This window comes from Ambystoma mexicanum, chromosome 4q (genome assembly GCF_040938575.1).
Source record: "Ambystoma mexicanum isolate Mex_15411 chromosome 4q, UKY_AmexF1_1, whole genome shotgun sequence".
Lineage (NCBI taxonomy): Eukaryota > Metazoa > Chordata > Amphibia > Caudata > Ambystomatidae > Ambystoma > Ambystoma mexicanum.
This window is the reverse complement of record NC_090928.1, coordinates 420,502,000-420,574,088: the sequence shown is the minus strand read 5'-3', so window position 1 is coordinate 420,574,088 and position 72,089 is coordinate 420,502,000.

Below are 72,089 nucleotides of genomic sequence, written 5' to 3'. Positions count from 1 at the left end.
GTGTTGTGTGCATGATTGTTTGAGTAAGATGATAAAGATGTATGTAATGGTGTGTGATTGTGAATTGGGAAGTTGAACTACTAGGGGTGGGTATTCTTCAATTAATGTGTTACTAAACTGGGGTTCAGATGACAGAAAAAAGTAAGCCAGTGCTGTGGAGAAGAATAAATAATATAGGTAAAGCTATACAATTAAAACAGTTGTTTGTTCTACAACATCTACATTCTAGCGGCTGAGTTGGGTAATTTGCGTGCCGAAAAATAGGAATTTGAGGGCCATTCTGACAGGAGATCACTGTTTAAGACGGGGGGGGATTTTTGGTCAGAATGGTGCAGAAACTCTATTTTTAGGCACAGAAATACCATAAATGCACCGTACAGTGCGTGTGAGTTATAAATCAAATATTATGGTAGCAATCTACTTACTTTTTTTTCAAAAATGAGTAGTTTGCTTCTTACTTGTTCTTTGTAAATCAAAATCGGCTGCTTCTATTCAGGAGAATGGGCTTCACTGCAATTGTAAAAGAAAGAAATTAGTAATTTGGTTGCTATATAGCACTGTTTTCATTTTAGACATAGATTTTTTTTAAATTGAAATGCTCAGCGCCTTCCTGAAAACCATTAAAACTATATTATGACTAAGAGTAGGAAAGAAAATATCTTTACTATGGTTTGTGGAATTCATAATCTACCAACGTATACCACTATTCTTATAACTAAGCTTTTCCACGTAATAGTGAGTCATTGTCATCATAGCTCTCAACCATGTGTGTTGCAAAGGCGGGTGAAATCACCTGATTTTGTTTTTGGCGGGTGAGACGCCCATTGGAATGAATGGGCGTGCAGGAGGCTTGGCGGGTGAGTCAGTCCTTTACAAGGCGGGTGACACCCGCCAAAAGCGTGTGAGTTGAGAGCTATGTGTCATAGCCTGCTTTTGCACGTAACAGTGAGTGAATGTCATAGTCTGCTTGTCCTATATAAATGTAAGTACTTATATAAACGAAAAAAATTAAAACCAATTATGTGTTTGTACAAATATTATTGTTTGAGATTTGATCATAGAGTGTGTATGTTATTTTGTGTGATTATATGTTGTGTATATATTTTATTTCAAAAATGTTAGTTCAATAGTATTTGCATGTGTATGTGTGTATGAAGAAATTAAACGATATAAAGGTTTGTAAGTGACAGGTCATTTTAGGACAATGAAACAATGATCGTCCATTCATTTTTCAGATTATAGAAGGTAAAAGTTGGTTAGAAAATGTGTTCATGTTCTGTGTTGAAAATATGCATACCTGTACTTTCTGTTCATTTATATGGATATGGACCAAGCTGCAAGTAGAAATATTGGAGATTTGTATAGTATTTCTCGTAGATTGTGGTTGGCAATGGTATGAGACTTGTACTCCGAGAGATACACCGTACATTTGTAGTACTGCTCTATGATGATGCAGTTACATGTAGAGTTATTGGATTTGATTGGTGGATGGTCATGTGATTGCTTAGCTACATCCAATGAGGGAATGGCACAGAGAGTGAAATCGAAATGGTAGAAGGGCTGTACATGTTACGATACGTTCGCGGACATGGCGGTAGTTCTAGGACACCGCGTATTACATCCGGGGAATTTGGGGAGGGGAGGTATGGAAATGAGATTGGATGAAGCAAGGGATTGGTCAGTAAAGTTTAGTGAGTGTGTTGTGCTAGGAGAGGTTTTCTCAGATATTGTTTTTGCAGAGAGAAGAACAGATAGCTATGGCTGAGTGTTTCAAAACACAGATTGTCTGGATTTTGGGAGACTCGTGGATTCATTGGTTGAAGGTGCATGCAGAAAGCTGTGGAGTATCTATAGATCTTGGATTCCCACATGTGGAAGTGCACTGGCATGGAGTGCGTGGAATGAAGTGGTTGGACTTACCACCTCTCTGTGCAACTTTGAAGATAGAGGAACATCCAGACATAATTCTAATTCATTGTGGAGGGAACAGTTTAGGACATGTGTCTGTAATTTCTTTGCAATTTGCAATGAAAGAAGGACTTCAGAAGATAATAGACATGTTTCCAAACTCTAAAATTATTTTTTCACAGATTGCGCAGAGACAAGTTTGGCTTTGTTCTTTCTCATGTGGTCCACAAATGGAGAAAGCAAGGCGTAATGTTAATAAGGCTGTTTGTGCCTTCCTAAGAGATTTTGGCATGACCTCTTTTAACAATGAAAATATTTTGTTGCGTAGTACATACATTTTTCGCAAAGATGGAGTCCATCTTGCTTATGCTGGCAATCAGATTTTTCTGAGAAATGTACAAAATGCATTGCGACCTTTTTTAGAAATACAGCATTAGTTTTGAAGTACGTCTTACGTAGTTAAAATGTTTTACATTCAAACACCTCCCAAAGGCTCTTTTCAGAGCCACCACTTCCTGTTAGAGAAAAATGCATTGGTTTCAATAGGGTAGCAATGCAATTGTTTTTCTGTTCGCGGACCGTACGCAGACTTTCACGAAATGGAAATGGCTATGCTTTATGTATCTTCACTTCTATTTTTTAACTATGAAAGGCGGCTCTGAAAAGAGCCTTATTTTTTTTTTTTGATTTTTGTTATTTTGTATTTTTTTTGTTCTTTTTTATACACGACACACTAGGAGAGGAGGGAAAGTAGGGTAAAGGGAGGGGGACACCAACCAAAGGGATAAGAAAGGGCAAGCTGAGAGAGGAAGATGTAGAGTGGGTTTTATTTGGGTAGTGAGCAGGTCTTCTGGTGCTCTGAGACGATTGTCTCAAAAGCACTCCGAAGTCGCTCCCCCCTGCAGAGTACTGTGTCACAGTACACACATACAACTGTGACCCTCGAAAGGTAAGGGTCATCAGAATTCTGTATGGCCTGTGAGGCAGCTTGAGGAAGACGCTGTCCCACAGAGGTGTTCCTTGTGGTGACAGGATCAGGAACGGAGGATGAAGTAGAGGCAATCAACCTACTACGCTTCTCGCAAGGTACAACCTTGCGAATGGCCCCAGTGTGGAATGAGCGCAGGTGTAGCTTCATGGTAGTGGTCCCAAAGCTATATGAACCATGCTTCCCGCGACTGAGTACCATTTTGCACTCATTACAGGTGACACGGTTCGCATGAGACTTAGGACCATTTCCGTGAACGGTAAACAACCGCCACACCCAAGATTCACGTCGACGCCAGGTAGTAGGGATTTCCTCTACCTCATTCTCGTCATCCTCTTCTTCCTCCTCTGTATCTTCACTCGTGTTCCCCTCTTCAGGCCCTTGGGGAAATGGTGGTGGTGGAGGGGGTGGGGGTGGTGCTGAGGCAGATGTAGCACCATGTGGTAATAGTCGAGCCATGGATGTCATAGGCTTGGAGATGGAAATCTCAAAATCTGCAAAGTATGCAGCAAAATGCAGTGTGCTCTGTGGAATAGTCAGAAACACAATGAGAATGCGCTCTAGGGCGTGGTCTTATATCGGGGTACTTGTGCGCGGGTCGTGGACATGTGCGCCGTCCACAAGACAGATCGAACATCAAAAAAGGTTCAAAAAGTCACAAAAACTATGTGGAAAGTTAGGATTAGTATGTGGGATTTGTGGTATGGTGATTTTCTTATGAGAAATATTGTGGATTACTTGGAAATGTACTTTTAAACTGGTCGGGGACACAAACAGTGTCCACATTTAGAGCACGAGATGAGCGTGGGCGCGGTCACATGATTGTTTTGTGAGCATATTCGCTAAGGTAGCGGTCGTCCGCAGGACACCCAATGTATGGACATTGTTTTGCGCATGTGTGTTGATGTTCTGTGGACAGCGTTCGGGTCCTGAACTAATTAAAAGTGCGTCACATGTAAAACGAACAGTTACGGACAGCCGTTTGTTCTTAGCACAGTTTAATTTATTTGCTAACAATATGGACAGACATAGCGTTTCAAGCACACCTCCATTTTTGTTTATTTACGAACAATTCAGGACACCACGAGTGTTCTTAGAACAGTTTCTGCTTGCTATCGAACACTACGAATAGGCATAGTGTTCTTAAGGACACCTCCATTTTTGTTTATTTACGAACATTTCAGGACACTACGAGTGTTCTTAGAACATTTTCAACTTGCATGAGAACATTACGGACAGATGTAGTGTCCTCAGGACAGTCACATTTTCGTTTCTTTACGAACATTTCCGAACAACTGCGGTGTCCGTGGACATCTAAATTGGTTTTATCACAAGGAACTGAAAGTAATTACAACACAATATAAGAAAAGTATCTTTATTTCATATATATATACAATTATGACTGGGAAGGTGGGGCAGAAACGGAAACAAAAACAGGAGAAATAGGGATTTCTAGATAACTGGGATCAGGTGAAGAAGGGAAGGAAAGCTCATCGAAACACTTTGGTCCATAGACAGGGTTTGGGGTTAACTGCGTGGGATAGGGTGAGGGGGGACAAGTGCAGGTTGGACAATGGTGTGCTGTTGGGGGTTTCACATAATTTTCCACAAAGTTTTTCAAATACATAAAATTTTGCATAAGGTCGTCCATTTTTTGATTAATCTGCTGTAGAGTGATATCCTCTGATTGTTGTTGTGAGATGCTTGGCATTTTTGTATGGTCTGTAATAAAAAAATGTATATGTTAAATGTATACAAAATAATATTTATTAATTGGTTTATGTAGTAAAGTGTGTACCATTAGGTGAACTATTTTCTAACATTTCCTCTCGTGGGAAATGCTCCTCTAGCCAGTCGAGAGTACTACACATTTCTGTGAGAAAACAAAAAAATAATATGTTTTTTTTTTCTAATATAGAAAGTTTATAAATATATGAGTAAAAAGAAGTGCACTTACTATGTCTGGTGAGATATGTAATCAGTAGTGTATACGTCTGGTCTTACTGTTGGTTGTGGAGCGTCTGTGAGGTAATTACGGTGGAAGCCACTTTATCTTCTTTTGGTATATTCCATTTTAAAACATATTGTATTTACATGAATGGTTAGTGTGTTACATATATGGGTAACATTTTTTAAGTATTACTACATATACTTTGTATGTGTGCTGCTTTGTGAATTTGTTAAATGTTCCTATGTTATGATATAACTATTACACATACCTCCCCAGAGTTTTTAGGTGGTGTTACTGTTGTCCAAACATGTCTGCGGACCGTCAAATTCAGTAGAAAGGGTTCAGTATGTTCCATATTATATGTACATAAAGTCAAAGTTATTATTGTTAAGTTGTGCTACTAAAAAACTATGAAATTCAGTAAAAAAACTTTGTTAAAGGGACGTTATGGTTAAGTTGCGCTACTAAAATCCTATGAAATTCAGTAAAAAAACTTTGTTAAAGGGACGTTATGGTTAAGTTGCGCTACTAAAAACCTATGAAATTCAGTGAAAAAACGTTATTAAAGGGACATTATGGTTCAAAGTAAAACCGAAAAACCCCTGAAATTCGGCAGTTATGGTAAGATAAGCAACCATAACTTGCGCCGCCACCGTGCACTGCTAACACTAACACCCAGGACATCAAAGATGACATCACAAATGTCATTGATGACATCACTGATGACATCACATGTGCATTTACCTTTCATGAAAAGTCTGTACAAGGGATTCTTAGTGTAATGTTAATAAAAAAAGTGTCAAAGATTATTGGAATAAATATCAAGTGCTAATCAGTGCATTAAGCTATGCATTGATATAAATAGCATTCTATTATTAACTTCAATCCAGTATACTAAGGTACTCATGTAGAAACATAGGCATTGTGTGCGGCATACATGATGGAGGTGCAATATTCATAAGCTTGCCATGTTGAATATTGAAATGATAACTGTTTTCATATTAGAGTTTTGCGTACAGTGAAACTTGTGATAAGTAGGTAATAAAACCCACTTACTACATAATTGCATTATTATACACAAATCACAAAGAGACAACAGCACATACAAGTATGAATATATACAAGGGAATTGAAGTAGGAAAAAGAAACAATATGAATAATATCAATTAGCCGTAATATCAATTAGCCGTAAGTGCCGATTCTCTTCTTTCTTTCAAAAAACGGCCGGCTAACCGGACCATTGTGGACAAATGGCGGACGTAAACACCCTCGGTGTTAGATGACCCTAAGATTACCGGTGTGGGATAGATACGCGGCTAGTTGTGAAACAGGCGTACCGTTCTTACGGACATCCAGGACAGAGCCATGGACTCTAGTAGAGTACCTCTGGGGCTTTATAGCACAGAGATATCGATGCTCTCTAACCCATGTTAGCCGGCCGTTTTTTGAAAGAAAGAAGAGAATCGGCACTTACGGCTAATTGATATTATTCAAAGGACTAGTGTGGAAGATACTCTTTGGGAAAGAAGGATATCCAGCACTTAGCTCTTTACCAGAGGCTGCTGGAACTCTAGCCATTGGGCGAACCAAATGGGGTTTGCAGAAGTATCTGTTAAATGTTCATCCAATCCTGATGAAGACACTTAAATTGGTCAAGTCGAAACTATTCACCATCTGGGGAGCTTTTTCGAAAAAAAAGAACTATCTGTTAAAGCACCAATAGTCGATATTTTTTCTGGAATGAACTATGATCAGTAATTAGGTTTATAATGAAATGTACCAATGAAATGAATTATTCCTTTTAGATATTTTTTCTGGAATGAACTATGATCAGTAATTAGGTTTATAATGAAATGTACCAATGAAATGAATTATTCCTTTTATGGCACTTTATTACATTTATATAACTTTTAGATGTGTAAACAACTTCGAATGAATGTGTTTGAATGTATGATTAGTAAAATAAATATTTTCTAAGTACTATGTATTATATAATTCAAAATAAAATGAAAATGATTATTTGAATTTGTATCTATTCGCCCTTCTTTTTGGAGTCTCCTCCCCTCCTGGTGCCACCTTTCGTGTATTATTATATGTTCTTACCTCAAGGTACCAGTGATTGTTTGAGGTTCCCACTTCTTTTGGGTTTTGTGTATGGCACTGTGGACCCACAAGCATATCGCGTTAGTGTTCCGACACGTAGCCCACAAGGAAGTCCAGTTCCTGAATGCAGAAAGGCTTCTTCATTGACGTGCCGGAGCCGTATCTGGGATCCCAGCCTCTTGTGCAGGAGCACACTTCCTCCTTTTGGACGGTGGTACTGACCCTGAGTGGGCAATGTGGCCCTGATCAGTGGGGGCAGTGGCGCTGGTGGACTGGACCAAGGCAGTTGGTGTTGGTATGAGGACAGAATGTCTGGCTTGGGTCTGACTCACTGCCGGGGGGGGTGTTGGCTGCATCTGCACATGCAGTTACCACCACCCGGCTGCTTGGGGCAGCAGATGTCATGACTACCCCAGATACGTGTGCCACAGTCACAGCCACATTGGACACACATGACCCCAACCTCCGGACAAGATGGAAATCGTCCTGGAGTCCTCGTCACACAACGCAACTTGCGCTGCCTGACCCAAAGCCCGGGTGGGAGTAGCCACATCTGCACCTGCAGCTACCACCACAGGTGGGCCTGTGAAAGCAGATGTAATTTGCTGTTGGGTGACATGGGCACCAGGTTGTGATTCAACAGCTGCATCACCAGGAACCACAGGGGTGGTGGCATGTCTGCAACAGCACGTGGCTGGACATCCCGTCCCAGAGGGGCACCCCTGCCTCTTCCACCCCTGTTACCACCCTGGCCACCCTGGAATCCCTGTCCTCCCTGGTCTCTGTGCCCACGTGCCCGACCACGTCCAGCCCTGGGAGGACGGCCAGCTTTGCCGCCCTAGCCTTTGGTGGCCTCCCAACCATGGCACCGATGGAAAATGGGCTATGGGAGGTTCACTCAACAATTGTCCTGGTTGGCTAGAAGGGGGCAGGGTACTTCATGGAATAGGTACCCCAGTGCCCCTGTCAGGCTGTCTGTGACACCTGCGGAGAAATGACAGATCACGCAATGCTCAGGCACCTCAAAAAAAAAAAGAAAATGAAAAAATCTCAAATAAAAATGAATTTAAGCTCACAAAATTAGAAAAAAATAAATAAAATTGTGCACACGACCCCGGTAGCCCACGTGCATGATTATTACCTCCAGCAGTACGATGTGGCACCCAGAAACACAAAAAACATGTAAGCGTGGAACACACGGGCTACAATGACCTCTAAATGGTACGCTTGCAAAGGGGGAACCACAGTGGGAAAAAAGCATATGCGACTCACCGTCTGCCTTGCGTGGAAAAAAAAATAAAAAAGACACGCGCTTGTGTGCGTAGGCAACACCCCACCAAAAGAAGAGGTATGGACTTCAGATGCTGTGAAGTAATTGCGTGTGATTCCAGCAGAGTAAACACACGCGTTGGTCTCCATGAACAGCACGTACAGTGTTTTTCTGCCCAGCGCTCACCTTTAACCCATGCAGAGAGCAACACCTGCACGCGTAACATCACATACGCGCTTACGCGCTTAGGCCCTTTCCTTGAATCACACGCATTCACATGCAGACGTGTTTTTTGGCACGTGCGGATGCGCCCGTGCTGAGGGAAACGCCTGCGTGTATCACGTCACATACGTGGTTACGCGCTAAGGGCCTTTGCTCGAATTACAGGCTGATGTGCATATTTTTCACGTGCCAAATCACTCCATATCAAGCTGGCAACGCGACAACACACAGAAGACCACGCTCCTGCCCAGAAGGCCATTTTCCTGCCCCCCAGAGACCCGAGCACGCTCCCACCTGCCATCTGCTGCTGCCTGCCTGCCTGCTGGCCACGTGCCCTGCTATTTGATGCCTGCATTTCAGCCATCTGCAGGGGTCCAGTTGCTATGACCACCCCTGCTGGAACAGAAGACTCCCGACTGGTATTCCATCGCTCCGCAGCCCAGCAGCAGGACCGAGTTGCCCATCCACACCTGCCTCGGGGGCTGCCATGTCCAACACAACACCATCTGGCACCAGTGGCAACCCCCTAGCAGAGAGGCAGAGGGCTGCCAGATTCAGTGCCAATGAAGTTGGCATTCTGGTGGAGCAAGTCCTGGGGCAGTATGATGCCCTCTTTGGAAGTTCACGCGGCCGGCAATGAAGGACGGAAGAGGATCTGGAAGGACATCGTGGCTGCCATCAACTTGGAGGGGTTGGCAGCCCGCGACATGCAACACGTCCGGAAGCGCTGGGAGGACTTCAGGTTCAGGACCCTCAGCAAGGCCCGGCCCCTCTTGAAGGAAGCGGATGCTGAGGGGTGCCGGGTCCACCTTACCAGCAACCAAATGAGGGTCCTGGAACGTATACGCCCAGCGCTCCACCTCCAAGTCCTTGAGAGGCAGACCCGTCCGGAGTCGAGCGGTAAGTGTACATGCATACTGATTGGACGCTGTGCATGTTGAGGTGTGCCAGGAGTGTGCAGGTTGGACATATGTATTGGTAGGCCCATGTATGGATGTGTATGTACAGGGACATGAGCCTGCCGCATGTGAGTCCTGTCATGTGTGAGGCAATTCAATGGTGTATGTGTTCAAATGCATGGTGGCCAAATGCATGTGTGGGTGCACACATGTTTAAATTTCTGTGTATGTACTGTGGCATGGTTGTGGTGTGACACATGGATGCAGGTTCCACCTTCATGTATCTGCACAATGTACATGTGCATGTGTGTGTATTTGACAAGTGTGCAACTGTGATACACCATGGATGCATGTGACACTGACATGTAGGAGGCTGATTGGCAGATGTGACATGGATGGCGATGATATCACTGCTACAGGTGGTGGAGATGTACAGATGCATGTATGTATGGTGGCGTGTGTGCATGTGTTCTGCACTCCCCGTGTTGCATGTGAAGTCAGGCTAACCTTTGGATGCTCATGCTGTTGTATGTGTATGGATGGTGCTGCCTGCTGCACCATTCCTGTTGATTTGCGCATGTGTGTGAGTTAAAATGATATGTGTGTTTGGGAGTGTGATGCCATGTGTGAGTTTTACACTGCCACTCATGTGCAACTGTCATGTGTGTATCAGACCATTGTACAGTGCCCTGGTGCCTGTGTTCTGTCTCTCCCTGTCTCCAGCGTCAACTGATGAAGAGGGCGGAGAAAGTGCTGTGGAGCACAGCGGCAGAGATCGCACCGCCAGCCGGAGACGCAAGGCCCAGCTCCCCTCCCGGGTTGTCATCTCGTCAGGGAGTGAGGAGTCTGGCGCCGCGTCCATGGCCGCAGCTGCCGAGGGTAGGTCCAAGAGGCAGAGTTCAGAGGTGGATTCCTCGGCAGCAGAAGGGGCAGCTGAGACCCCACAGGGACCTATGGAGGAAGATGGCACAGAGTCATCCAGGTTGGTGGGGGGTTTGGTTGAGGAGGAGGCCATGGAAGGGCCACACATAGCGTCTGGGGGGGATTCCACTGGTGCTAGTGATGCAGTCCAGGGGCAGGGACAGGAGGCAGCAGAGGCCGCAGCGGAGGTGCCTGTGTGTAATCCTGTCCCCGATCCTGTGACTGCATCATCCCACACCAGCCGGGATGCCTTCGTCCAGACCCGTTCTCAGGGAGGGGATGCGCGACAACAACTGGCATTCCTCTCCCTGCAGATGTGGCAATCCGGGACTGTGTTGAGCCTGTCCTGGCTGGGATGGGAGGGAATTTGCAGAGAGTTGGAGCTGGACATGGCATTATCCCTGCGAGACTTCGGGGACGGGGAACAGGCCCGCCTACAGGACGTTAAACAGCAGTTCGATGATGCCCTGGCCTGGGAAATCAACAAGTGAGCTGTAGGACTTGCCCGCCGCCATTGTATATAGTTAATTAGTTTTAGGTTTTCTTTCTATTTTTCTTTCATTTGGGGCGCATGGACCATGCACCACCTTTGTGTATATAGTTATTAGTTAGGTAGGGTATTTTGTAGGTTTCCTTTGGATTGTTGGGCTCATGGACCCAGGATTTTTACATTGTACATAGTTCTGGACTGCATTTGACTTGATTGATTTTTTTTTTACCCATTGAGCAATGGTTTTCTTTTTTGTTTACCTTTGGATTTGATTTGATGGACGAACGCTTTGGAGCCTTTTTCTTTTGGATTTATTTGGATTCTGCATTCATATATTTTTCATTCATTTTGGACATGCAGCCTTTTGTTTATTATTTCTATTATTGTGTGATTTTCTTTCATTCCCTTGCTGTTGTATTTCATACATTTTGGTTTCATACTTCATTTGTGTGGTATTCTCTCATTGGTTTCATGCATGTCACGATGTGGGTTTTCTCATTCACTTGCACCCATTGTGTGTGTGTGAGACGGACATGTAATGATGTGCATACTTGCCATTTGGGATCTATCATGACACAGGGATTTCAATGTGGGGTGGATGGAATACTTGGTTGGGTTTTTGGACTGGGGTGGCGTGGGGTGGGATTTGGGTGGCCATAAGGGCCATGACTGTGGATCATGATGACGTGTTGGGGGGACATGAGTCAGGGCCTGCTGGCAGGTGCCTGTCAATGCTGGGTGGTTGGGAGTGCAGGGGGACATGAGTCGGGGCCTGCTGGCAGGTGCCCGTCAATGCTGGGTGGGTGGGGCTGCAGCGGGGCATGAGTCGGGGCCTGCTGGCAGGTGCCTATCAATGCTGGGTGGGTAGGGGTGCAGGGGGACATGAGTCGGGGCCTGCTGGCAGGTGCCCGTCAATGCTGGGTGGGTGGGGGTGCAGGGGGACATGAGTCGGGGCCTGCTGGCAGGTGCCCGTCATTGCTGGATGGATGGGGGTGCAGGTGGACATGAGTCGGGGCCTGCTGGCAGGTGCCCATCACTGCTGGGTGGGTGGGAGTACAGTGGGACATGAGTCGGGGCCTGCTGGCAGGTGCCCGCCAATGCTGGGTGGGTGGGGGTGCAGGGGAACATGAGTCGGGGCCTGCTGTCAGGTGCCTGTCAATGCTGGGTGGGTGGGGGTGCATGGGGACATGAGTCGGGGCCTGCTGGCAGGTGCCCGTCACTGAGGGTTGGTGGATGGGTGGGTGGGGGACATGAGTCGGGGCTCACAAGTGTGCCCACAAGTGTATGGTGCCATGTGGACTGACTGCAGGGCATGGTGAGGGTTGTAGGGTAGTCCCCTGTGGTGTGGCTGCCTGCAGGGCATGGGGAGGGGGGAAACCGCACACCCGGGAGGGCCCACAATGCCAAATTATGTGTGAATCTCCCCGCACACCCCTGAAATACACGACCGCGCTCGCACAGCGCCTATCGCGTGTGAAACTCCTGCGTACCCCACAAATACACGTACCCCGCTCGCACAGAGCCTGTCGCATGTGAAACTCCCTGCGTACCCCACAAATACACGTATCCCGCTCGAACAGGGCCTATCGCACGTGAAACACCCCGCGTACACCACAAATACACGTACCCCGCTTGCACAGGGCGTATCGCATGTGGACCTCACTGCGTACCCCACAAATACATGTACCCCGCTCGCACAGGGCCTATCGCGTGTGAAACTCCCCGCGTACCCCACAAATACACGTACCCCGCTCGTACAAGGCCTATCGAGTGTGAAACTTCCCATGTACCCCACAAATACACGTACCCCGCTTGCACAGGGCCTATCGCGTGTGAAACTCCCAGCGTACCCAACAAATACATGTACACCGCTCGCACAGGGCCTATCGCGTGTGAAACTTCCCGCGCACCACCGAAATTCACGCAGGCTGCCAATCCACCCTCCCCATGCCCCACAGGCAGCCCATCCACCCTAGCCATGCCCCACAGGCAGCAAACACCACAGCGGGGACTTTTTCCACGCTATTTACCTGGCGAAAGTGGGATACGTGTATTCCAAGGGGTGCGCAGGAAGTTTTACATGCGTTTTCGCTAGGGCGAGAGGGGTACGTGTATTCTGAGGGGTGAGCAGGTGGTTTTACATGCGATTTCGCTAGCGCGAGAAGGGTACGTGTATTCTGACGGGTGCGCGGGGAGTTTTACACGCATTTTCGCTAGCGCTAGAGGGTACGTGTATTCTTATGGGGGCGTGGGGAGTTTTACATGTGATTTTGATAGCTTGAGAGGTGTACGTGTATTCTGAGGGGTGCGCGGGGAGTTTTACATGCGTTTTTCGCTAGTGAGAGAGGAGTGTGGCGTTGCCCCGTGAGGGGATACGCACGCGGCGGCGTGACGTTGCACGTCGCCGCGTGCGCCTTAAATAAACGGGGCATTCCCGGCCGCGTTAGAGCGACCGGGGAGCCCGAAGCACACAGACGTGTCCGTGTGGAGTCTGTGGGTGGAGGGGCTCGCGGGCACGCATTGGGGCACCCAGAGACCCCCAACAGTGGCGACGAGGATGGGATGCCCGGGCCCGGCGGTGAGCGCGATCCCGGACAATTTTTTCTTCAACGAAGGAAACATCCGAGGATGTTTCGCATCACGCTGAGGCCGCGGACCACACGCGGCTGGCGGCCATCTTGCGCACGAGGTGGAGGATCTTCCGAAAGCTCCGGTTTGGAGTAGGAAGGCCATCCAAGCCTAATTTTTGGATTTACTGACTGCGGGCAGTACAACCCGCAGGCCCATGCCAGAATTTTGATATTTTGGCTATTTTTCAGATGATGACGTCGTGCTGTAGCTGGAAGATGGACTGAGGTGGCTGGGCCTTCTCAGCCCATTCCTTTTCAAAGCTCAATTTTTGGGAACATTTATCCACGGATCCTCTTCAGGACCCTCTTCAACCCCCTCATCATCATCACGTGGGGGATGACGCTCCCGTTTCTGCGGCCCACGTGGACACAAGGCGCCTCGAGGTACTCTCCTTTAACCCTTTCATCATCACGTGGGTGGTGGCAGTGTGGGGAGAAGTGCAAGTTGCGGCCCTCAGGATTGGAACGAGGGTGCCTGTGCGCTTGCGCCTCCGAGTGATCCCGGTGCCCTGGAGGGTGCGACTGCCACGGCCTCGGAAGATTCGCAGGATGAAGGCCTAGCAGACCTGTTTCAGCAGGACCCCCCACAGCTAACCCCGCGTCCTACGACGTCTGGACTGCCTGCGCGCCCGGTTGGTGCCGCTCCCCCTCCGATTCAACCACCACCCCTGGCCATGGCCCAAGCCAGGGCGCAAGCGGCCCTACAGCCTATTCCGGAGTTTGATGCTACGGGCCCCCCATCCAGCCTGGGGCCCCGATGGAGGAGATGGATCGGACGGCTAGACATGTACTTTCGGGCCGCCCAGGTCACGGACAATGACAGCAGGGTGGCCACGATGCTGTATTCCGCAGGAGCGACCGTGCAGGAGATCTTTGAATCATTAACTCCAACGGATAACTCCTATGATCAAGCCAAAGCCGCCCTCCTCGCGCATTTCATCCCCCTTGCCAACGTGGACTTTGAAAGGTTCGTCATGCTGTCGGCCAAACAGAAGGAGGATGAGACGCTTGACACCTTCTATGGCCGCCTGCGCCGCCTGTCACAAGGGTGTGCGTGGGGGGATGCGGAGGACATGATAAGGACCATGCTGATCCAGGCATGCTCATCTGGCAAGCTGAGGCGACAAGTCCTAAGAGAGCCCGGACTCACTCTGCCCAGAATCCTGGAGCTCGGGAGGTGCCATGAGGTGGCGGAGGCTCGTGCCAACAAGATGGAGGCCGGATCCCGCGCGGCGAGACCGGAGGAGGTGTGCGCTGTCTGGCGGGGCGGCAGAGGGGTGCGAAAACCCGGTGTACCTCCCAGAGACAGAGCGGGGAAGCCGGTGGAGTCGTGCCAGAAGTGCGGCTATGACCTCCCCCACTCATCGGAGTGCATGGCAAAAGGAAAGATCTGTGGACGCTGTGGGGTGCCTGACCACTTCTCGAGGGTGTGCAGGGCGACCCTGCCTGTACTTATTCCGAGAGGACAGCCTCGTCTATGGGCCCCGCGGCAATACCGCCCGCCGAATGTAGCTCAGGTGGAACAAGCGGAACCCGAGGAGGCGCTGGCGGAAGAAGTGGAGGAGGAGGATGAGGAGAACATCTTCTTCGTCTCCAGCATGGAGGTCCTCAAGGGGAGGAGCAGAAGACAGCCGAGATGTGTCGTAGAGGTAAACTGCTCGCCGGTCCCGGTGTTAGTCGACACGGGGGCCTCTGTCAATGTAATGGCGAGAGGACACTATGCAGCGCTCAACCCACCCCCGAGGCTGGCGACGCCAAGAGCCCGCATCTTCGCATTTGGTGGGCGTGAGCCCCTGCCACTTGACGGGGCGTTTGTCGCCAAGGTGGAACATGACGGGTCGAAGATCAGGGCCCGTTTCTATGTGACTCCGGTGAGCAGCAACACCCTGCTTAGCTGTGCGGCAGCGGAGGCCCTTGGCATAGTCAGCTTCGCCTATTCAGTATACTTGGAGGACATCAACGACCTGCTGGACAAGTATGCTGACATCTTCAAAGGGATTGGGAGGATGAACGGTGACCCCGTGAGGCTCCACATTGACGAGTCGGTACAGCCCATAGCCCTGAAGCACAGGCGGATCCCATTTCATCTAAGGGACCAGGTGGACAGGGAACTCGATAACCTGGTGAACTTGGACGTAATTGAAAAGGTGGAGGGCCCCACACCATGGGTATCCCCCATCGTAGTGGCGAGGAAACCTAAACAACCGGACTCCGTCCGAATCTGTGTGGACATGCGGCTGCCCAATAAGGCCATCAGGAGAGAACGACACCTGACCCCGACGATCGATGACATCATTGCTGAAGTGCAAGGGGCCCGGTTTTTCTCGAAGTTGGACTTACGAGCTGGGTATCACCAAGTTGTTCTCCACCCAGAGTCCCGTTACATCACGACTTTTACCACCCACAGGGGACTCTATAGATACAAGCGGCTGAGCTTCGGAGTGTCGTCTGCAGCCGAGGTGTTTCAGAACTTAATCCGTGGCGCTCTCGCAGACCTGGAGGGCGTCCTAAACATTAGCGACGACATTCTGGTCTTTGCTAGGACTGAACCTGACCATTTGAAACGCCTAGCCAAGACCCTCGAAAGGCTGCAGTCGCTGGGGCTCACCCTCCACAAGGACAAGTGTGAGTTCCTCCGCCCGACCATTGAGTTCTTTGGTTTCATCTTCAAGGAGGGCGGGGTATCTCCTGACCCCAAGAATGTCCAAGACATCAAGACGGCACGCCCCCCTGAGTCGGCATCAGAGGTGCGGAGCTTCCTGGGAATGGTGACGTACTGTGGGCGTTTCATCAAGAATCTCGCCTCGAGGTCGGAACCTCTGAGGGCCCTGACGAAAAAGGATACCATCTGGCAGTGGGGCCCGTTAGAACAGTCGGCATTCGAGGACATCAAGGGTGCCCTGACAGCAGATGACACAGTGGCTTTCTTTGACCCCGCCCTGGAGTCGGAGATTGTTGTGGACGCCAGCCCGTTTGGCCTCGGGGTGGTCCTCACCCAGGTGGGCAAAGATGGGGGAATGAGGCCCGTGGCATACGCGAGCAAGGCCCTCTCCGAGACCGAACAGAGATACTCACAGATTGAACGGGAGGCCCTGGCGGTTCTGTGGGGCTGTCGGCATTTTCGGCTCTATGTGCTGGGGAGACCCGTGACAGTGGTAACAGACCATAAACCACTGATTCCGATTATGGCCGGATCCTCTTCCAAACCACCAGCCAGGATCGAGCGATGGATGCTGGCCCTCCTGGAATATGGCGTCACCCTAATCTACCGGCCGGGGGCCAACAATGCGGCTGACTACCTGTCCAGGCATCCGGTGGGCAGGGGCGGACCCGCACAAGAGTCGTGTGCGGAGGAAGCCGATGATCACGTCAGCATGGTGGTCGAGAGCGCCACCCCCAATGCAATGCCGCTACCCGAGCTGGAGAGTGCTGCGGCCAACGACGAATGCTTCCGCATCCTGAGGAGCTCGATGCAGTCGGGGTCCTGGAAGGCCGTGCTGGAGTTGGTGGCAGGGCGCACTCAAGAGGCTAAAGTGACCCTCGAGCAACTCTGGAAGGTGAAGGACGAACTGTCCTTCACGGAGTCGGGCCTGCTGCTGCGGGGCGATCGCCTGGTGGTGCCGGGCTCCAAGGTCCACGAAGTCATCAACCTGGCACACCAGGGACACCAAGGGGCCGCCAAAACGAAGGCGAGATTGAGGCTGAAGGTGTGGTTTCCCGAGCTGGAAAGAAAAGTGGACGACTTTGTAGCGGCCTGTGTATGGTGCCAGGCGGCCTCCCCAGTACAGCGGGAGCCTGAAATTGAAGTAATGCCATGGGGGACCCGCCCGTGGGAGGTCGTACATGCGGACTTCGGATCCACGGCCGTGGGTACTCACTTCCTAGCCATCGTCGATGAATACTCGCGATACCCGGAGGTGGAATTCGTCGAGTCGGTGGCATTTGAGCACGTGGTCGGCGCTGTGGAGAAAATCTTTGCCACCCATGGGTTTCCCGTGACCCTGTGCTCGGATAATGGGTCCCCATTCCAGAGCGCGAGGTTCTCGGAGTTTCTCGAGAGCTGTGGAGTGGCCCACCGGAAGGTGTCCCCGCTGTGGCCCCGCGCGAACGGGGATGCCGAGAGGCTGATGAGGACATTAAACAAAACGTTCCGGATAGCCCAGGGACAAGGCCAGCCTCTCCAGCGGGCGCTATACCAGTTTCTAAGAGTGTACCGCACCACCCCACACGCCTCGACTGGGGTAGCCCCGGCTGAAGCACTATTCCGAAGGTGCCCCCGAGGTCTCCTCCCGGAGGTACAGGAAAAGGTACCCGGCGTAATAGATGACCAACGGGTGGAAGCGGAGCGACAGGCAAGGACACATCAAGAAAACATACGGCGGGGTCTTCGTCCGCAGCGGCTGGAACCGGGCAACGAAGTGCTGATCAGGAATCGGCATCCCACGGAAAGCTCTCGCTCCCATATGAACCCGAGCCGCTGGACGTAGTGGCAGTAAAGGGATCGATGGTAACGGCCTCGGACGGGAAGTCGGCCGTCACTCGAAATGTGAGTTTCTTCAAGAAACTGGGGGACTCTCGAACTGAACTCCCGCCTGACCCGGATGAGACTGTCCTCCCGGATGAAGATACCCCCCGGGGGGAACTCGTGGGGTCACCAGAACGAGGCACTGGAGCAGCGGGGAGTCCGGCGGCTGAGGTAGGTGGGAGGTACCCCCAGAGGGCTGGGCGAGGGAGACCTGCCTACCTCGGAGACTACGTGCTGGGGCCGATTGACTGTGTTCCGGAGTGAAGGGGACCTGGGAGGCTGATAATAAAAGGGGGCATGGGCCTTGTAAGTTCGCAAGTGACATTGTGTGCAGTGCTATGTTTTGACGTGTCTGTTTGTTATTGTTCCTCCCGGAAAAAGGAGGAGTGTGGCGTTGCCCCGTGAGGGGATACGCACGCGGCGGCGTGACGTTGCACGTCGCCGCGTGCGCCTTAAATAAACGGGGCGTTCCCGGCCGCGTTAGAGCGACCGGGGAGCCCGAAGCACACAGACGTGTCCGTGTGGAGTCTGTGGGTGGAGGGGCTCGCGGGCACGCATTGGGGGCACCCAGAGACCCCCAACAAGGGGTACATGTGTTCTGAGGGGTGTGTGGGGAGTTTTACACGCGTTTTCGTGGTTGGGGGGCTGTATGATGATTCACTGGCCTTTGCGCCATGTAATGGATTTGTGCGCTGTTCATGGCGCACGGGGCGCGGTTGGGGGCGTAACTGGCGCTGCTGCAGGGTCGCTGCGCCACTCTGTGCCACGGCTGGTTATGGATGTTAAAATCCATGAATACGCTGTGTGCTGAAATGGGTTTTGGCGCACACGGCTGGCGCAGATTGCCGCACGCGCACACTGTGTGCCAGCCGCGTGCACCACTTGTGCGCTGATTTCTATGAATTACGCCCTTAGGGGGTAATTCATGGAATAAATGTGCGCTGAAATCAGTGGCGCAAGCAGGTGCAAGCGTGAAAAAGCCACTGCACGCGTGCAAATCGCTCGCGTGCGATTCATGGAAGGACCTGCGCGTATAATTTCCGGGATGTGCGCAAAATCCGTGCATGGCGCACACCGGCGCATGTGTCATTTCCACATCCCGACGCAACGAAAGCGCACAACGTCAGCGCACACATCAAAAAGGGGGCGGAAAAACGGGCAGAACACGCAGAATGGGGAACAACGCGTGAATATAAGGGCGTATCAGGAGAAGTACCGCTGGGAAGTACACGGAACGCCCACACGCACGTGAACTACACGTATTCATGGAATCGAATAGGGAAAATTACATACATCAAAACACACGCACACGCACAATCACGTCTGCCCTCGCGCAGCATAAAAGTGTGCGCAAACAACAAACAAGCATATACAGCTACGATGAATGTCCCGTTCCTCGCAGCAGTGATCATGGGACACCGCAGGAGGAGGAGAATAGCCAGGCCCCGCACTTATTTGCCCAGTACCAGCCTTTTTGGGATGCCTGATGACCAGGTCTATGGTAGGTTTAGGTTTCCACCTCATATCATCCTAGAGCTGGTCAGGGAGTGGGAGGATGAACTCACATCGCCCACCCTGTGCTCCCAAGCATTGAGCCCCTTGGAGAAGGTGCTCAATGTACTGCATTTTTTGGCCACTGGGTCATTTCAGCGGACAACTGCCATAGTGGGGTGTCTCACAGGTCATGCAGTCACGCTGCCTACACCAGGTGTTGGCAATCATCACTGTGCGCCCCTCAGTCTGCAGGCATATATACCTGCCCAGAACACCTGCAGAAAGGCAGGCCGTGGTCCTGGACATCTACATGGGGGTAAACTTCCCCAAAGTGCTTGGTGCCATAGATTGCACCCATGTGGCTCTACATCCACCTAGGGCCACAGAGCACATCTATCAAAACCACAAGCACTGGCATTCCATCAATGTGCAGGTGGTATGCGATGTCAAGGGGATCATCACCTCTGTATATGCAAATTTCCCTGGGCCCACCCATGATAGTTTCATATTCAGAATTTCTGCCTTGAGCTGGGCCCTGGAAGCTGGGAAGCATGTCGACACATGGCCCCTAGGTGAGTACTAATGCCTGTGCACATGCATACATGTCACACACAGACAAATAAAAAAGCCCCACTAATGACAACTATTATCACCTTACCAGGGGACAGTGCCTACCCTCTGAGCACCTACATGATGCCGTCCATACGGAACCCCACCACACCACCCCAGGTAAGATACAACGTAGCCCATATTGCAACTAGGGCCATAGTGGAGCGTACATTCGGAGTGCCCAAGTCACGCTTTCGCTCCCTTGACCGCTCTGGTGGACAGCTACTATATGCACCCCCAGTAGTGTGCAGGATCATTGTGGCAGCATGTGTCCTGCACAACGTTGCAACATGGCATGGCGTACCGGTGGACATGGTGGTGCCCTCACATCCCCAACCACACGCACGGCAGCTGCGCATGGGAGGGGAAAGGGCATGTGGCAAGGCAACCTGTACCCAGCTTGTGGCCACATTTTTCACCTAAACCCCAACCCCTGCGGAGTGCACACAGGCCTGGCACATACCAGGTCACAATCAATGATGACAAAGGGACAGTTAACTGTCACTACCTTACCACCCTGAGAATGTGTCCATGGAAGTGCCACATTGTGTGCATCCCTAGATACTTAAACACAACCAATCCCATGTGACCAAAGGGAACACATTCAAGTCATTCCCCCCCCCCCGCTAAACAGGGCATGGAAGGACTGGCATGCCACCCAAACCCTCCCAACACTCCTCAACCCTGACTGCCATACCATGGCATGCAACAACAAGACATCCAACCATATGCACAACAATGACACAATAGTCATGAAGTACCATGTGAGAAATGTAAATAGTCACCTGACAATTATACCCCACATGGAATCGGAAGAAAGGAGTGACCAACATCTCACACCGTGAAAACGGTGCCACAAATGCATGCCACCGGTCATTCAAGCAACTAAAGTCTGAATATCTTTTGCCATGCACACTGGACAATAGCAAATGGCCATATCAAACACTGCACACTGCACAGCACAGTGAGTGTGCATTGCATTGGTGAAAACCCCTCTGCATCATTTCAAAAAATGGCATACAACCAAATATCACCCTGTCATGCAGGTACATGAATAATGACTCAGAAGTGAACATGCATTGTTGTGACACGGCATGCATGAGAAGGCAATCTGGGTGCAATGTATTTGGGGGCGGTGTTGCCTAAGTGTATTCGTCCATATGGACATGTCTAGAATACATGCATGTGAAATGAAGTGAATGCCAGTGTCCCGTACACAGCACAAATGAACATAGCACCAAGGACCCCCCTGTGTCTCAAACCACACCCATCCCCTAACACGTCAAAATAAATCACTACATTGCATCAGCCATTGACCAGCAGAACATATCATGTACAGAGTACACCACATCGGCAATGGCAGACAGTGACCCATCACTGATTCATAGAAATCGATTAAATGAACAACACACAAACTTCATCAAAGCGCATCAATGAGGGAGTGGATAAGGGAGAAGAACAGTACATTCCTACATGTCCTTCCAACAGCCCACAGTGTGAGAATGAACTGGAAAAGCAAAGTACATATTATAAATACCAGGACCAATAAGGGAGTGCCTAGGGAGGGAATGTAGGATGACATAACTAGCATCAACATTCCTATGCCTGACGGGAATAGTCGCAGTGCAGGAGTCACATAAGGAGGGGAGTGACGGAAGAGGATGGAAGAGGTGAGGAGAGTAACAAAACAAGTGACAAACTGTGGTAGGTCTACACAGAATCAACATAGTGCTGGGGATGCGGAGAAGAAAGACAGAAGGGAAAGGGGGAAGAGATGACCTCTAATCAGTGGTGGAGGGACTAATGATCAAATCAACTGTCAAAATAATACTTAAAATGGTGAAGGTGGGGTGTGAAAGGACAGAGGCAGAAGGGCAAATGTCTGTAAAGAACAAGCGCCTACGTATCACCATGGTCAATGGCAATTGGGCTAGTGGTTGAAAATGACAGCCAGAGTACAAGGAGGAGGCCAAAGGGTGGTGGAGAGGGAGAGGGAGGACAGAAGGAAGGAGGGGGCCAAGCTCTAAATGACCAATGGGGAAGATGGTGAAAGAAAGCACACACAGGGGGCAGAGGGAAACCTGCCGGTAAGGATTGTAGGGGATGTGATGATGAAGGGGGGAGACAGAGGGACACTGACAGGGGTAGGGGAGACAGGGGGGTCTTCAAGTAACTGAGAAGGCATGTAGACAGGTCTAGACAGGGGCACCTTAGTGGGCTTTTGATAGTGGTGGCAGGCTCAAGCATCCTGGTTGGCCGGATTGTCACAAGGGCCAAGTCCAAACAGTGGGAGGGGGGGTGAGCAGGTCCAGGACACAAACTGAAAATTTAAATGACAAACAATGTAGTCATAACTCAGATGTCACATCCAAATACCAGCCAGGGCTGGGAAATGTCCAAAGTGGTGCTAGCAAGGAATGGGTGGTTGTTGAAATGCATGGAGACAGGGGTAACTCAGCGTGCAGCATTCAGTTGGCATATCAAAATCACTGTGGAAAAACTGTCCCAATTCCACATTCTCAGCATATGGACCCCTCCCACCATCAGTGTTGTATGCAGCAAAAGGGTGCATGGTACCAGCTACAGCAGGAAGTGCATCAACATAGACATTCAATAAATAACAAACATCTCAAGCAACATGATGAAATGCACAGTCAGCTTAATACTCACCAAAGTGAAGTGCAGACATGCATTGGAGAACCCATCTGGAATACCCACTAGGGGTGTACACACAAGTGAGAACTGCAGGCTGGCCACAGATATGATGGAAGCCCAATGTCCATGTGTGATATGCTGGTACACCGAGCCATTCTTGCGAGCCCATGCAAAAGGGAAGCAGGAGTAGCATATGTGTCAGGACCCCAAGCAAAACACATATACAAGACAAGCCTGAATGGGCCCAGCAGGAACATACAGTGGATGCCTTCCGATGCCACAAAGCACCACACTGTCACATGTATGCACAATAGACAAAATAAAATTGAAAAAAATAGAATTCTAAAAAAATACAAATAAAATCAAATAATCAATTGAAATAAATACAATGAAAAGAATAATGAAGGAAACAATATCGAAAACCTGAAAAAAAACATAACAAATAAAAAGCAAAGTGAAATCATTGAAAAAGAACAGCTAAATAACAGAAAAATTAAATCAAATGAAAAATTAAAATGTAAAGATAACATACTTACCAAAAACCATACAATTTTGATGAAAAATCAGAAATATTTTCAGATTAAAAACTGCTGTAAAAAGAAGAAAAAAAATTTGCAGGAAAAAAAAAATCTAAAATGCCCATATATGACCCGGGAGGTGTGGGGCACCCAGGAGGGGGGAGGTACAGGGTGCACCTCTATACCCACATATGTAGATGTCGAGGTAAAAAAAAAAATTAACTGGGCTCAGCGCCTGCACGGCCCAACCTATGTGGGAGATAGGTTGTCATCGTCACCCTCTGGAACTGAATCAGAAGGCGGAGGTGGTGCAGTTGACTCACCACGCCTAGTCAAGCCTTGCCCCTCAACGGTAGCAAGTGTGCAGGTCTGGTAAGCCAGGTCCTGGCGGCAATGAGACTGAGGTCAGCATGCATTAACTCACGTTTCATACGTGCTTCCTCCTTCAGGGACTGACGTGTGAGACGGAGTTCTGCTTGCATGGCCTCACCTGACAAACGGAGTGACTCCCGGCTTGTACGGAGTTCAGCCGAGATGGTTCTTTGAAGCTGTTCAAACCTGTCTTCTGTTCGCCTATTCTGATCCATCATGAGGTCAGCTAGAGTAGATCGGAGGGCTAGTTGTTCCACCCGCAGGGCCTCACGGTGTGCCTCTGCTTGAGCATTAAGTGTTTCACGCAGCGCCACCATTTCAGCCCGGCGCACCCTGTCATACGCCCTCATGCCCAGCCTGAGTGAGCGGCACGTGGACTGGGTAGCCCGCTGATGGAGCACCATTTGCCTAACAGAGGGGAGGATGGAAAGGGCCACACTTTGCATACCTTGAGCAATCATCTCAAATGCTCCCCCCTGTTGCTGTGCTATGGCAATCATGGAACGTTCCCACTCAGTTGACCCCGGTGGCAGATGGCCACTGCGTCACCGGACACCAAATCTGATGGGCCCATTGAGACGTAGTCCTTGCTGGGTTGGAGCCACCTGTGGCTGCAGGACTGCATCCCTCCATCGACCTGATGCCCCAGGAACATGGCCAACTGGTGTTGAGTGTGACCGTGTACCCGTAACCACCACAGGTGGACATTCCAACCCTGCCTGGCCCCCTACTGCAGGAGTTGCAAACAGAAGAACATCCGACACAGGATCACCTACCGGCGATGACACGCCATGATGCAGATCCGGCTCAACATAGTGGTCAGAAAATACATCAGAGCCTGACTCAGAGTCAGCTCTGGACACGATGGCCTGGAGCACCTGTGGATTCTCGTGAGCTGCCACCCCACGACCCCCACTGGTGCCTGGTTGGTCATGTGAACTGACCACCGCGTCTGGTATGACATCTTCATCCTCTGCCGCCAGTGCATCATCACCTGCAACATAAAAAAGAAAAACAAGAACACGCACGTCAGTAGCACATACCACACACATACAGTTCACAACATTGACATACAAATAATGAAACAGCCATGTCACAGGCAAATCAAACCCCAACGTGCATCCAGTAGCATTGCAATGCAGGGCCATCCCAAAAGCAGTAAAGGATGTGTGCAAAATGTGAATGCAACACATGTATTGCATGTTGCACATCACCTGCATCACACACAACCTCTAGAGGGCATACATGCAATTCAAAAATGAGAGATGGTAACAAATAGTCGGGCGTAGCATAAGCATGTGTTACCACACAGATAGACACAGCTAGAAATGTAACTGAACACACCATGATACATGTAACATGCATGTTCATGTGATGTGCAGCACTCAACTACAATCAACTATGCACAGTACATGTGACATAGGAGGCATCTACGCTAGTGCATTTCCAAACTGTGATGGGAGGGACATGGGTACATACATGTCAGGTCAACATCACACAGCACCATCATGATTGCACGTTGAAGGGCTTAACTTGGCACATGAGTGGGTGTGTGTGTTGCAGTGTATGTGTAGCCCCTCAACTTACAACATCAAGATGTACGTAGTGATGACAATATTCAAACATTATGGCAGTGTAACGGCAATTGCAGCCATCATGTGCAAATGGCATTCACCAGGTAGCATGGTTTCTGTGAAACACTCGCCCTATGGCCAATAGCAGGGAGGTACTGCATGGCAATGACATGTTCCACGCAGAACTGTGCGTTGCCAGACAGTGTAGTCGTGTGTTTATTGCATTTCGTCAGTCAAATGTCTCTACAGCCAATGAGAAGTGGACATGATGGAGGAGAGTTGAGGAAACATCCAAAGTACATCCATGCATGTAGAAGACAACACCAGTTGAAAAGTGGTCACGGGCCTGTAACTGTGGGGGCCATGGCCATGATACAGATGTGCACAGCTCAAAGACATGCGTGATGACACACAGACCTACAGTTTGCTTGACATGGCTGTCCTAATGAGATGACACTTGGATCATCCTGGAAATATACAACAATGAGTAGATGGTGATGGACACCTAGGGGCATACATGGAATGCACATGTAACATGATCCTGCACATATGTGCATGGTGAGCCAATGCCATCAGCACACTTAAAGTGAGCCACACTGCACCAAGGACAAAGGATACGTATGACATGATGTGACATCTCATCAAGATTGCACACGTACACAAGTCGCTCAGAGCGCAACCAAGCAAAGGGATAGGAACAAGGGAGAAAAGGAATTCAAAATAACTATCATACTGGGCACAGAGACATACAGAACAAGTTAGTGCATGGAGAAAGGATAAAGGGTTGAAGACCCAGGAAGGGGGAGAAGGGAAACGTGCCAAACAGAACAAACCAAAGAAGGAAAATGAAGTGCAATGATAGAATGTCCATTCAAATAGTGGTAGTGCAGCCAGCAAGTGGCAAGTGCAAGATGATTTGGACAGGGCAAATCTGATGAGTGCAGACAAAGAGTGCTGGACTGTATGGGGACAAGCACTGGACCCATTGATATGGGAGGCCTGTAGGCAGTGCAGCAGGGAGGCAGGGTGAGCAAGTACCTGAACCGGTGGACAGAGTGTGTGCAGGGGGGTTGTATATGAATTGTTCATATTAGAACTGTTCGAATTACAATTGACCTTTTCACAATTGACCGAATTGTGAGGTCAATTGTAACATATATGCGGGGGGAAACCCCCCGCAACCCCCACCCAACCCAAAACCCCTCCAAAACCCCATATATATATATATATATTACATGGCCACAGTAGTGGCCATGTAGTTATGGTTAAGTTGCTGTTTCCATAGGAAGAGCACTTTTTGGGTGGCTTATAACTTCGCTCTCCCTGGACGGATCCTCACCAAACTTTGCATTTGTATTTGGGTCACTCTGAATTTTTTTGCAAAGTTTGGTGAGCATTCGTCCAGGGGGGGCAAAGTTATTGGGGGGGGGTCCCAAAACTTTTTTTTTTCCCATAGACTGAATGGGAAACATTTTTTGCTCGCACCTACAGCCCAAACCGCTGGACGGATTTCCACCAAATTTGGACCAGGAGCAGCAGCTTGGTCCCGAAAGCGTGCTTTTGCAAATTTGGTAAAAATCCGTCCAGTAGTTTGTTTTTAAAATGACCAAAAAGTAGGTAAAAAAAATTAGTGATATCTGTGTTCGGTTCGCGGACACACTTCCCTGTTCGCTCCGCGGACAGTGTCCTGATTGGCCAATCGCCTTGCGTGATGTTCGTGGACATGCAACGTGTTCGCTGATTGGACGGCGTGTAGCGTGAAGCACGTCAGATTTTTCGGTAGCGCCCACCATCTTGGATTCCCGGACGTCCGCGGACAGCACGGTGAAACTTTGTTCAAAATGTGTATTTTGTAGGGTGTGTTGGTGTGTAGGAGTGTTTGGGGAGGGTGGGAGTGTATGAGATAGGATGAAAGTTGTGTTTTTTATGTGTTAGATGTTCTTTTTGTGTTCGATTTGTTTGCGGACATCACGGGTGTTCTGAAATGTTCTAAATAAACTGACTAGGGGGTGTTCTAAGGACTCAATATGTGTCCGTTTTGTTCGCAATCAAAGTGAAACTGTTCTAAGAACACTTGCAGTGTCCGGGGAGTGTTCGTAGGGGGTGTCCTGAGGACGCTGTCCGTATTGTTCTCTGTCAAGTTGAATGTGTTCTAAGAACACCCGCAGTGTCCTGAAATGTTCGCAAATAAACAAAATGGGGGTGTTCTGAAGACGTTTTTGAGAACACTCCCGGTGTCCTGAAATGTTCGTAGGGGGTATCCTGAGGACGCTGTCCGTATTGTTCTCTGTCAAGTTGAATGTGTTCTAAGAACACCCGCGGTGTCCTGAAATGTTCGCAAATAAACAAAATGGGGGTGTTCTGAAGACGCTTCTAAGAACACTTGCGGTGTCCGGGGAGTGTTCGTAGGGGGTGTCCTGAGGACGCTGTCCATATTGTTCTCTTTCAAGTTGAATGTGTCCTAAGAACACTCGCAGTGTCCTGAAATGTTCGCAAATAAACAAAATGGGGTGTTCTGAAGACGCTTCTAAGAACACTCGCGGTGTCCGGGGAGTGTTCGTAGGGGGTGTCCTGAGGACGCTGTCCGTATTGTTCTCTGTCAAGTTGAATGTGTCCTAAGAACACTTGCGGTGTCCTGAAATGTTTGCAAATAAACAAGATGGTGGTGTTCTGAAGACGCTTCTAAGAACACTCCCGGTGTCCTGGAATGTTCGTAGGGGGTGTCCTGAGGACGCTGTCCGTATTGTTCTCTGTCAAGTTGAATGTGTTCTAAGAACACCCGTGGGTTCCTGAAATGTTGGCAAATAAACAAAATGGGGGTGTTCTGAAGACGCTTCGAAGAACACTCGCGGTGTCCGGGGAGTGTTCGTAGGGGGTGTCCTGAGGACGCTGTCCGTATTGTTCTCTGTCAAGTTGAATGTGTCCTAAGAACACTCGCAGTGTCCTGCAATGTTCGCAAATAAACAAGATGGTGGTGTTCTGAAGACGCTTCTAAGAACACTCGCGGTGTCCGGGGAGTGTTCGTAGGGGGTGTCCTCAGGACGCTGTCCGTATTGTTCTCTGTCAAGTTGAATGTGTTCTAAGAACACCTGCGGTGTCCTGAAATGTTCGCAAATAAACAAAATGGGGGTGTTCTGAAGACGTTTTTGAGAACACTCCCGGTGTCCTGGAATGTTCGTAGGGGGTGTCCTTAGGACGCTGACCGTATTGTTCGTTGTTAAGTTGAAAGTGTTCTAAGAACTATCGCGTTGTTCTGAAATGTTCGTAGGGGGTGTCCTGAAAACGGTGTCCGTATTGTTCGCTGGCAAGTTCAAAGTGTTCTAAGAACACTCACATTGTTCGCCGACATTAAAAGATTCCCATAGATCATATTTGAAATGTTTGACTCTATGCCCTGGCAACAACCACCGCAGCATATCACATTCATATTTGCTTATAACTTTGGGTGAAAAACAAATGTATAAGGAACAAAGGTATTAGATACTATGGATGTGATATGCTGCTATGGTTGTCCTTATTATTGTATACTTACTGTTTGGTCTAGTAATGGGAGTCCATGTTTTTCTTCTTCATTTCTGAAAATAGCATGTTAGTATTAGTATTTTGTAATGACTTATTACATTGTATAAGCAATATACTTTTATTTTTTTTCGACCCTCATATTTAGTAGAGTACAAATCAGAGTACTGTGCAATTTGCTCAGTTTCTGTATTTGTTGCTAAAATCATTGGGTGTGTGGGAGAAATAAAAATCCATGTTGGATTAAAAAAAAAAACTTTTTCTGTTATGCTACAGTTTATTTGTTTGTTTGTTTTCAGTGTTCACATGTTGTTTCTGGCTAATGCTTTATACTTTGCTTTGTTGTATTTTTTTGGAGCAGTAACAGATTCTTCATTTGTTTTGATATTATAAAATTTTGGAGCAGTTAGATACCAATTGGCGTATTCTAACTGTCTATTTTTTTTATATATTTTAGTGGTTTTGATTTATCTATTTGGATATTGTTAAATTTTGGGACAGTTAGATACCAATTGGCGTATTCTAACTGTGTATTATTTGGCCTAATTTAGTGGTATTCATTTATCTGATTAGTTGTTGTAGAATCATTGAGCTGTTAGATAGCTTTTGGAGTATTCTAACAGTTTATATTATTTTAACACAAATTTATAATTTTGGGACAGTTAGATACCAATTGGCGTATTCTAACTGTGTATTTTTTGGTCTAATTTAGTGGTATTCATTTATCTGATTAGTTGTTGTAGAATCTTTGAGCAGTTAGATAGCTTTTGGAGTATTCTAACAGTTTATATTTTTTTAAGACAAATTTACTTAAAGGTTTAAATACAGTTTATTTATCAAATTTTGGTTTTAAGAACATCAAATAAGCGTTTGTAAGATTTGCTGGTAATCTCTGCTTTAGAGTAATGGTACTATCATTACATTCAAACCATCCACATTTATTTTTTATATATGCAGTGTAGTGCCCTGAATTGGTTGTGGCTCCTGCGTGATAGATTATACCTATTGTTGTGAAAGTTTTCTTACCAAGTGATATTTGACCATGTGTGAATCCAGTCAGCTTGCAGTTGTTTTTGGTACCATCTGCATTGTAACGTAGAAGCATTAGTATTACGTATTTACTATGTGTTTGTATTACTAACCTGGAGCGATTATCTGAATTGCAGGTAGAGCATAATCTACCATGGTTTGCATTTTGTACAAGTTGCTGAAATGGAATGGATTCACAATTTGGTATTGATATATATATGAAGCGTTTATTGGGGATTTCTTCTTGTGTCACATTGTTGCAGAGAGTGCATGTATGTTTCCACATGTATGAAATCTGAAAGATTTCATTTAAAGGTATGTTTTTGATTTCCAGTACTTGTAGTAAGTACATTAGAAATTCTTGTGGATCTTCCTGTGAGTTTATAGTGAATTTCACCATTCCAGCACAGTAGTCCAATTGTCGTCTTATTCCAAAAACACTATATGTGTTGTCAGGATTGTTTGCTGCATTTCTGTGAAGTAATAACATTTGCAAACACAATGGGTCTGTACTGTGTAAGTAAATGTTGTCAACAATTGGTGGTAATTGAAATAGAATATTCATTGCTACATTTGCATAGCAACTTACACCAACTATATTTGAGAATTTAAATGGTCCAGGTAGTTCTGTATCTAACTGCTTTTTTTGGAGTTTGTCTTCCTTCTTTAAAGAAGTACCTGGTTTACTTTCTCTAATTGATTCTTGTTTGTTTGTGGTACTTGATGAAGTATTCGTTTCTTTTACTCTCTTTGGAGGATTTGCAGTGACGTCCTGTTGCATTTCTGTTTGATTTAGATTTCTTTTACAACGTTTTAGTTTTTGTGGAACAGAATATGTGTTTAGATGGGGAGTGTGTAGTGAGCGAAGTCTATTATATTCTAAAATGCAAGGAATATCAGCGTTTACTTTACTTGCATCAAAGTTGATTAGAAATAGACCGTCAAGTGTACGTAAGCGTGATAGTGCTACGTAGCTCATGCCTTCTTTAAAGACTGTGTTACCAATATCTATCATTGCTTTGTCTAGGGTAAGACCTTGTGATTTATGAATCGTGACTGCGTATGCAAGAGTTAGAGAAAATTGTTCTCTGCGTACATACATATCTTTGAAGAGAAGGAATCTAGCTGTTGAGCGTCCTATCCGTTTTACTTCTGAAAGTTTGTCAAAGGGTATATTGACGAACTGAATTTTGTTGTCATGTGGGTATGTTTGAAAGCCAACAACTGTACCCAGTGCTCCATTAACTAGTCCTTGGTCCACGTCAAGGTTACGGTTAAGCATTACTCTGCAATTTAAGGATAATTTTAACATGTTTTCTAAGCCTGCTGTGTTTGAGATTGATTTTTCTAAATTATTTAGTCTTGTTGTGGCTTGGTCACACATGGGTAGTGTCATACCATGTACATCTAGTTTGTCTGTGGTGCTAATTTCCATTATTGGTTGTATTTCTTTACTTAACATTATTTCATTGAATTTGAGACAGCTTGCAAGAGTTGGCATTAAGGCCATACAATTGACATTTTTGTGGGCTAATTGTTCCATAACATCTGTAGCACATGCATTATCGCCATAAAGTGCATTAATGTGCCGGGTTTTCAATGTTGCTTCTGCTTCTTTAGAAAGTATACCAACTCTCAAACTTTTTAAAATGTTGGCATAAGTTAGATCTGCAGATTGGCGCATGTTTTCTGTTAATTCTCTGTATTGGAAATGTTGCCAAAGGTTGACATTTCCAATGCTGCCAACAGTTTTACGGCAGAGTTTGTGTCCTAATGTTTTAAAAATAGGCTCACCTTTTACTGGTGTTAATTGAAGCAGATCTCCAAAAACAATAATGTGTTTTCTTGCAAAGAGCTCTTCATAGTCTGTTTTGAGTACTTCTTGTAATCTGAGGTGAATCAAAGCTAACATCAGGTTGGAGACCATGCTCACTTCATCTATTAGTAGCATTTTCATTTGTTTCAATACTCTGCGTAATTCCATTGCAGCTTCTGCAGAAAGTTTGTAATAGTCTAATTTGTTCTGGTGTTCTACTGGTAATAGTAGTAATCGGTGTAATGTAACACCACCTATGTTGTAGGCAGCTAAACCTGTGGGGGCAGTGACAACAGCTGACAGTTTGTTGTTTGTCAATTGTTGAAGGAACTTACTAATGATTTTGATTAGGAATGTTTTGCCAGAACCAGCTTCACCACTGACGTACAGTAGTATAGGTTTATAATTATGGCAGGAACATTCTTTATTTTCATGTTTTACACCGTGTGCAATTTGTTTTGTTACTTCTTGAAAAATGCTACTTTGCTCATTGTTTAGTTTTGATTGTACTATAGTTAAGTCTTCCTTATCTTCATACTGACACATGGTGTTTTCTACTTCTATCATAGCTAATTCTGCCTCATTTGTTATTAGTGGTTCTCCCAGTGGTTCTTGGCTTCCTGTTACAGAAGGTTGACTACTGTCAGGAGTATCCTTATCTAGTTGGGCTTGGAGTTCTTCTTCATGTTGCTGTTCATTGTGCAACATTGTTTTGTACTGTGTAAAGTTTACATCAGTTATAGTGCTTTCATTTGCTTTGAAAGCATCCTCATATGAGTCATAGTTATCTAGTAATTGTTCTTCTTTTCTCCATGGTTTGAAGAGTTGTAGCAGGGACATGTAATATACTTCTTTATGTTGAGGAGTCTTCAATGACAATTTGATATGATTAATTAAATTTGGTTTAGTGAGTTTAACTAAGCTGCCTTCACAGTCTGTCACTCTATATTTACCTTTTTTTTCATCAGGTTTCATATTATTTTTGTATGTGTAGTTTTGGGCTATTTGGTATAGACACATGTTTTCCAAAGTATTACTTCTGTTTGGGTAGTATGTGTCCAATAAATTGTTTTTTAAAATGTCTTGGCTGTTGGGATCATGTTTGGCTATTGTTTCTATATCTTCATATGATTTTAGAACTCTTTTTCTAGATTTAGCTGGACCAAGACTTAGCCATACTATATTTTCAGATTTACCATACACTGAAGTAACAGTTAAATGATCAGCTGCTTCATAAGATCCACATTCTCTATGGGTGAGCATTTTTATGCCCAAGCTGTATAATTTCTGAAATACTGTTTTATCTGATGACAGGTCATTCCAGAGGTCTTGGAGCTCTGTCTTTTCTGCTTTAGTTAAGTATGCTGTGACATATCGTGCAACTGCAGTAGAATTGTCTGCAATGTACTGCACATCTATGTTTGCATTCCATAAGTGGGCAATGATTGCATTATAATCATTGATATATTTTTCTTCTTCTTTTCTTTTTATCTAATATGTATTTTTAGGTGACTTACCTTTAACACTATCAGGCCGATTCATGGAAATACAGTCAAAAGTATCGCACGCGGCTGGCGCAGAGTGTTCCCGTGCGAATGTCTGCGCCAGCCGCGTGCGATAAAATCCATTTCAGCGCACATCGTATTCATGGATTAATCCTCCAAAACAAGCCGTGGCGCAGAGTATCGCAACGACCCTGCACCAGCGCCAGTTACGCCCCCAAGAACGCCCTCGCGCAACGAAAAGCCATCAAGATCGCAAAACCATCGCAAAGGGCTGCGCCAACCCTGTACCAGTGCGAGAAGTAACACACGCGACCTGGGGGAGCGTGTGCGTGTAATTCAGGGGTGCGCGAGAAGTTCCACACGCGATTGGCCTGGGCGCGTGTATTTCAGGGGCTCGCGGGTGGTTTCACACGCGATCGTGCCTGGGGGAGCCTGTGCGTGTAATACAGGGGTGCGCGAGAAGTTCCACACGCGATTGGCCTGGGCACGTGTATTACAGGGGCTTGCGGGTGGTTTCACACGCGATCGGGCCTGGGGGAGCGTGTGCGTGTATTTCAGGGGTGCGCGGGAAGTTCCACACGCGATTGGCCTGGGCGCGTGTATGTCAGGGGTGCGCGGGAAGTTCCACATGCGATTGGCCTGGGCGCGTGTATTTCAGGGGCTCGCGGGTGGTTTCACACGCGATCGGGCCTGGGGGAGCGTGTGCGTGTATTTCAGGGGTGCGCGGGAAGTTCCACACGCGATTGGCCTGTGCGCGTGTATTTCAGGGGCTCGCGGGTGGTTTCACACGCGATCAGGACTGGGGGAGCGTGTGCGTGTATTTCAGGGGTGCACGGGAAGTTCCACACGCGATTGGCCTGTGCGCGTGTATTTCAGGGGTGCGCGGGAAGTTCCACACGCGATTGGCCTGCGTGCGTGTAATTCAGGGGTGCGCAGAAAGTTCTACACGCGATTTCAGCAGGGTACGTGTATTGCAGGGGTGCCGGGGAGTCCTACATGTGATTTGCCAGTGTGGGTCCTCCCAGGTGTTCCCTGTACACCCTCCACGGCCCCTGCAGGCAGCCCACACCACATGGGACTACCCTGCATCCCTGGTCATGTCTCGCAGGCAGCCCACCCAACATGGGCATGCCCCCCAGCAAAGGCACATGTCTCCTTGCACAAATAATCACCAACTCATGTTCCCCACCACCCCCACCCCCCAGCAGTGCAGGGGCACCCACCACCAGGCCCCCACCCATGTTCCCCACCACCCCCACCCCCCAGCACTGTGGGGCACCTGCCAGCAGGCCCCCACCCATGTTCCCCACCACCCCCACCCCCCAGCACTGTGGGGCACCTGCCAGCAGGCCCCCACCCATGTCCAACTCATGTTCCCCACCACCCCCACCCCCCAGCACTGTGGGGCACCTGCCAGCAGGCCCCCACCCATGTCCAACTCATGTTCCCCACCACCCCCACCCCCCAGCACTGTGGGGCACCTGCCAGCAGGCCCCCACCCATGTCCAACTCATGTTCCCCACCACCCCCACCCCCCAGCACTGTGGGGCACCTGCCAGCAGGCCCCCACCCATGTCCAACTCATGTTCCCCACCACCCCCACCCCCCAGCACTGTGGGGCACCTGCCAGCAGGCCCCACCCATGTCCAACTCATGTTCCCCACCACCCCCACCCCCCAGCACTGTGGGGCACCTGCCAGCAGGCCCCCACCCATGTCCAACTCATGTTCCCCACCACCCCCACCCCCCAGCACTGTGGGGCACCTGCCAGCAGGCCCCCACCCATGTCCAACTCATGTTCCCCAACACCCCCACCCCCCAGCACTGTGGGGCACCTGCCAGCAGGCCCCCACCCATGTCCAACTCATGTTCCCCACCACCCCCACCCCCCAGCACTGTGGGGCACCTGCCAGCAGGCCCCCACCCATGTCCAACTCATGTTCCCCACCACCCCCACTCCCCAGCACTGTGGGGCACCTGCCAGCAGGCCCCCACCCATGTCCAACTCATGTTCCCCACCACCCCCACCTCCCAGCACTGTGGGGCACCTGCAAGCAGGCCCCCACCCATGTCCAACTCATGTCCCCTTGCACCCCCACCCCCAGCATTGCGGGGCACCTGCCAGCAGGCCCCCAACCATGTCCCCCTGCCCCCAGGTCCTGACGATACACAATCATGGCAGTAATGGGCAGCATACCCAGCACAAACACCCAGCCAAGGATTGCATCCACCCACATAGCAAATGCAATTACATGATACAACCCCAATGGCAAGTATGTAAATGAACACATGTCCGTCACACACACATACACAATGGGTGCAAGTGAATGTCAAAAACCATATCATGACATGCATGAAACCAATGAGAAAATACCACAAAAGAAAGTTATAAAAACATGTATTCTCGAAGAAAATGAAGTAAACTAATCAAACATACAACAATGAGGATAACAAAATAAATTGTCCATGTCCGATAAGTAATGTAAAAATCAAAAAAACAAAGGAATCCAAAAACTAATGTTGCCCAAAGCAAAATCATGGTGAAAAAAAATAAGGAAAAACCATTGCCTCATGGTGAACACAAATATAAATCAAAAAAATGTATTTTAAAAAATCCAACTATACACAAGAATATTCCAGGGTCCATGAGCCCAACACTATAAATGAAACCTACTACTACCTAATAAAAAAACTATATACAGAAAAGTGGCCATTGTCCGAGCAGTCCAAAAAAATCTCAAAGAATAAAGGAAACCTAACACTAACTAACTAAAGAACTATATACAATGGCAGCGGGCAAGTCCTGCGGCTCACTCTGTGATGTTGCCGGCCAGGGCATCATCGAACTCCATGTCGATGTCCTGGAGGCGGGACTCTGTCCTGGCCCCGAGGTCTCGCAGGGATAACCCCATGTTCACCTCAAACTCCCTGCGAGCTTCCTCGAGGCACTCAGCCCGCCTCAATGCCCGACGCATGGAGAACTCGCCCTGACCATGGTGAGCCGCTCCTCTTCCGCCCGCTGCCGCTCCGCACCTATCCGCTGGACCAACTGCTCCCACACGGAAGACACTACCATCCCAGGGTTCTCCTGCCCTCCGGCCGATGCCTGCCCCTCTGATCTTGATGGCCCCGAGCCATGATGCCTCCCACGTCGAGCCTGCTGCTGCCTCCGACGCCACTGCCTCTGCCAGCACGACGGCATCCAGGCTGATGGAAACCACCGACGCCGTCGTGCACGTGCCCTGCCCGATGATGCCATCACATCCTCCATCTGCTGGGGTCCAGTTCCTGTGTTGTCCACCCCTGCTGGTCCTCTGACTCCCGACTGTGGCAGGGATGGGATCCCCACCAAGCTGGCTGCATTGGTCAGGGCAGGTCCACAGGGGGCCCTGGTGGCATCTGGGCCGGAAGACGGCAAGGAGAACGACTGGCGTATAGTCTCCACAGAGGAGGAGAGGGCCCCCAGATTGGCCGACACATGCAGGAAACCCCCGAACATGGCCGATCCCAATTGGGCCACGTCGGCACGGTGCTCTTCGTGATGACGTGCGTGCTCCTCCTGGAAAGCACTCACGGCATCACGAATCACAGCCGTGCGCATCGCGACCCCAATCAGGACCTTCTCCACACGGCCAGGGGTCCCCTCGTCCGCAGGTGGAGGGGAGTCAGATGACATGGACATCCCCTCTACCTGCGGACGGGCCTGGGACGGGGCATCCCTGCTGGTGCAAGGTGGTGCACCCACAGGTTCAGGGACAGCGACATGCACAGGCCCCTCCACGGTGACCTGTGCTGCCTCCTGCCCCTGCCCCTGGACTGCACCACTTGCACCAGCAGGGATGCCCCCACTAGGCCCCATGTGCGCCTCAGTGGCGGCCTCCTCCTCCTCTGTGGAAACCACCAACCTGGATGGCTCCTCACCGTCTACTGCCGTGGCAGGCCCCTGTGGGGGCTCACCCACCCCTTCCGCTGCAGCCATGGGGGCATCCCTGCCGCCTTGCTCCACAGAGCCGTCTCCGCCCTCTCCTTCACTAGCCGCTGTGTAGAGAGAGACATATAACACAAGCATCAGGGTACTGTACAATGGTCCCCTAGACAGGAAGCAATAGCAGATGAGTGCCACTGTCAAAGTACACTTCCATCACGTCACGCCACAACACATGTGTCAGTCCAGGCAAAACACACACAGTGACAGTCATGGTGCGTGCCATGGACATTTAAATACATGTCCAATGGACTCTCGGATCATACAATGTAATGGGACTCACATGCATCATGGGTCATGCCTATCACATGCACACACTTCACCTCAGTCACATCCACCTGGCCCCGTACACCCCAATCACAGTGCATACAAGGATGACTAGGCTGCATCAGTGAATCTGTACATTGTCACAGACATGTGTCATGCATCCATGGCACTCACAAGTCACAGACACGCAGGTCAGGCACACAGACATGGATACCACATATGCATCTGGCATCGGCACCCATCCCTCGCCCCCACCCATGTCCAGGAACAGAGACTGCCATGCTCTCATGTGTGCAATCTGCACAGGGCTCCCCATGTCGCATTCAAACACATGCAACAACCGTGCGGTTCACACATTACAGGTCGCACATGCATTCCCATGATGTCCCTGCACACATACATGCGTACATGGCCTATGTCACACATGCAGGCAAGTATCAGACTACCAGCACACTGCAACATGCCCTGTCTCACACAGCAATGCTTGGCCACTTACCGCTCAACTCCAGACGGGTCTCCCTCTCAAGGACCTGGGCGTGGAGCGCTGGGTGTACGCGTTCCAGGACCCTCAACTGGATGGAACGCATGCGGCCCCGGCTCCCCTCCACGAGGTGCCGGGCCTTCATGAGGGTCCTGGACCTCAAGTCCTCCCAGCGCTTCTTGACCTTCTGGATGGTGCGGGTTGCCACCCCCTCCGCGTTGATGGCAACCACACAGTCGGCCCAGATCCTCTCCCGTCCTTCCCTGTTGGCGCGGGACGATCCGAAGAGGGCATCATACTGCCCCAGGACTTGCTCCACCAGGACACCAACTTCGGTGGCAGTGAAGCTGGTGCCCCTCTGCCCCTCTGGCCGGGGGTTGCCACTGGTGTCAGATGTAAATGTGCCCAACATGGCAACCCCAGGGGCAGGAGTGGGTGGGCAACTGGGTCCAGGGGCTGGGCTGTGGAGCGATGTTATTCGAGTCAGGAGTCTTCTGTACCAGCAGGGGTGGACACAGCAACTGGAGCCCTGCAGATGGCTGATGTGCAGGCACCAAATGGCAGGGCACGGTGGCAGCAGGCAGGCAGGCAGTCAGGCAGCAGCAGATGGCACGTGGGAGGCTGCTCGGGGCACTGGGGGGCAGTGATTTGGCCTTCTGGGCAGGAGCGTGGTCTTCCGTGTGTTTTCGCGTGGCCAGCTTGATACGGAGTGATTTGGCACGTGAAAATCCTGCACGTCAGCGTGAAATTCGAGGAAAGGGCCCTAGCGCGTAAGCGCGTCAGCACGCGTACGCGATTTCATTGGACCAGAGGCCCTTACAGCGTAAGCGCGTCTGTGCAGTTTCACGCACGGGCGTTGCCCTGGCAGGGCTTCTCTGTACGTGCTTTTCGTGCGGTGCGTGTGTTTTCCATCCGTTGGGGTTCACTCGCTATTACTTCGCAGCGGGTGTTGGCTACGCGTTCTTCTACATGCATGGCAGACGGTGAGTGGTACCCCGCTCCCGCCCAGGCCCCATCGCGTGTGAAACCACCCGCAGACCCCTGAAATACACGCACCCCGTTCCCCCAGGCCCCATCGCGTGTGAAACCACCTGCAGGCCCCTGAAATACACGCACCCCGCTCCCCCAGGCCCCATCGCGTGTGAAACCACCCGCAGGCCCCTGAAATACACGCACCCCGCTCCCCCAGGCCCCATCGCGTGTGAAACCACCCGCAGGCCCCTGAAATACACGCACCCCGCTCCCCCAGGCCCCATCGCGTGTGAAACCACCCGCAGACCCCTGAAATACACGCACACCGCTCCCCCAGGCCCCATCGCGTGTGAAACCACCCGCATGCCCCTGAAATACACGCACCCCGCTCCCCCAGGCCCCATCGCGTGTGAATGTTCTCGTGCACCCCTGAAATACACGCGCCCAGGACAATCGCGTGTGAAAACACCCGCGAGCCCCTGAAATACACGCGCCGAGGACAATCGCGTGTGAAAACACCCGCGAGCCCCTGAAATACACGCACACGCTCCCCCAGGCCCGATCGCGTGTGAATGTTCTCGCGCACCCCTGAAATACACGCGCCCAGGACAATCGCGTGTGAAAACACCCGCAAGCCCCTGAAATACACGCACACGCTCCCCCAGGCCCGATCGCGTGTGAATCTTCTCGCGCACCCCTGAAATACACGCGCCCAGGACAATCGCATGTGAAAACACCCGCGAGCCCCTGAAATACACGCGCCCAGGCCAATCGCGTGTGGAATTTCACGCGCACCCCTGAAACACACGCACACGCTCCCCCAGGCCCGATCGCGTGTGGGCCTTCTCGCGCGTGTAGGACTTTGGCGCACATTTGTTTCCTGCGCAGGGACGCTACCGCCTGCTTTCGTGTGGCGGACATGTATGGGCCTGTGCGCGTCTTTGGCCGTGCGCTGTTTTTCCCTATTCGATTCCATGAATACGTGTTGTAGGCGAGCGTGTGGGCGTTCTGCGCACTTGCCTTCTGTACTTCCCCCGTGACGCCCACATTTTCACGAGTTGTTCCCCATTCTGCGTGTGACGCCCTGTGTTACGCCTACTTTTGTTCGGTGCGCTGCGCTATGTGCGAATTCGCTGTGGCCTTATCGCACGCCGTTCGATGACCTGTGCGCCAGCATGCGCCAGCGTGCGCCGCGCACTTTCTCAGCGCACATCCCACATTTCGCGCGTGCCCGTGCTTCCATGAATGGATGTGCGCTGTTTTCTGTGTGATTTTCTGCAATTTTTTCTGTGCCACTGCGAATCGCACGTTTTCGCACACGTGCGCCGGTTTTTCCGCGCACATTATTTCCATGAATCGGCCTGTATGTCTAACTGAAGACATGAGGTTGTTTACTTGACCTGTATTTGTAACTGGTCTAGGGAAACCAAATCGGCATTTGGTGTAGTATTTGCCTTTGTTTTTGTATTTGCGACGACAATATTTTCCACATTTGTGTCTTTGAAATTGTAAAATTTGTGCATGAAGATCACTATTTGTGGCTTCTGATGGAATTTCACAAGTGACATATTTTTCAATAAACTGTAAAACAGTGGCATCACTGTCTTGACCAAATTTAGGAGCATCTTTAATCAACAAAAGCATGTGGATATGTGGTGCTCCTCTGGCTTGGTATTCTTTTCTCCAAAAGAAGTGTTGCACTTCTCCAAGGGGAGGAACAGTTTTATTACAAATAAAATGTAGCATAGCAATGAAGCGATGGTGAAAATATCTTGAAACATTAACAGGATCCAAAGAACAAAGTTCTCCAGGTGTTAGTATATCTATGTTTGTTTTGTTTTTATTTGATATGCGTAGGAAATCATGCAAATCTTCCCATGCATATTCTGCACAACTTAATGTAACAAACCAAGTGGGTGGGCCAAGGTTTCTGATCATACAACGTATATCTCCATGACGTCGAAACCAGTACTCTTTAGTACCACGCATATTTGCTAATAGATTTGTAATATTTGATTGTAAAACCTCATCCTTTTGTTGCACTTTTTCTAATAATTGTGTAGCTGTCATATTTTGAAAGTGTGATCCTGATTTTAATATGTGTGCAACTCCGTAACATAAAGTTGCTAGTTCACTTTCAAAGAGTAGGTGGAATATGTATTCCACATTTTGTCTAAATCTGGGATCTTCAGAATACATCCGTAATGAGCGGTATTCTGAAGCTGATATTTGAATAGGTCTATCATCATACCTTCGTCCTTTGCCAGTAGGAAAGAGTAAAGGAAAAGCACGTGCTTCTATACTTTTTTCCCATATACTGATTGGCGATCCTTTTGTTTGACGCATTTGGTAAGTTTCCAGTACATCTTGTACGGTGCCATTACAGTGCGAAGGATGAATTGTATAATGGTCTAAAGTATTTGATATTGTAGCAGGATCTAGTAGCTCAAATTGACCAGCTTCTTGTGTTTCTTGAATTATTTCAGTTGTATCTTTCAAGTTTTCTTCAATATTAATTTCTTTGTAATATTCATTATTCTCTTTAAGATATTGGAAGGCTTGTCTAACTTTATATAAATCTACCAGCTGTTGCTATATTTTTTTGTCTTTTGTAGGTACTCCATTTACTAATATAATTAAAGATTGCTGCATTGGACGTTGCACTCCTAGAGTATACACATTTTCTTTTAGGTTTAATGGTAAATAAACAACTTTTCCACAAATGCCTTTTACCAATTCAGAGGGAGGTAATTTTGCTGTTTTTGGTTGAAGGCGTATTATTGCTTGAAATGGGTGTACTGTTTGAATTATGATGCTCTCATATAAATTAAGTTGTTGTAGAGGTTTGGTACTGGGTATAATTCCAAATTATTTGTGATAGAACGTGAAGGAGTTTGGTTGTTGTCAAGTTTTGTAGTGCAATAACTGCAAAGTATTAAGGGCTCAGTTATTTCATATTTGTTTTCTGCTACAAGGTAGAGAGCTAATTCAAACCATTTAGAATCTTCATTGTCTTCTATTTTGTATGATAAGTCCACAGTTTTTGTGTTACATTTATAAAAAATTCTACGGCAACATACACATACATGGTTTGGTACTTCAGCTGATGTACTTTTAAATTTTAGTATTTGTTTTTTGTATGTGTTTAGCAAAAGGTTACCATGTGTAGAATTGTTGCTTAATTGGTTTAAAGCTATTTCATTCTGTAAATGGCTTTCACTTCCAAAATATTTTTTTCTGGATATAGTGAATTTCTTCAAGTAGGTCTTTTGCTGCACCATGTAGAAGGATGTTATTTAACTTTGCTAGTGCTAAAGCAGGACTTTTAGCATAGTACAGTTTATAGACTAGATTTCTTATAGTTGAATGATGTATTGATATCCTTTTGATATCATGGAAAGTGGTTTTACAAGTAGGTCCTGTAATGCAGGCCAATGAATGTCCTTGTAGTTCTGTGTACTTGCGCACTGGACAGGTATCTATATTTTGCTGTAATTTAATTTTGATTTTGTCTTTGCTTTTTACATATTTATTGAGGAATTGGCGTAAAGATTTGAAACAATGTTTGGGAATGTTACACATTGACGTGCATGGCCATTTGTACACTAGACGTTCTGATTCAGTTGAATGGAGGTTTTCAGGGCATATTTTTGTAAGAAGTACTTCTTGTTCCATTATGGTATTATTCACTTTTTCATAACCTCGACCACTGGTATGTATGGCAATTGTATTAGTTTGCTTTTGTTTGTACGCTTCTTCATTAAAATATGGTTCTGTGCTTGTAGTGTGATTCCATTCACCTCCGCTGATACTTATGAAGTTCTTTCTGTTGATATTTCGCTTATTGAGAAGTCTTTTTTGTAATTTAGTTATTAGTTTTGTTAGTGGTTTCATTTTGTTTAACAGTAAAATAAATAAATTTCTTTTGAGAAGAATTGCACTGTCCATCAATGCTTCTAAGATTAATTTCCTACGATAGGTTTTAAGCTTTGAACTTGATTTCTCTCCTGTTTTTATAAGATTTTGAAGGACTTTGTGACGGTATATTTTGGCTAAAATACTTTTCTTGGTATGCTTACTTTGCACTATATTAAAATTTGAAGAAGTAGTTTTATCTGTACTAATAGCTGATTTTCTGTTAATTGTTTTTTGGTTTGTTTTACATTTTGATAGAGGAAGCGAAGTTGTTGTACTTGAAACTTCTTGTGTTTCACTAAATGATTGTATTAGCTGTTTTGTTTCAACTTTTTTTACAAATTCTGCTAGAGATGGATGCTTATGTTGGACACCTTTATTTTCATTTGCTCTACTTTTGCGTTGCTTTCTACGGACTTGACTTTTGGTAGGCATTCTTTAGGGTCTGTTGAAAAAAATAAAGAAGATATGGGTTGGGGTGTTCTGGAATGTATGTGTGCTGTGTGCATGAGTGTTTGTATGTATGTAATCGTGTGTGATTGTGCATTGGGAACTAAAACTAGTAGGGATAGGTATTCTTGAATTTATGTGTTACTAAACTGGGGTTCAGATGACAAAAAAAAGTAAGCTAGTGGTGTGGAAAAGTACAAATAGTAAATCTAATGTATACAATTAAAACAGTTGTTTGTTCTATAATATGAAAATTGTAGTGGTTCAGATGGGTAATTTGTGTGTCCAAAAATAGAAATTTGTGGGCCATTCTGGCTGCAAATCGATGTTTAAGACACGGAAATTTTTGGACAAAATGGTACAAAATCTCTATTTTTAGAAACCGAAATAGCTCGTATTAATGTTATAGTATATTTGATTAATAATACAAATATTATGGTGATATTTTACTTACTTTTTTAAAAATTAACAGGTAACTTCTTAGTTTTTCTTTCTTCTTCGAATTCAGCTGCTTCTTTTCAGGAAACTGGTCTTCACTGCAATTGTAAAAGCTTCAAATTAGTAACTTTGTTTGTATATAGCACTGTTTTTAATTTAGATATTGATTTTTTTAATTGAAATCCTCAGTGCCTTCTGTAAAACCATTAAACTAATTTATTTACATAAGATACATTGCATCAGTTCAGTACATATGATATGTTCTTAATGAACAAATTGTATTGAATGACTAACTGTAGCAAAAAAAAATATCTTTACTATGTCTTGTGAAATTTATAATATATTAGTGAATACCACTATTTCTGTAAGTAAACTGTTGTAGGTAATTTTGCCTCAATGTCATGTCTAATTTAAAGTAATTAAGTAAATAAATAAATAAAAAGAAAAAATATGAAATTTTTTATAAAGGTTTAAACATAGATTGTGTTTGCATGCAATTTTGTTTGAATATATGTAGTCTATATATTTTATTTAAAAAATGTTAGTTTAACATGATTTGAGTGTGTGTGTATAAAGAAAGTAAAAAGTATAAAGGTTTATAAGTGATAGTTGATTTTAGGAAATTGAAAAAAGTACAGTAAATTCATTTTACAGATTTTACAAGGTAAAAGTCTGTTTGAAAATGTGCTCATCTACTATACAGAAAATATGCATACCTGATGTTTGTGTTCATGCATATGGATATGCATGGAGCTGCAAGTAGAAATCTTGAAGACTTGTACAGTATTTCTGGTAGATGCTGCATGCCAATGATATGACACTTGTACTCAGAGAGATTCATAGTACATTTGCAGTGCTGATCTATGATGATGCAGTTAGATGTAGAGGTCTTGAATGTGATTGGTGCATGGTCATGTCATTTTTGAGGTACATCCAATGAGGGAATGGCAGAGAGATGGTAGTGGAAATGGTAGAAGGGCTGTTCATGTTATGATATGTCCGCGGACATGGCGGTAGTTCGCGGACATCGGGAGTTACATCCAGGGATTTTTGAGTTCAGAAGTCATTCAAATGAGAATTAGCACTGAAAGGGATTGGTCAGGAAAGTTTGGTGGGTGTGTAGTGCCAGGAGAGATTTTCTCAGATACTCTTTTTGCTGAGAGAACAAAAGATAGCTATGGCTGTGTGTTTCAGAAAACAGATTGTTTGGATTTTAGGAGATTCGTGGATACATTGGTTGAAGGTGCATGCAGAAAGCTGTGGAGTAGCTGTAGATCTTGGATTCCCACATGTGGAAGTACACTGGCATGGAGTACGTGGAATGAAGTGGTTGGACTTGCTACCTCTGTGTGCTACTTTGGAGACAGAGCAACATCCAGACATAATTGTAATTCATTGTGGAGGGAACAGTTTAGGACATGTGACTGGAATTTTTTTGCAATTTGCTATGAAAGAAGGACTTAGGAAGGTTATGGACATGTTTCCTAATTCTCAAGTGATATTTTCACGGATTGCGCAGAGACAAATGTGGCTTCGTTCTTCTTCATTTGGTCCACAAATGGAAAAAGCAAGGCGCAATGTTAATAAGGCTGTTTGTGGCTTTCTAAGAGATTTTGGCATGTCTTCTTTTCACAATAAAAATATTATGTTTTGTAGTACATACATTTTTCGCAGAGATGGAGTCCATCTTACTTATGCTGGCAATCAGATTTTTCTGAGAAATGTACAAAATGCATTGCAACCTTTTTTGGAATTACAACAACGATTTTGAAGTAGATGTTAAGCATTTACAATTTTTGACTTACAAACACCACCCAAAGGCTCTTTTCAGAGCCACCACTTCTTTCCAGAGAAAATTACAATGTTTGTGATGGAGTAGCAACCCAATTTTTTTAATGTTCGCAAACTGTCCGCGGACTTCTAAAAAATACAAAGAGCCCTGCTTCATTTATTTTCACTTCTATTTTTTAACTGGGAAAGGCGGCTCTGAAAAGAGCCTTATTTTTTTTTTATTTTTGTATTTTTTTGGGTTTTTCAGACACGACACACTAGGAGAGGAGGGTAAAGGAGGGTAAAGGGGGGACACCAACCACAGGGATAAGAAAGGGCGAGCTGAGAGAGGAAGATGTAGAGTGGGTTTTATTTGGGTAGTGAGCAGGTCTTTTCGTGCTCTGAGACGATAGTCTCAAAAGCACTCCAAAGTCGCTCCCCCCTGCAGAGTACTGTGTCACAGTACATACATACAACTGTGACCCTCGAAAGGTAAGGGTCATCAGCATTCTGTATGGCCTGTGAGACAGCTTGAGAAAGACGCTGTCCCACAGAGGTGGTCCTTGTGGTGACAGGATCAGAAACAGAGGATGAAGTAGAGGAAATCAACCTGCTACGTTCTTCGCAAGGTACAACCCTGCGAATAGCCCCAGAGTGAAATGACCTCAGGTTTCGCTTCATAGTAGTGGTCCCAAAGCTGTACTTACCGTGCTTCCCGCGACTGAGTATCATTTTGCACTCATTGCAGGTAACACGGTTCGCACAAGCCTTAGGACCATTCCCATGAATGGTAAATAACCGCCACACCCAAGACTCACGCCTAGTGCGGGTAGTAGGGATTTCCTCTACCTCATTCTCATCATCCTCTTCTTCCTCCTCCGCATCCTCACTCCTGTTCCCCTCTTCAGGCTCTTGGGGAGGTGGTGGTGGTGGAGAGGGTGGGGGTGGTGTTGAAGCAGGTGCAGCACCAAGTGGCAGTTCAGCAGCCAAGGATGCCATCTCGATGATGGTGTAGTCTGCAGGTGGCAGCAAAAATCACTGTGTTCTGAAGAATAGCCAGAAACACAATGGGAATAAGCTCTTGGGCGTTATCTTTTATAGGGGTGCTTGTGCGCGGTCTGCGGACATGCGCACTGTCCGCGGACAGATCGAACACAAAAAAAGGATCGGAAAGTTTCAAAAGGTATATAGAAACTCAAGATTGCTATGTGGGACTTGTGCCATGGTGAGATTTTATTGAAAAATATTATGGATTAACTGAAAATGTACTTTTAAATTGTTCGGGGACACGAACAGTGTCCACATTTCAGGACACACGATGAGCGTGGGCGCGGTCATATGATCCGTTTGCGAACTAGTCCGCGAAGGAAGCGCCTGTCCGCAGGACACCAAGTGCACGGAGATTGGTTTGCGCATGCGCATTGATGTCCTACGGACACTGTTCGGGTTCTGAAGTAATTAAAAGTGCGTCACACGTGAAACGAACATTTCAGGACACCGCGTGTGTTCTTAGAACAGTTTAAACTTGGTAGCGAACAGTAAGGACAGATATAGTGTTCTTCAGGACACGTGTAATTTAGTTTATGTACGAACATTTCAGGACACCAATTGTGTTCTTAGAACAGTTTGAACTTGCTAGCGAACAGTACCGGACAGGTATAGTGTTCTTTAGGACACTTTAATTTTTGTTTGTTTACGAACAATTCAGGACACCGCGTGTGTTCTTAGTACAGTTTCATGTTGCTAGCGAACACTACGAACAGTTGTACTGTTGTTCAGGACACATCATTTTCGTTTATTTACGAACATTTCAGGACACCAATTGTGTTCTTAGGACAGTTTTAAGTTGATAGCGAACATTACGGACAGATATAGTGTTCTTTAGAACACTTTAATTTTTGTTTCTTTACGAACATTTCAGGACACCACGTGTGTTCTTAGAACAGTTTCAACTTGCTAGCGAACAGTACGAACAGGTGTGGTGTTCTTCAGGACACCTCCATTTTTGTTTATGTACGAACATTTCAGAACACTCGCACGCGGACACTTTTATTGTTTTTTAAAAAAAAAAAACGGAAACTATTCACAATACAATATAAAAATTAAACTTTATTTAACATATATTAATAATTTATGACAGAGAAGGTGAGGCAGAAACAGAAACAAAAACAGGAGAATTTGGGGTTTCAACATGAATGGTATTAGGTGAAGAAGGGATGGAAATCTCATCAAAACGTTTTAGATTATGGAGAGGGTTTGGGGATAATTGACTGGGATATAGTGAGGGGGGACAAGTACATGTGGGGCAATGGTACGAGGTTTTTGGTTTGAAATGATTTTCTACAAAAGTTTTTAAATTATTAAAATTAGCCAACAATACATCCATTTTTTCTTCTATATTGTGAAGACTGTTATCCATAACAGGGTTTTCTGAAGTTTTTTCTATTCCGGTATGCTCTGTACAAAAGAATATTATATATGTTAAATGTATATAAAAAAAATAATTAATAAATGGTTTATATTATAAAGTGTTTACCATTAGTTTCACTATCTTGTGACATTTCTTCATGTGGGAAATTGTCCTCTAGCCATTCCAGAGTACTAGACATTTCTGTGAGAAAAAAAAAAAAGATAATATATTTTTTAATCTAATACAGAAAGTTTATAAATATATGAGTAAAATGAAGTACACTTACTATTTCTGGTAAGATAAGTCCTGTGTATTCAGTGGGTCTGGTCTTGTTCTCAGTTCTGTAGTGTCTGTGAGGTAATTATGTTGGAAGACAATTTATCTTCTTGTGGTATATTCCATTTCAGAACATATTGCATTTAAATGAATGGTTAGTGTGTTACATATATGGGTTACATTTCTTATGTATTACTATATATAATGTGTTTGTGTGCTGCTTTTTGAATTTGTTAAATGTTCCTATATTATGATACAACAATCAAACATACCCCACCACCCCCCCCCACAGTTTTTAGGTAGTGGTACTGTTCTCCGAACATGTCCGCGAACATTAAATAAGTTCGCGGACATCAAGTTCATAAGAAGAGATCTAGTCAGTTCCATATGACATGTATATAAAGTCAAAGTCATTATTGTTAAGTTGTGCTACTAAAAAACTATGAAATTCAGTGAAAAAACTTTGTTAAAGGGACGTTATGGTTAAGTTGCGCTACTAAAAACCTATGAAATTCAGTGAAAAAAACTTTGTTAAAGGGACGTTATGGTTAAGTTGCGCTACTAAAAACCTATGAAATTCAGTGAAAAAACTTTGTTAAAGGGACGTTATGGTTCCAAGTAAAACCGAAAAACCCTTGAAATTCGCCAGTTATGGTAAGCTAAGCAACCATAACTCGCGCCACCACTGTGCACTGCTAAGACTAACACCCAAGACATCAAAGATGACATCACAAATGTCATTGATGACATCACTGATGACATCACATGTCTGGCTCACTATTTTTTCTTTTGCTGACATATCTAGGCCACATGGTTTTCTTCAGTAACAGTCAGAAACTAAGAATTTTATTTTATTTGTAGAAATATCCTTCTAGTAGGTTCTTACAGTAATTCCCTTAGAGTACAGTCACATCATATGAAACATATACATATGGGAAAACACAAGCTTGAAAGACAGCAATCCTTTTTGTGCATAAAGATAATCACTAGACTTATGAGCACTTTCTGATAGTTCTGTTGCTTTTTTTATGGCTGTACTTTCCCTGTATATGGTCATATTTGTATACATTGTACTCACACTACTTTCCTTAGGGTCCAATCACATCAAGTGATACATATACATAGGGTAAATAGCAGCTTTGAAACAGAGCAATCATTTATTTGCATGAAACTAATCAGTTAAGTTATGAATTGTTTCTGCTACTACTTGTGCTTTTTTGCTAACTTCATGTTCCCTGTATATACCCATATTGGTATGTGTTCTTGTGTCTTTGTGTTTTGTCTATAGTAATGCAATTATGTTATACATGAGTTTTATTAGCTACTTATTACATATTTCACAGTACACAAAAATCTATTAAGAAAACAATTATCATTTCATTATTCAACATATTAACATTACGAATATCAATTGTTTGATGATATGTGGGGTGGGTTTTTGGATGACATGTGATATTAAGTTGTTCTGTTTTGCTTTTTAGATTCTGTGAAGGTTGGGGGTGGTTATGGGGTGTGTATTCTATGCAATGAGTTCTACGATTACAATGCTGATAAGTTTGTTGCTTGTATGTTTTCTATAAAATTCAATAAACTTAATAATATAAAAAAAAATACAAATATCATACCTTCATCTTGTACGCTGCACACAATGTTATGTTTCTGTATGAGTAGCTTAGTAAACTAGATAGAACCCCATAATAGGATGCTATTTATATCAATGCATCGTTCAATGCACTTATTAGGGTATATTTCTTGCAATGATTCTTGACACTTTTTTCGCAACATAATAAGAATCCCTTCTACACATATTTCATGGGAAGTACATACACATGTGATGTCATCAGTGATGTCATCAATGACATTTGTGATGTCATCTTTGATGTCCTGGGTGTTAGTCTTAGCAGTGCACGGTGGTGGCGCGAGTTATGGTTGCTTAGCTTACCATAACTGGCGAATTTCAAGGGTTTTTCGGTTTTACTTGGAGCCATAACGTCCCTTTAACAAAGTTGTTTTAACAAAGTTTTTTCACTATATATATATATATATATATATATATATATATATATATATATATATATATATATTTATATATATATATATATTACCAAAGCGATATATCCGGTCAATTGTGAAAAGGTCAATCGTGACCCTTTAAAATCGGTCAATTGTTCATTCGAACAATTGTAAACGAACAATTTGGTGTATACCTGCAGGGGCACATGCCATCAGAGGAAACTGTTCAGCTGGGTAGAAGAGGGGCTAATGCAGGAGCAAGAAGGAAGGTGTTAAGGTGCTACCAGTAGCAGATATATCTCCCCTCAAGATTCAACGTAGCCAGTTGGCTGTTCAAAAGTGAGATCCCAGCTGTACACACAAATCTTCTCCTACCTCATTTATTAAAATAACGACTGAACTTGAGATAGTGTGGTGTAGAGGAGCATAGGGCTCAAGGGGGGAGGAATTGGTATTTCTAATTTATTTTCTAAAAGGTATTTTCTACCCAGTCCCAAAGAAACCTTGTGCACAATGCAGAGGGTCTGAAGTAACATCCTTGCATCCACTGGTAGCCAGTGAAGGGGTCACATAGCTGGAAAGTTGGGATCCCAGAGCTTGTGGCCAAGGGCAAATCTTGCAGTCCTGTACCGGATTAGTGGTGGAGGGTGGAGGCCGGTCGATTATTGAATGAGACTGTCACAGTACCCCAACCTTGAATGAACCAGAGCTTGACAGACTGTGAGCATATAGGAGAATGTTAGGGAGGGCACAGTACCCTTGAGATGGTGGAGCAAGAAGTTAATCCATTCCAAGATACATCACAAATGTGTGTGTAAAAGGGAAGTGTTGAGTCAAAGGTGACCCAGAGGTTCATGGCCTTGCAGGTGGAGGCAGGAGGAGGGCCAAGTGGGGCTGGCCACAGATTGATTGTAAAGGATGGAAAAGATGCATCAATGAGGATGTCAGTCTTGCTGGCATTCAGACAGAGACCGTTGGTAGTACACCAAAAGCAAAAGCAAAGAGGCTATCGGAAATAAGGGAGGGACAAGAGGTGGTCAAGGGCAGCCAGGAAATGAGTTGGTTGTCATCAGCATAGCACCAAAACTCGTACAAAAAAATGATAATGCAGTAGTTAAGAGCTGCCAGGTGCTCTTTGTGAATTGAGGCCCAAAGTTCAGACCCCTGGTGAACAACACAGATGGAGAGGGAGATTGAAGATAGGTAAGAGCCAACTTGTAGCTGGGCGGGTCACACATGCCGAAGATACATGTCATTGAGCTACACGCATCAATACTCACCAGATGATGCATCATAGTCCATCCTCTCTCCCACTCCATGGATTTGTTCCTCCGGGATGAACTCTGAAGCGATCTCCTCATGCTGAGTGAGTTCATCCTCCTCTGGTGGTGGCCCACCACCAGTCACCAGAGAAATGGGGTAAATGGGGCACGCTTTTGCTTAGCACTGTGTCTGAGGTCATTCCAGGGCTTGTAGCAGTCCTGAGCTGTGCGCACCTGGAATCCCATGGATGTCACACCATCCGCAACATGCTGCCAGTGGACCCAACGCTGGTGATGTGTTGTATGGCACTGTGGGCCCACAAGCATATCGCGTTGGTGTTCCGACACGTAGCCCACAAGGAAGTCCACTTCCTGAATGCAGAAAGGCAAAAAGTCTGGGGTCCCAGCCTCTTGTGCAGGAGCACGCTTCCTCCTTTTGGACGGTGGTACTGATCCTGAGTGGGCAATGTGGCCCTGATCAGTGGGGGCAGTGGCGCTGGTGGACTGGACCAAGGCAGTTGGTGTTGGTATGAGGACAGAATGTCTGGCTTGGGTCTGACTCACTGCCGGGAGGTGTTGGCTGCATCTGCACATGCAGTTACCACCACCCGGCTGCTTGGGGCAGCAGATGTCATGACTACCCCAGATACGTGTGCCACAGTCACAGCCACATTGGACACACATGACCCCAACCTCCGGACAAGATGGAAATCGTCCTGGGAGTCCTCGTCACACAACGCAACTTGCGCTGCCTGACCCAGAGCCCGGGTGGGAGTAGCCACATCTGCACCTGCAGCTACCACCACAGGTGGGCCTGTGACAGCAGATGTAATTTGCTGTTGGGTGACATGGGCACCAGGTTGTGATTCAACAGCTGCATCACCAGGAACCACAGGGGGTGGTGGCATGTCTGCAACAGCACGTGGCTGGACATCCCGTCCCATAGGGGCACCCCTGCCTCTTCCACCTCTGTTACCACCCTGGCCCCCCTTGAATCCCTGTCCTCCCTGGTCTCTGCGCCCACATGCCCGACCACGTCCAGCCCTGGGAGGACGGCCAGCTTTGCCGCCCTAGCCTTTGGTGGCCTCCCAACCATGGCACCGATGGAAAATGGGCTATGGGAGGTTCACTCAACAATTGTCCTGGTTGGCTAGAAGGGGGCAGGGTACTTCATGGAATAGGTACCCCAGTGCCCCTGCCAGGCTGTCTGTGACACCTGGGGAGAAATGACGGATCACGCAATGATCAGGCACCTAAAAAAAAAAAAAAAGGAAAATGAAAAAATCTCAAATAAAAATGAATTTAAGCTCACAAAATTAGAAAAAAATAAATATAATTGTGCACGCGACCCCGGTAGCCCACGTGCATGATTATTACCTCCAGCAGTACGATGTGGCACCCAGAAACACAAAAAACATGTAAGCGTGGAACACGCGGGCTACAATGACCTCTAAATGGTACGCTTGCACAGGGGGAACCACAGTGGGAAAAAAGCATATGCGACTCACCGTCTGCCTTGCGTGGAAAAAAAAATAAAAAAGACACGCGCTTGTGTGCGTAGGCAACACCCCACCAAAAGAAGAGGTACAGACTTCAGATGCTGTGAAGTAATTGCGTGTGATTCCAGTAGAGTAAACACACGTGTTGGTCTCCATGAACAGCACGTACAGTGTTTTTCTGCCCCACGCTTGCCTTTAACCCATGCAGAGAGCAACACCTGCACGCGTAACATCACATACGCGCTTACGCGATTAGGCCCTTTCCTTGAATCACACGCATTCACATGCAGACGTGTTTTTTGGCATGTGCAGATGCACCCGTGCTGAGGGAAACACCTGCGTGTATCACGTCACATACGTGGTTACGCGCTAAGGGCCTTTGCTCGAATTACAGGCTGATGTGCATATTTTTCACGTGCCAAATCACTCCACATCAAGCTGGCCACGCGACAACACACAGAAGACCACGCTCCTGCCCAGAAGGCCATTTTCCTGCCCCCCAGAGCCCCGAGCACGCTCCCACCTGCCATCTGCTGCTGCCTGCCTGCCTGCTGGCCACGTGCCCTGCTACTTGGTGCCTGCATGTCAGCCATCTGCAGGGGTCCAGGTGCTGTGACCAACCCTGCTGGAACAGAAGACTCCCGACTGGTATTCCATCGCTCCACAGCCCAGCCCCAGGACCCAGTTGCCCACCCACACCTGCCTCGGGGGCTGCCATGTCCAACACAACACCATCTGGCACCAGTGGCAACCCCCTAGCAGAGAGGCTGAGGGCTGCCAGCTTCAGTGCCAATGAAGTTGGCATCCTGGTGGAGCAAGTCTTGGGGCAGTATGATGCCCTCTTTGTAAGTTCACGCGCCAGAAATGAAGGACAGAAGAGGATCTGGAAGGACATCGTGGCTGCCATCAACGTGGAGGGGGTGGCAGCCCACGACATGCAACACGTCCAGAAGCGCTGGGAGGACTTCAGGTCCAGGACCCTCAGCAAGGCCCGGCGCCTCTTGAAGGAAGCGGATGCTGAGGGGTGCCGGGTCCACCTTGCCAACAACCAAATGACAGTCCTGGAAAGTATAAGCCCAGCGCTCCACCTCCAGGTCCTTGAGAGGCAGACCCATCCGGAGTCGAGCGGTAAGTGTACATGCATACTGATTGGACACTGTGCATGTTGAGGTGTGCCAGGAGTGTGCAGGTTGGACATATGTATTGGTAGGCCCATGTATGGATGTGTATGTACAGGGACATGAGCCATTTGCATGTGAGTCCTGTCATGTGTGAGGCAATTCAATGGTGTATGTGTTCAAATGCATGGTGGCCAAATGCATGTGTGGGTGCACACATGTTTAAATTTCTGTGTATGTACTGTGGCATGGTTGTGGTGTGACACATGGATGCTGGTTCCACCTTCATGTATCTGCACAATGTACATGTGCATGTGTGTGTATTTGACAAGTGTGCAACTGTGATACACCATGGATGCATGTGACACTGACATGTAGGAGGCTGATTGGCAGATGTGACATGGATGGCGATGATATCACTGCGACAGGCGGTGGAGATGTACAGATGCATGTATGTATGGTGGCGTGTGCATGTGTTCTGCACTCCCCGTGTTGCATGTGAAGTCAGGCTAACCTTTGGATGCTCATGCTGTTGTATGTGTATGGATGGTGCTGCCTGCTGCAACATTCCTGTTGATTTGCGCATGTGTGTGAGTTCAAATGATATGTGTGTTTGGGAGTGTGATGCCATGTGTGAGTTTTACACTGCCACACATGTGCAACTGTCATGTGTGTATCAGACCATTGTACAGTGCCCTGATGCCTGTGTTCTGTCTCTCCCTGTCTCCAGCGTCAACTGATGAAGAGGGCAGAGACAGTGCTGTGGAGCACAGCGGCAGAGATCGCACCACCAGCCAGAGACGCAAGGCCCAGCTCCCCTCCCGGGTTGTCATCTCGTCGGGGAGTGAGGAGTCTGGCACCGCGTCCATGGCCGCAGCTGCCAAGGGTAGGTCCAAGAGGCGGAGTTCAGAGGTGGACTCCTCAGCAGCAGAAGGGGCAGCTGAGACCCCACAGGGACCTATGGAGGAAGATGGCACGGAGTCATCCAAGTTGATGGGGGGTTTGGTTGAGGAGGAGGTCATGGAAGGGCCACACACAGCGTCTGGGGGGGGATTCCACTGTGCTAGTGGTGCAGTCCAGGGGCAGGGACAGGAGGCAGCACAGGCCGCCGTGGAAGTGCCTGTGTGTAATCCTGTCCCTGATCCTGTGACTGCATCATCCCACACCAGCAGGGATGCCTTCGTCCAGACCGTTCTCAGGGAGGGGATGTGCGAACAACAACTGGCCTTCCTCTCCCTGCGGATGTGGCAATCCGGGACTGTGTTGAGCCTGTCCTGGCTGGGGTGGCGTTGCGTCAACGTGGCATCCGGGATGACGTGCAGGGTTTTCGTGAGGACTTGTTATGTTGGATGCCTCATTGCCGCTTCAACCTACTAGGACAGGTCACCAGTGCTGGGTTCCTCTGTCTGCTGGAACTTGTACCGAGCCCCTCTTCAACTGAACCCCCTATGCACCAGTTGTCCTCCGTGCCATCTTCCGGCCCAAGTATCACCTGGGTACCTTGTGGAGCTGCCTCTGACCCAGCGGTGAGGCTGGTGGAGGACACCTCCCTGCCACAGTTGGGAGTCGGAGGTCCAGCAGGGGTGGCCACCCCAACAACTGGACCCCAGCAGGAGGAGGACATGCAGGCATCAACAGGCAGGACACATGCACGGCAGCAGCAGGCTCAAGGTGGAAGCGATGATGGCTCAGGGCCATCCACATCAGAGGGGCAGGCATCGGCCGGAGGGCAGGAGGACACTGGATTGGGAATGTCTTTTGTGTGGCAGCGGTTGGGCCAGCAAATAGATGCGGAGCAGCGGTGGGCGCAAGAGGCACGGCTCACTATGGTCAGGGCGGAGAACTCTATGCGCAGGGCACTGAGGCGGGCTGAGTGCGTCGAGGGAATTTGCAGAGAGTTGGAGCTGGACATGGCATTATCCCTGCGAGACCTCGGGGACGGGGAACAGGCCCGCCTCCAGGACGTTGAACAGCAGTTTGATGATGCCCTGGCCCGGGAAATCAACAAGTGAGCTGTAGGACTTGCCCGCCGCCATTGTATATAGTTAATTAGTGTTAGGTTTCCTTTCTATTTTTCTTTCATTTGGGGCGCATGGACCATGCACCACCTTTGTGTATATAGTTATTAGTTAGGTAGGGTATTTTGTAGGTTTCCTTTGGATTGTTGGGCTCATGGACCCTGGATTTTTACATTGTACATAGTTCTGGACTGCATTTGACTTGATTGATTTTTTTTTACCCATTGAGCAATGGTTTTCTCTTTTTTTTACCTTTGGATTTGATTTGATGGACGAAGGCTTTGGAGCCTTTTTCTTTTGGATTTATTTGGATTCTGCATTCATATATTTTTCATTCATTTTGGACATGCAGCCTTTTGTTTATTATTTCTATTATTGTGTGATTTTCTTTCATTCCCTTGCTGTTGTATTTCATACATTTTGGTTTCATACTTCATTTGTGTGGTATTATCTCATTGGTTTCATGCATGTCACGATGTGGGTTTTCTCATTCACTTGCACCCATTGTGTGTGTGTGACGGACATGTAATGATGTACATACTTGCCATTTGGGATCTATCATGACACAGGGGTTTCATTGTGGGGTGGATGGAATACTTGGTTGGGTGTTTGGACTGGGGTGGCGTGGGGTGGGATTTGGGTGGCCATAAGGGCCATGACTGTGGATCGTGATGACGTGTTGGGGGGACATGAGTCAGGGCCTGCTGGCAGGTGCCTGTCAATGCTGGGTGGGTGGGGATGCAGGGGGACATGAGTCGTGGCCTGCTGGCAGGTGCCTGTCAATGCTGGGTGGGTGGGGCTGCAGGGGGGCATGAGTCGGGGCCTGCTGGCAGGTGCCTGTCAATGCTGGGTGGGTGGGGGTGCAGGGGGACATGAGTCGGGGCCTGCAGGCAGGTGCCCGTCAATGCTGGGTGGGTGGGGATGCAGGGGGACATGAGTCGGGGCCTGCTGGCAGGTGCCTGTCATTGCTGGATGGATGGGGGTGCAGGGGGACATGAGTCGGGGCCTGCTGGCAGGTGCCCATCACTGCTGGGTGGGTGGGAGTACAGGGGGACATGAGTCCGGGCCTGCTGGCAGGTGCCCATCACTGCTGGGTGGGTGGGGGTGCCTGGGGACATGAGTCGGGGCCTGCTGGCAGGTGCCCGTCACTGGGGGTTAGTGGATGGGTGGGTGGGGGACATGAGTCGGGGCTCACAAGTGTGCCCACAAGTGCATGGTGCCATGTGGACTGACTGCAGGGCATGGTGAGGGTTGTAGGGTAGTCCCCTGTGGTGTGGGCTGCCTGCAGGGCATGGGGAGGGGGGAAACTGCACACCCGGGAGGGCCCACAATGCCAAATTATGTGTGAAACTCCCCGCACACCCCCGAAATACATGTACCCCGCTCGCACAGCGCCTATCGCGTGTGAAACTCCTGCGCACCCCACAAATACACGTACCCTGCTCGCACAGGGCCTGTCACGTGTGAAACTCCCAGCGTACCCCACAAATACATGTACACCGCTCGCACAGGGCCTATCGCGTGTGAAACTTCCTGCGCACCACCGAAATTCACGCAGGCTGCCAATCCACCCTGCCCATGCCCCACAGGCAGCCCATCCATTCATGGAAGGACCTGCGTGTGTAATTTCCGGGATGTGCGCCAAATCCGTGCGTGGCGCACACCGGCGCATGTATCATTTCCACATCCCGACACAACGAAAGCGCACAACGTCACCGCACACATCAAAAAGGGGGCGGAAAAACGGGCAGAACACGCGGAATGGGGAACAACGCGTGAATATAAGGGCGTATCAGGTGAAGTACCGCTGGGAAGTACACAGAACGCCCACATGCACGTGAACTACAGGTATTCATGGAATCGAATAGGGAAAATTACATACGTCAAAACACACGCACACGCACAATCACGTCCGCCCTCGCGCAGCATAAAAGTGTGCGCAAAAAACAAACAAGCATATACAGCTACGATGAATGTCCCGTTCCTCGCAGCAGTGATCATGGGACACCGCAGGAGGAGGAGAATAGCCAGGCCCGCACTTTTTTGCCCAGTACCAGCCTTTTTGGGATGCCTGATGACCAGGTCTATGGCAGGTTTAGGTTTCCACCTCATATCATCCTAGAGCTTGTCAGGGAGTGGGAGGATGAACTCACATCGCCCACCCTGTGCTCCCAAGCATTGAGCACCTTGGAGAAGGTGCTCAATGTACTGCATTTTTTGGCCACTGGGTCATTTCAGCGGACAACTGCCATAGTGGGGTGTCTCACAGGTCATGAAGTCACGCTGCCTACACCAGGTGTTGGCAATCATCACTGTGCGCCCCTCAGTCTGCAGGCTTATATACATGCCCAGAACACCTGCAGAAAGGCAGGCCGTGGTCCTGGACTTCTACAGGGGGGCACACTTCCCCAAAGTGCTTGGTGCTATAGATTGCACCCATGTGGCTCTACGTCCACCTAGGGCCACAGAGCACATCTATCAAAACCGCAAGCACTGGCATTCCATCAATGTGCAGGTGGTATGCGATGTCAAGGGGATCATCACCTCTGTATATGCAAACTTCCCTGGGTCCACCCATGATAGTTTCATATTCAGAATTTCTGCCCTGAGCCGGGCCTGGAAGCTGGGAAGCATGTCGACACATGGCTCCTAGGTGAGTACTAATGCCTGTGCACATGCACACATGTCACACACAGACAAATAAAAAAGCCCCACTAATGACAACTATTATCACCTTGCCAGGGGACAGTGCCTACCCTCTGAGCACCTACATGATGACGCCCATACGGAACCCCACCACACCACCCCAGGTAAGATACAATGCAGCCCATATTGCAACTAGGGCCATAGTGGAGCGTGCATTCGGAGTGCTCAAGTCACGCTTTCGCTCCCTTGACCTCTCTGGTGGACAGCTAATATATGCACCCCCAGTAGTGTGCAGGATCATTGTGGCAGCATGTGTCCTGCACAACGTTGCAACATGGCATGGCGTACCGGTGGACATGGTGGTGCCCCCACATCCCCAACCACACGCACGGCCGCTGCGAATGGGAGGGGAAAGGGCATGTGGCAAGGCAACCCGTACCCAGCTTGTGGCCACATTTTTCACCTAAACCCCAACTCCTGCTGAGTGCACACAGGCCTGGAACATACCAGGTCACAATCAATGATGACAAAGGGACAGTTAACTGTCACTACCTTACCACCCTGAGAATGTGTCCACGGAAGTGCCACATTGTGTGCATACCTAGATACTTAAACACAACCAATCCCATGTGACCAAAGGGAACACATTCAAGTCATCCCCCCCCCCTGCTAAACAGGGCATGAAAGGACTGGCATGCCACCCAAACCCTCCCAACACTCCTCAACCTTGACTGCCATACCATGGCATGCAACGACAAGACATCCAACCATATGCACAACAATGACACAATAGTCATGAAGTACCATGTGAGAAATGTAAATAGTCACCAGACAATTATACCCCACATGGAAGCGGAAGAAAGGAGTGACCAACATCTCACACCCTGAAAACGGTGCCACAAATGCATGCCACCAGTCATTCAAGCAACTAAAGTCTGAATATCTTTTGCCATGCACACTGGACAATAGCAAATGGCCATATCAAACACTGCACAGCACAGTGAGTGTGCATTGCATTGGTGAAAACCCCTCTGCATCATTTCAAAAAATGGCATACAACCAAATATCACCCTGTCATGCATGTACATGAATAATGACTCCGAAGTGAACATGGATTGTTGTGACACGGCATGCATGAGAAGGCAATCTGGGTGCAATGTATTTGGGGGCGGTGTTGCCTAAGTGTATTCGTCCACATGGACATGTCTAGAATACATGCATGTGAAATGAAGTGAATGCCAGTGTCCCGTACACAGCACAAATGAACATAGCACCAAGGACCCCCCTGTGTCTCAAACCACACCCATCCCCTAACACGTCAAAAGAAATCACTACATTGCATCAGCCATTGACCAGCAGAACATATCATGTACAGAGTACACCACATCGGCAATGGCAGACAGTGACCCATCACTGATTCATAGAAATCAATTAAATGAACAACACACAAACTTCATCAAAGCGCATCAATGAGGGAGTGGATAAGGGAGAAGAACAGTACATTCCTACATGTCCTTCCAACAGCCCACAGTGTGAGAATGAACTGGAAAAGCAAAGTACATATTATAAATACCAGGACCAATAAGGGAGAGCCTAGGGAGGGAATGTAGGATGACATAACTAGCATCAACATTCCTATGCCTGACGGAAATAGTTGCAGTGCAGGAGTCACATAAGGAGGGGAGTGACGGAAGAGGATGGAAGAGGTGAGGAGAGTAACAAAACAAGTGACAAACTGTGGTAGGTCTACAAAGAATCAACATAGTGCTGGGGATGTGGAGAAGAAAGACAGAAGGGAAAGGGGGAAGAGATGACCTGTAATCAGTGGTGGAGGGACTAATGATCAAATCAACTGTCAAAATAATACTTAAAATGGTGAAGGTGGGGTGTGGAAGGACGGAGGCAGAAGGGCAAATGTCTGCAAAGAACAAGCGCCTATGTATCACCATGGTCAATGGCAATTGGGCTAGTGGTTGAAAATGACAGCCAGAGTACAAGGAGGAGGCCAAAGGGTGGTGGAGAGGGAGAGGGAGGACAGAAGGCAGGAGGGGGCCAAGCTCTAAATGATCAATGGGGAAGATAGTGAAAGAAAGCACACACAGGGGGCAGAAGGAAACCTGCCGGTAAGGATAGTAGGGGATGTGATGATGAAGGGGGGAGACAGAGGGACACTGACAGGGGCAGGGGAAACAGGGGGGTCTTCAAGTAACTGAGAAGGCATGTAGACAGGTCTAGACAGGGGCACCTTAGTGCGCTTTTGATAGTGGTGGCAGGCTCAAGCATCCTGGTTGGCCGGATTGTCATAAGGGCCAAGTCCAAACAGTGGGAGGGGGAGGGTGAGCAGGTCCAGGACACAAACTGAAAATTTAAATGACAAACAATGTAGTCATAACTCAGATGTCACAACCAAGTACCAGCCAGGGCTGGGAAATGTCCAAAGTGGTGCTAGCAAGGAATGGGTGGTTGTTGAAATGCATGGAGACAGGGGTAACTCAGCGTGCAGCCTTCAGTTGGCATATCAAAATCACTGTGGAAAAACTGTCCCAATTCCACATTCTCAGCACATGGACCCCTCCCACCATCAGTGTTGTATGCAGCAAAAGGGTGCATGGTACCAGCTACAGCAGGAAGTGCATCAACATAGACATTCAATACATAACAAACATCTCAAGCAACATGATGAAATGCACAGTCAGCTTAATACTCACCAAAGTGAAGTGCAGACATGCATTGGAGAACCCATCTGGAATACCCACTAGAGGTGTACACACAAGTGAGAACTGCAGGCTGGCCACAGATATGATGGAAGCCCAATGCCCATGTGTGATATGCTGGTACACCGAGCCATTCTTGCGAGCCCATGGAAAAGGGAAGCAGGAGTAGCATATGTGTCAGGACCCCAAGCAAAACACATATACAAGACAAGCCTGAATGGGCCCAGCAGCAACATACAGTGGATGCCTTCCGATGCCACAAAGCACCACACTGTCACATGTATGCACAATAGACAAAATAACATTGACAAAAATAGAATTAAAAAAAATACAAATAAAATCAAATAATCAATTGAAATAAATAAAATGAAAAGAGTAATGAAGGAAACAATATCGAAAACCTGAAAAAAACATAACAAATAAAAAGCAAAGTGAAATAATTGAAAAAGAACAGCTATATAACAGAAAAATTAAATCAAATGAAAAATTAAAATGAAAAGATAACATACTTACCAAAAACCATACAATTTTGATGAAAAATCAGAAATATTTTCAGATTAAAAACTGCTGTAAAAAGAAGAAAAAAAATTTGCAGGAAAAAAAATAAAAAATGCCCATATATGACCCGGGAGGTGGGGGGGCACCCAGGAGGGGGGAGGTACAGGGTGCATCTCTATACCCACATATGTAGATGTCGAGGTAAAAAAAAAAAAATCACTGGGCTCGGCGCCTGCACGGCCCGACCTATGTGGGAGATAGGTTGTCACCGTCACCCTCTGGAACTGAATCAGAAGGCAGAGGTGGTGCAGTTGACTCACCATGCCTAGTCAAGCCTTGCCCCTCAACGGTAGCAAGTGTGCAGGTCTGGTAAGCCAGGTCCTGGCGGCAATGAGACTGAGGTCAGCATGCATTAACTCATGTTTCACACATGCTTCCTCCTTCAGGGACTGACGTGTGAGACAGAGTTCTGCTTGAATGGCCTCACCTGACAAACGTAGTGACTCCAAGCTTGTACGGAGTTCAGCCGAGATGGTTCTTTGAAGCTGTTCAAACCTGTCTTCTGTTTGCCTACTCTGATCCATCATGAGGTCAGCTAGAGTAGATCGGAGGGCTTGTTGTTCCACCCGCAGGGCCTCACGGTGTGCCTCTGCTTGAGCATTAAGCGTTTCACGCAGCGCCACCATTTCAGCCCAGTGTGTCCTGTCATACGCCGTCATGCCCAGCCTGAGTGAGCGGCACGTGGACTGGGTAGCCCGCTGATGGAGCACCATTTGCCTAACAGAGGGGAGGATGGAAAGGGCCACACTTTGCATACCTTGAGCAATCATCTCAAATGCTCCCCCCTGTTGCTGTGCTATGGCAATCATGAAACGCTCCCACTCAGTTGACCCCGGTGACAGATGGCCACTGCGTCACCGGACACCAAACTTGATGGGCCCATTGAGACGTAGTCCTTGCTGGGTTGGAGCTGCCTGTGGCTGCAGGACTGCATCCCTCCGTCGACCTGATGCCCCAGGAACATGGCCAACTGGTGTTGAGTGTGACTGTGTACCCGTAACCACCACAGGTGGACATTCCAACCCTGCCTGGCCCCCTACTGCAGGAGTTGCAGACAGAAGACCATCCCACACGGGATCACCTACCGGCGATCACACATCATGATGCAGATCCGGCTCAACATAGTGGTCAGAGGATACATCAGAGCCTGACTCAGAGTCAGCTCTGGACACGATGGCCTGGAGCACCTGTGGATTCTTGTGAGCTGCCACCCCACGACCACCACTGGTGCCTGGTTGGTCATGTGAACTGACCACCGTGTCTGGTATGACATCTTCATCCTCTGCCGCCAGTGCATCATCACCTGCAACATAAAAAAGAAAAACAAGAACACGCACGTCAGTAGCACATACCACACACATACAGTTCACAACACTGACATACAAATAATGAAACAGCCATGTCACAGGCAAATCAAACCCCAACGTGCATCCAGTAGCATTGCAATGCAGGGCCATTCCAAAAGCAGTAAAGGATGTGTGCAAAATGTGAATGCAACACATGTATTGCATGTTGCACATCACCTGCATCACACACAACCTCTAGAGGGCCTACATGCAATTCAAAAATGAGAGATGGTAACAAATAGTCGGTCCTAGCATAAGCATGTGTTACCACACAGATAGACACAGCTAGAAATGTAACCAAACACACCATGATACATGTAACATGCATGTTCATGTGCAGCACTCAACTACAATCAACTATGCACAGTACATGTGTCATAGGAGGCATCTACGCTAGTGCATTTCCAAACTGTGATGGGAGGGACATGGGTACATACATGTCAGGTCAACATCACACAGCACCATCATGATTGCACGTTGAAGGGCTTAACTTGGCACATGAGTGGGTGTGTGTGTTGCAGTGTATGTGTAGCCCCTCAACTTACAACATCAAGATGTACGTAGTGATGACAATATTCAAACATTATGGCAGTGTAACGGCAATTGCAGCCATCATGTGCAAATGGCATTCACCAGGTAGCATGGTTTCCGTGAAACACTCGCCCTATGGTCAATAGCAGGGAGGTACTGCATGGCAATGACATGTTCCACGCAGAACTGTGCGTTGCCAGACAGTCTAGTCGTGTGTTTATTGCATTTCATCAGTCAAATGTCTCTACAGCCAATGAGAAGTGGACATGATGGAGGAGAGTTGAGGAACCATCCATAGTACATCCATACATGTAGAAGACAACACCAGTTGAAAAGTGGTCATGGGCCTGTAACTGGGGGGCCATGGCCATGATACAGATGTGCACCGCACAAAGACGTGCGTGATGACACACAGACCTACAGTGAGCATGACATCGCTGTCCTAATGAGATGACACTTGGATCATCCAGGAAATATTCAACAATGAGCAGATGGTGAAGGACACCTAGGGGCATACATGGAATGCACATGTAACATGATCCTGCACATATGTGCATGGGGAGCCACTGCCATCAGCACACTTAGAGTGAGCCAGACTGCACCAAGGACAAAGGATGCATATGACATGAAGTGACATCTCATCAAGATTGCATACGTACACAAGTGGCTCAGAGCGCAAACAAGCAAATGGAGGGGAACAAGGGAGAAAAGGAATTCAAAACAACTATCATACTGGGCACAGTGACATACAGAACACGCTAGTGCATGGAGAAGGGATAAAGGGTTGAAGACCCAGGAAGGGGGAGAAGGGGAACGTGCCAAACAGAACAGACCAAAGAAGGAAAATGAAGTGCAATGATAGAATGTCCATTCAAATAGTGGTAGTGCAGCCAGCAAGTGGCAAGTGCAAGATGATTTGGACAGGGCAAATCTGATGAGTGCAGACAAAGAGTGCTGGACTGTATGGGGACAAGCACTGGACCCATTGATATGGGAGGCCTGTAGGCAGTGCAGCAGGGAGGCAGGGTGAGCAGGTAGCTGAACCGATGGACAGAGTGTGTGCAGGGGGGTTGTATACGAATTGTTCGTATTACAACTGTTCGAATTACAATTGACCTTTTCACAGTTGACCGAATTGTGATGGTCAATTGTAACATATATGCGGGGGGTAACCCCCCGCAACCCCCACCCAACCCAAAACCCCTCCAAAACCCCATATATATATATATATACACATATATATATATATATATATATAACATGGCCACGGTAGTGGCCATGTAGTTATGGTTAAGTTGCTGTTTCCATAGGAAGAGCACTTTTTGGGCGGCTTATAACTTCGCTCTCCCTGGACGGAAACTTTGCAAAATAAGTATTTGGGTCACTCTGAATTTTTTTGCAAAGTTTGGTGAGGATTCGTCCAGGGGGGGCAAAACTTTTTTTTTTCCCATAGACTGAATGGGAAAAAAATGTTGCTCTCGTCTACAGCCCAAACCGCTGGACGGATTTTCACCAAATATCTGACCAGGAGCAGCGGCTTGGTCCCGAACGCGTGCTTTTGCAAATTTGGTGAAAATCCGTCCAGTAGTTTTTTTTAATGACCAAAAAGTAGGTCAAAATAAATTAGTGATATCTGTGTTCGGTCCGCGGACACACTTCCCTGTTCGCTCTGTGGACAGTGTCCTGATTGGCCTATCGGCTTGCGTGATGTTCGCGGACATGCAACGTGTTCCCTGATTGGACGGCGTGGAGCGTGAAGCACGTCAGATTTTCGGTAGCGCCCGCCATCTTGGATTCGCGGTCGTCTGCGGACAGCGCAGTGAAACTTTGTTCAAAATTTGTATTTAGTAGAGTGTGTTGGTGTGTAGGAGTGTTTGGGGAGGGTGGGAGTGTATGAGATAGGATGAAAGTTGTGTTTTTTATGTGTTAGACATTCTTTTTGTGTTCGATTTGTCTGCGGACATCACGGGTGTTCTGAAATGTTCTAAATAAACTGAATGGGGGGTGTTCTGAGGACCCAATATGTGTCTGTTTTGTTCGCAAGCAAACTGAAACTGTTCTAAGAACACTCGCAGTGTCCTGAAATGTTCGCAAATAAACAAAATGGGGGTGTCCTGAGGACGCTGTCCGTATTGTTCGTTGTCAAGTTGAATATGTTCTAAGAACACTTGCGGTGTCCTGAAATGTTCGCAAATACACAAAATGGGGGTGTTCTGAAGACGTTGTCGAACACTCGCTGTGTCCTGAAATGTTCGCAAATATGAATGGGGGTTGTGGCTGACAAGTTGAATGTGTTCTAAGAACACTCGCGTTGTCCTGAAATGTTCGCAAATAAACAAAATGGGGGTGTCCTGAGGACGCTGTCCGTATTGTTCTCTGTCAAGTTGAATGTGTTCTAAGAACACTCGCGGTGTCCTGAAATGTTCGCAAATAAACAAGATGGTGGTGTTCTGAAGACGCTTCTAAGAACACTCGCAGCGTCCGGGGAATGTTCGTAGGCGGTGTCCTGAAGACGCTGTCCGTATTGTTCTCTGTCAAGTTGAATGTGTTCTAAGAACACTCGCGGTGTCCTGAAATGTTCGCAAATAAACAAAATGGGGGTGTTCTGAAGACGTTTCTAAGAACACTCCCGGTGTCCTGGAATGTTCGTAGGGGGTGTCCTGAAGGCGTAGTCCGTATTGTTCGCTGGCAAGTTGAATGTGTTCTAAGAACACTCGCAGTGTCCTGAAATGTCGCAAATAAACAAAATGGGGGTGTCCTGAGGATGCTGTCCGTATTGTTCTCTGTCAAGTTGAATGTGTTCTTAGATTACTCATGGTGTCCTGAAATGTTCGCAAATAAACAAAATGGGGGTGTTCTGAGGACACTGTCCGTATTGTTCATTGTCAACTTGAATGTGTTTTAAGAACACTCGCGGTGTCCTGAAATGTTCGCAAATAAACAAAATGGGGGTGTTCTGAAGACATTTCTAAGAACACTCGCGGTGTCCTGGAATGTTCGTAAGGGGTGTCCTGAAGGCATAGTCCGTATTGTTCGCTGGCAAGTTGAATGTGTTCTAAGAACACTCGCAGTGTCCTGAAATGTTCATATGGGGTGTCCCAAAAAAACGCTGTCCATATTGTTCGCTGGCAAGTTGAAAGTGTTCTAAGAACACTCATAATGTCCGTGGACATTAAAAGTTTCCATAGACCATAGTTGAAATGTTTGACTCTATGGATGTGATATGCTGCGGTGGTTGTTGCCAGGGCATAGAGTCTTGGGTGCATGGCCATTTGGCCATGCACCCAAGACTCTATGCCCTGGCAACAACCACCGCAGCATATCACATTCATATTTGCTTATAACTTTGGGTGAAAAACAAATGTATAAGGAACAAAGGTATTAGATACTATGGATGTGATATGCTGCTATGGTTCTCCTTATTATTGTATACTTACTGTTTGGTCTAGTAACCGGAATACATGTATTTCTTGTTATTTCTGTGATAAAAGAAAATAGCATGTTAGTATTAGTATTTTGTAATGACTTATTACATTGTATAATCAATATACTTTTTTTTTTTTTGGACCCTCATATTTAGTAGATTACAAATCAGAGTACTGTGCAATTTGCTCAGTTTCTGTATTTGTTGCTAAAATCATTGGGTCTGTGGGAGAAAAAAAAATCCATGTTGGATTAAAAAAAAAACGTTTTCTGTTATGCTACAGTTTATTTGTTTGTTTTCAGTGTTCACTTGTTGTTTCTGGCTAATGCTTTATACTTTGGCTTGTTGTATTTTTTTGGAGCAGTAACATATTATTTATTTGTTTTGATATTATAAAATTTTGGAGCAGTTAGATACCAATTGGCGTATTCTAACTGTCTATTTTTTTTTATATATTTTAGTGGTATTGATTTATATATTTGGATATTGTTAAATATTGGGACAGTTAGATACCAATTGGCGTATTCTAACTGTGTATTTTTTGGTATAATTTAGTGATATTCATTTATCTGATTAGTTGTTGTAGAATCTTTGAGCAGTTAGATAGCTTTTGGAGTATTCTAACAGTTTATATTTTTTTAACACAAGTTTACTTAGGGTTTAAATACAGTTTAGTTATCAAATTTTGGTTTTAAGAACATCAAATAAGCGTTTGTAAGATTTCCTGGTAATCTCTGCTTTAGAGTAATGGTACTATCATTACATTCAAACCATCCACATTTCTTTTTTATATATGCAGTGTAGTGCCCTGAATTGGTTGTGGCTCCTGCGTGGTAGATTATACCTATTGTTGTGAAGGTTTTCTTACCAAGTGATATTTGACCATGTGTGAATCCAGTCAGCTTGCAGTTGTTTTGGTACCATCTTCATTGTAATGTAGAAGCATTAGTATTATGTATTTACTATGTGTTTGTATTACTAACGTGGAGCGATTATCTGAATTGCAGGTAGAGCATAATCTACCATGGTTTGCATTTTGTACAAGTCGCTGAAATGGAATGGATTCACAATTTGGTATTGATATATATATGAAGCGTTCATTGGGGATTTCTTCTTGTGTCACATTGTTGGAGAGAGTGCATGTATGTTTCCACATGTATGAAATCGGAAAGATTTCATTTATAGGTATGTTTTTGTTTTCCAGTACTTGTAGTAAGTACATTAGAAATTCTTGTGGATCTTCCTGTGAATTTATAGTGAATTTCACCATTCCAGCACAGAAGTCCAATTGTTGCCTTATTCCATAAACACTATACGTGTTGTCAGGATTGTTTGCTGCATTTCTGTGAAGTACTAACATTTGCAAACACAATGGGTCTGTACTGTGTAAGTAAATGTTGTCAACAATTGGTGGTAATTGAAATAGAATATTCACTGCTACATTTGCGTAGCAACTTACACCAACTATATTTGAGAATTTAAATGGTCCAGGTAGTTCTGTATCTAACTGCTTTTTTTGGAGTTTGTCTTCCTTCTTTAAAGAAGTACCTGGTTTACTTTCCCTAATTGATTCTTTTTTGCTTGTGGTACTTGATGAAGTATTAGTTTATTTTACTCTCTTTGGAGGATTTGCAGTGACATCCTGTTGCATTTCTGTTTGATTTATTTTTCTTTTATAACGTTTTACTTTTTGTGGAACAGAATATGTGTTTAGGTGGGGGGTGTATAGTGAGCGAAGTCTATTGTATTCTAAAATGCAAGGAATATCAGTGTTTATTTTACTTGCATCAAAGTTGATTAGAAATAGACCGTTAAGTGTACGTAAGCGTGATAGTGCTACATAGCTCATGCCTTCTTTAAAGACTGTGTTACCAATATCTATCATTGCTTTGTCTAGGGTAAGACCTTGTGATTTATGAATCGTGACTGCATATGCAAGAGTTAGAGAAAATTGTTCTCTGCGTACATACATACCTTTGAAGAGAAGGAATCTAGCTGTTGAGCGTCCTATCCTTTTTACTTCTGAAAGTTTGTCAAAGAGTATATTGACAAACTGAATTTTGTTGTCGCGTGGGTATGTTTGAAAGCCAACAACTGTACCCAGTGCTCCATTAACTAGTCCTTGGTCCACGTCAAGGTTACGTTTAAGCATTACTCTGCAATTTAAGGATAATTTTAATATCTTTTCTAAGCCTGCTGTGTTTGAGATTGATTTTTCTAAACTATTTAGTCTTGTTGTGGCTTGGTCACACATGGGTAGTGTCATACCATGTACATCTAGTTTGTCTGTGGCGCTAATTTCCATGATTGGTTGCATTTCTTTACTTAGCATGATTTCATTGAATTTGAAACAGCTTGCAAGAGTTGGCATTAAGGCCATACAATTGTCATTTTTGTGGGCTAATTGTTCCATAACATCTGTAGCACATGCATTATCGCCATGAAGTGCATTATTGTGCCAGGTTTTCAATATTGCTTCTGCTTCTTTAGAAAGTATACCAACTCTGATACTTTTTGAAATGTTGGCATAAGTGAGATCTGCAGATTGCCGAATGTTTTCTGTTAATTCTCTGTATTGGAAATGTTGCCAAAGGTTGACATTTCCAATGCTGCCAACAGTTTTATGGCAGAGTTTGTGTCCTAATGTTTTAAAAATAGGCTCACCTTTTACTGGTGTTAATTGAAGCAGATCTCCAAAAACAATAATGTGTTTTCCTGCAAAGAGCTCTTCATAGTCTGTTTTGAGTACTTCTTGTAATCTGAGGTGAATAAAAGCTAACATCAGGTTGGAGACCATGCTCACTTCATCTATTAGTAGCATTTTCATTTGTTTCAATACTCTGCATAATTCCATTGCAGCTTCTGCAGAAAGTTTGTAATAGTCTAATTTGTTCTGGTGTTCTACTGGTAATAGTAGTAATCGGTGTAATGTAACACCACCTATGTTGTAGGCAGCTAAACCAGTGGGGGCAGTGACAACAGCTGACAGTTTGTTGTTTGTCAATTGTTGAAGGAACTTACTAATGATTTTGATTAGGAATGTTTTGCCAGAACCAGCTTCACCACTGACGAACAGTAGTATAGGTTTACAATTATGGCAGAAACATTCTTTACACCATGTGCAATTTGTTTTGTTACTTCTTGAAAAATGCTACTTTGCTCATTGTTTAGTTTTGATTGTAGTAAAGTTAAGTCTTCCTTATCTTCACACTGACACACAGTGTTTTCTACTTCTATCATAGCTAATTCTGCCTCATTTATTATTAGTGGTTCTCCCAGTGGTTCTTGGCTTCCTGTTACAGAAGGTTGACTTCTGTCAGGAGTGTCCTTATCTAGTTGGGCTTGGAGTTCTTCTTCGTGTTGCTGTTCATTGTGCAACATTGTTTTGTACTGTGTAAAGTTTACATCAGTTATAGTGCTTTCATTTGCTTTGAAAGCATCCTCATATGAGTCGGAGCTATCTAGTAATTGTTCTTCTTTTCTCCATGGTTTGAAGAGTTGTAGCAGGTACATGTAATATACTTCTTTATGTTGAGGAGTCTTTAATGACAATTTGATATGATTAATTAAATTTGATTTAGTGACTTTAACTAAGCTGCCTTCACAGTTTGTCACTCTATATTTACCTTTTTTTCATCAGGTTTCATATTATTTTTTTATGTGTAGTTTTGGGCTATGTGGTATAGACACATGTTTTCCAAAGTATTACTTATGTTTGGGTAGTATGTGTCCAATAAATTGTTTTTTAAAATGTCTTGGCTGTTGGGATCATGTTTGGCTATTGTTTCTATATCTTCATATGATTTTAGAACTCTTTTTCTAGATTTAGCTAGACCAAGACTTAGCCATACTATATTTTCAGATTTACCATACAATGCAGTACCAGTTAAACGATCAGCTGCTTCATATGATCCACATTCTCTATGAGTGAGCATTTTTATGCCCAAGCTGTATAATTTCTGAGATACTGTTTTATCTGATGACAGGTCATTCCAGAGGTCTTGGAGCTCTGTCTTTTCTGCTTTAGTTAAGTATGCTGTGATATATCGTGCAACTGCAGTAGAATTGTCTGCAATGTACTGCACATCTATGTTTGCATTCCATAAGTGGGCAATGATTGCATTATAATCATTGATATATTTTTTTTCTTCTTTTCTTTTTATGTAATATGTATTTTTAGGTGACTTACCTTTAACACTATGTCTAACTGAAGACATGAGGTTGTTCACTTGACCTGTATTTGTAACTGGTCTAGGGAAACCAAATCGGCATTTGGTGTAGTATTTCCCTTTGTTTTTGTATTTGCGACGACAATATTTTCCACATTTGTGTCTTTGAAATTGTAAAATGTGTGCATGAACATCACTATTTGTGGCTTCTGATGGAATTTCACAAGTGACATATTTTTCAATAAACTGTAAAACAGTGGCATCACTGTCTTGACCAAATTTAGGAGCATCTTTAATCAACAAAAGCATGTGGATATGTGGTGCTCCTCTGGCTTGGTATTCTTTTCTCCAAAAGAAGTGTTGCACTTCTCCAAGGGGAGGAACAGTTTTATTACAAATAAAATGTAGCATAGCAATGAAGCGATGGTGAAAATATCTTGAAACATTAACAGGATCCAAAGAACAAAGTTCTCCAGGTGTTAGTATATCTATGTTTGTTTTGTTTTTATTTGATATGCGTAGGAAATCATGCAAATCTTCCCATGCATATTCTGCACAACTTAATGTAACAAACCAAGTGGGTGGGCCAAGGTTTCTGATCATACAACGTATATCTCCATGACGTCGAAACCAGTACTCTTTAGTACCACGCATATTTGCTAATAGATTTGTAATATTTGATTGTAAAACCTCATCCTTTTGTTGCACTTTTTCTAATAATTGTGTAGCTGTCATATTTTGAAAGTGTGATCCTGATTTTAATATGTGTGCAACTCCATAACATAAAGTTGCTAGTTCACTTTCAAAGAGTAGGTGGAATATGTACTCC